We start from the raw sequence: 62,838 nt of genomic DNA, 5'->3' as shown, positions 1-62,838 counted from the left end.
GCAGTTGACATGCAAGAGAAGATTTCTATTTCTTGTGATTAAAGTACCAGAAGAGGACCCTCTAATAATGTTGGAATAGCTGATTGTGTTGTTGTTTCCCTGTTTGGCACATAAAATATAAAATTAATTCATATATTCAGGTACCCTACTATACATTCTGAACTTTGCTGAACATCCTTACAGCAATGTGCACTGTAAAAACATTATTTCCCAGAAAGTCTGATGTTGAAAAGTCTGAGTCTAGTAATTTCTGTTCTCAAGATAAGAATCTGTAATCTTCATGTGATATTCAGTGCCCACAATTTTGACCTAGAAAACTACTCACAATCAATGCAGAATAACAGAATTAAATACAACCTGTACAACATTAAGTACGTGAAGGTTCAAGTCGGCACATTATTTAAGCTGAAATCTGGCTATAACATCATTAGTCGTGTTTAGTGAAAGTTTTGAAACCTTTATAGCTATCACACTCAACCTGGGACCTTGAAAATGCCAAGTATTTGTATCCTTCCACAGCTTATTCCTTTGGAGATGGATAAGGGCTGTAAGGGAATGCTCTGTTAGCAGAGGCAGGAAATGCAAGTGCAAATATCCTTCAGGAGAGAGGGAGACAACCCACAATCACCAGGACACTTCCAGTCCCTGCAGGTCCCAGGTAGCTTTCAATTTGTGCTGGTTTTCAAAGCAAATTCTCTCGGTTTGAATCTTCATATCCTCCCGTTTTTGCCCACTTTGTTGAAACGTTCAGCCCTACCTCTCTGACAGTGCCACAGCGAGTGTACGGAATGTCGAATGACACGGAATTTGATGTGATGTTGGGTCTGCAAATGGGGTCATTCAGGGTCAGGTTCCAAGCAGAGTAGCCGTGGTACTGAAGGAAGTATCTGCTCACAACCACGTGCATGTAGTCTGGCAAACACAGCAGTGCTAGTGGATGGCAAAGAAAATATGTCACAAGCTCAGTGAAGTGACCAAAAAAGGTTGTAAGCAGTGGATTAAATAAACACCAACTTTTGCAGAAGCAGCTGATATGGCAGAAGGAGTTGAGAATCCAAACCATGGACTTGAACCTCCACAAAAGTGCCACAGAGCTAATTTAATTTTTACATATCTAATTTAAAACACTAACAAGATTAACAACCAGCGAACTAGAAAATAATTGAAAAAGCATGTTTCTGCTTTAAAGATGAACTTACTGGTGCTGTCATCAGCAGGAGTGGAGTGATAGTTGGCCTGAAACCCTCTGTATGTGTATCGGGAGTTGCTGTGGAAGCGGACGCTCAGCAGGTTGGAGGACGATGTGTACGTGGGGTAATAACCAGAACAAATCTTGCCAAGGAGAGGAGAGCTGTGCAGGGGCCCATCGTAGATTTCCACATAGTCAGAGAGGCATCTGCCACCTTCCATCCTGGCAAGCAACGTAACTATTAAGCTTTATGCTTTGTTTTTGTGTTCTTTGGTTTTTGTTTGCTTGTTCGTTTGGGTTTTTAGTCAGATTAGCTCTTTGTAGCAGAAGAATACACTTGATTGGTCTGACTGTCAAATCTTTGGAACAGAATGTACAGCCTCCAATTTCTGTCTCAGTAGATACTAACCACGTTTTTGACTAAAAATGAACATATTTTCCCTCTCCAGATATACCAAAAGCTTTGATGAAGATCCTTGAAATCAAGTAGGTCTTTGCTTAGTAAGTCCAAGTTGTCAGTCCTGTATGTTCACCTTCCCAAGTAATAAATTCTTACTTACTGAATATCTGTAAATACAAGCGTGACACGGAAGTTGCTTTCTACTTGTATTTCCCACACACAGTCAGCATTGTTTGGATAATTTCTGGGGTAAAATGGGCTCTGTAAGGTACCAGATGAAGAGAAGAGCGAACCACCACAAGAATAATCTTCTGCAGAGAAAAATACAAGAGGAAAAAGATATTTATGCACCTTTAGGGTTGCGTTTGGAGTACATCTGTGTGAAGTTTATGTCTAAACGTAGAGATAGTGACTTCTATCAGCTTCAGGGGCCTCCATTAGGTTCATATACATCTGAAAGCAGGTTAAGAGATGCTAACCATGCTGAATAGATTTTATAATGCTTATCTGCAGTGCCTGGAGATAAGTGCCACTGGAGCAGGACGCAAATATTTTCCACAGCACTGGACAGTTTTGAGGCCGGAATTGTGGAGATCAGCTGTTCCTAGAAAGCTGAACCCCCTATTACAATTGCTAATGACCAAAGGGAGGAAGAAAAAAATAAAATAATTTTGTTTTTAAAAGGAAAAAAGTTTATAAATATCCAATTCATAAACTTACTCAAGTCCTCCAAACCTACCTGGGGTTGGTGACGCAGTAGAAGTAATGGGAGCTGTAGGAGAGAGCAGCAGGTGATAAGAAATACGAAATACACTCAGCATTTTGCCTAAGAGAAACAGTCCCGTGGGGGTCACCCCTCCCCAGAAGGGCTCCTGAAGGGACACTGCAACACCAGACCCACAATCACTGCCTGGACACACGGCGGGTCCCTGTGTGGCTCCAAGCCCTCCCTCTCCACCCACCAGCCCAGGGGGCAGCCGGTGTTCTGCACGTGCAACAGCTCCCACCAAGGCAGGGCCTTGATCTCCTCTGTTAATGGTCAGCAGGGTGGGATGGAGTGGACCCTCAGCATGTTTGGGACCCCCAGCATGTTTGTGGTGACACCAAACTGGGAGGAGGGGATGGTCAAGCAGAAAGTGCTGCTGCCATTCAGAGGGAGCCTGGCACTGCAGACAGAGCAGCAGCCAGCCTCAGCTGCCAAAAGGAGTTCTTTGCACTGTGGCTGAACACATCAGCTCTCTTTACTTTGGAAAAACAAGAGGTAGCCTTTGGCCTCTGCAGCATTGAGTGTGCCTGGGCTGAGCAGCTCTTCTGCCTACAGCACAGAACAGGAAAATTGATGGTAGCTCAGTGGCAGCACTGGGGGAGGTGAAGAGAGTCCCATTCCTGCCCACCAGGCATCGAAACAGTGTCTGGCAGCAGCTTCATGGCCATCCTCCCCTTAAAACCACCCCTGAGCCAGGAGGCCTCTAGGTGGGACCAGAGTGTCTGGATGCACACAAGGCGTTGAGAACCACCAGAAGCTCTTTGTGATTGAGCTTGAGCCCCTGCCCTGACGAGGATTAAAGGACAGTTCCGGTCTTACCCACGGTGGCATTGAAGGCAAGAAATGAGGAGTAGTAGGCATGGAAGCCCCTCCTGGTGACGCTGCCGTCGCTGCGGAACAGGATGGTGAGCTGGTTCCCAGAGGAGTTGAAGACACGGTGGTCGTTCCAGCAAACACGGCCCAGCAGCCAGCTCTGGGGGGAGCCTCCATCAAACACCTCGATGGCATCGTAGGAGCAGCTGCTGCCCTCCAGCCTGCAGGGAGGAGATGTGGCCTCAGCTCTCCTCACAGAGAGCAGCATGTGGGAAAGGCATTTTGCGCTGTTCTTGTGGGCCAGAGAAGGCCTCCTGAAGATAAGGAAAGCCCCGTATCTCTCTGGAGGAAGACACCAAGGTTGTCACCTGTTGGAACCCAGGAAAGTCCTCTGGCTGCCCTGGAGGGCTCGAGCCCCTGCCCAGGGGGCTCAGAGACCTTGGCACAGAGCCCAAGACCCCTGTGCCTTTGATTTAGCCCTTGGAAAAAACAATTACCAACCGTATATGAAGAGTTACAAGCCACAAAAGTTTAAGTAGAATGACAGTCAATTTATCATGGGGTGAAAAATAGATTTTGGGGTTTTTAGAATGGGGATTCAGGGAGCAAGATGGGGGAATCTGGGCATGTCCAGACATTCTCCTCCTTCTCCTTGGCCTCCATCTTCTGGTGTGATGTTGGCACTTTTAGATTGGTTTAGAGTAGAAGCTCACTGTCTAACATAGGTGATAGGTATTGGGAAGTAATTGTAAATACTGTGCACATAGGTTTAGTACAAAAAGATAACACTGTCCCTGGGGGCAGGCAGAGAGCCTGGAACTGTCCTGCCGAGTGGACCTCGGCTGGACAGGAGAAAAAATTTACAGGTAAGATACAATAAACAACCTTGAGACCAAGAAATGAAGAGCTCTAACTCCTTCTTCCACCGCCAGGCTGGGAAAAGAGACTTTCTAACATTCTCAGGGCCACAGTGACCAGCTAGAAAACCTGAGAGTCACCGTGACAATGTGATGAAAGGGAGAAAGTTAAAAGATACAGATTCTAGCTGGCTCACAGAATGACGTGGCTTCTTGTTCACCTATTGAGAACTTTGTTTCTTCTTATGACCAATGGGCAGTGACTGTGTCCATTAAGTGAATATAAATATCTTGAAAAACTATAAAAGCAACATGTTGCTATAATAAATCTCTCTTATACACCCTTCTGATGGAGTCTTGGTGCTTTGCGCCATGTCGCGCTCTGTAGCGACAGCAGCAGGCACAAAATCCCCAAGGATTTTTCCTGGGGAAGGCAGCGAGAACCCCAAAGGAGAAAACAATTCTTATCTCTAGTTGCTGCTCCTGTTTTTGCACATGTGGAATGTGTTATGGAAATTGTTTAAAACCAAGTGATTTGGTTAAATGAACACGGGTGAAAGTTGTTTTGAGTGATTAGCCAAATCACTCAAAGCTGTGTCCTGGCTGTCTCAGACAGTCATGGGTTTTTCTTTAGTATTCTTTAGTATAGTATCTCTTTAGTATAATATCTTTAGTAGTATAGTATCTTTAGTATCTCTTTAGTTACAATATAGTATTAGTGTAATATAGTACAGTTTTAATGAAGCAATTTGTTCAGCATTCTGAATCATGGAGTCAGAGCACGTTATTCCCTGTCTGGGGGATTGCCTGTTTCTACTATAAGAGGAGGATCTGTCTGAGCACAGCTGCAGGGTGCAGCAGCCCTATTCCCACCTCACCCCAGTGCTGGGGCAGAGGCTGCCAAGGTCCCACAGTGGGGACAAAGCCACCCCAGAGCCTGGCTGGACTCACTCCACATCTGTAAACCGGAGCTGCATCCTGCGGGCCGGGTCCCACAGCCAGATGCGCCACACGCAGTAGGAGTTGTCGGGGTAGGAGTTGGGGTATCCCGGGCTCTGGAGGGTGCCAGACAATCCCTGCAGTAAGCCACCACAGGAGAAGTTCCCTGAGGAAAAGAGCAGAGCCCAGGCAAGGGCAGAGAGGTCTTATCCCACTGCCAGAATCCATCAGAGAAGGACATGGCCCCACCAAGGAGGCTCTGCCACAGCCCCACAGAGACCCTCCCTGCCAGGCACCCCAAAACATCACCCCTGCATCCCCCCAGCCCAGCTCATAGAGTAACCCAGGTCCATGGGGTTGGCTGTCCAGTGGGACACCTGGGGAAGGAGAAAATCAGACCCCTTAACTCCTCTGGACCTAAATGTGGTCAGCGACAGAGGGGAAGTTGAGCTGGAGGCACCCGGTGCTACAGGAAGAAATCAGCAGTGTTACTCCCAGCATTTTTCCTAAGAGATAAAACCTGCTGGGAGTCAACCCTCTCCAGAAGCCAGGCTCTTTCCTGGGGTGCCCCACATGGACACAAACTGAAACACAGGGGATTTCCTCTGAACATCAGGAGACACTTTTCCCCTGCAAGGGTGACTGAGCACAGACACAGTTTGCCCACAGAGGTGGCAAAGAGCCAAAAGCTCTCTGGATATGGTCTTGGGAAGCCAGCTCTGGCTGATCCTGCTTTAGCCAGGGGTAGGACCAGATGTACTCCAGAGATCCCTTCCAACCTCATCATCCTGTGGTTCTGTGATGCATTATGGAGGGCAGAAGCCAGTCCAACCCCACAGCTCCTCTGGACATACCTGTTGTATTCCATGGTGTGGGAACATCAGTCTGGAGACAGCTGGTGCTGCAGGGAAGAGCAGCAGGTGAGCAAGCAGTGTTTTGCCCAAGAGGATCATCCTTCTGGGAGTCCCCCCTCTCCAATGGGATCCCCACTGAACCCCAATGAAAGCCAAACCCGCAGTCAGCCCTGCAGTGTGGCAGGACTGAGATGGCTGCAGTGCCAACTGCACCAGCACTTGCCCAAGGGCATCCTCTCTGCAGCACCATGAAGACCAGTGCCAAACCTCTCCCACAACAAGAAGTGGCTGCTCAGTCCCAAATGATCCCAAGCAATCCCACATCTCCCTGAATGTTAGTGACATTAGCCAGGATCTGTAAGTGCAGCTTACACAGAGCATCCCAGAGAAAGAAAACCCCATGGAAAACCCATATATGAACAGAAATCTCTGGTTACCTGTTGTTGGAGTCACTGTTATTCCTGAGTCTGGAAGGAGAAAATCAGAGGATGTGAGGCACTAGAACTGCTTGGCTTGCCCTACGTGTATTTAATTTCATGGAAAGTTATGGAGGGACCCACAGGGAGGATGGCCTGACTAAAAACCATCCCTCTCCTCACACCCTGCTCTGTGCAGGAGTGACGCCCAAACCCCAGATTTCCCAGCTACAGTCTGGGATTGATGCTCCCTCTGAAATCAGGCACGTGGACCCACAACCTGCTGCTGCCCTGAGCACGGAGCAAGGGCTGGGCAGCCTTCACCCCACCTCCATCCAGACTGATTTTCTTCAAGAAAATGGCACCAAAATAGACACCCACCTGAGCAGACAACAGAAGCATCTCCATGGTAACAAGAGCCATGCAGGTATTTGTAGGGGCAGTGCCACAGGAAGTTCTCATCGCCCATGCAGTCCATCTCGGTGAACACGTAGGAGTACGAGTGGCTTGGAGGGAAGGGGTACATGACTGCCAGAGGGAAGCCACAGCCCAGCTGCCTGCACACCACCTGGGCGTCCTGCATGTCCCACAGGTAGCCACACACCTTCTCCCAGAGTCCAAAGTAGTAGATCTCCACATTGCCTGCGCACCCGTTGGGCCGCCGCTCAGCCTCAGGTGGATCTCTTGGGGAGACACAAACCCCTCGGTCAGGCCACTGCTCTGGCTCCAGGGAATGACATGCCACAGCCTCCCTGGGCATGGCTGCATCCACCTGCAGCGCAGCCCACGGCTGGAAGGCCCTGCTCAGCTCCCACGCTGTGGGATGGAGAGGTTGGGGCAGGCACGTCGCATCCCTCTGCCCTTCTGTCACAGGGCTGTGACAAGAACCATAGCAGACAAACTCACCATCAGCGATGATTGGAACTGTGGAGGAGAACAAGCAGAGGAAAAAAAACACACAGAGAGCAAGAGAATTAGGGCAAAATTCTTTGGGAGTTGTGAGTGCTTTCTACCCTTCCTCTAGTGAGTGAAGATCCCACTGAAGGGCACAAGTGACAGAAGACATTTTTCATTCTAACGAGGAGGCTGGTTGCTGGAAGGCAAAGCCATCCCCAAATTCCACCCTCCCAGATAATTTACTTTTCCTGTACATTCCCCATCCCCACCCTAAAGAAAATGTGAGCTTTTAAATAATTTTTATTTCTTCAAACCATAAATACTGCGACAAAACCATAAATCTATCACTATTATATAAAGTAACAGTCTGATAAATTCTACTTACTAGTTGTGGACTCAGTTGTTGTGGGAGGTCTTGTTGTCACTAGAGAAGAAAAAGGTAAGATGGCAGATGTGAAGGTCAACAAGGCAAATTTAACATGAAACTTCCTCACACCCTGTTTCAGTCTGGAGCAATTTGCAGCCAACAAACTTGAGATCCAGGAGATTTCTGTTGATTTTAGTCAACCTCAGCAGAGTTTTCTCCCATGAACCATCAACACTCTCTGTGAGCCCAGCAGAACCTGCAAGTGGCCCAGGGAGTGCCCTGAAGTGGGACCAGTTTTCTCAGGTCCCCCAGCCCCTGAGCTGGAAGAGAGGGACAGGGAGCAGAATGAATCCCCCAAATCCAGGAGGAAACCTGTAACCACTTGGATATTCACAGATCTGTGGGGATCCACTCAAGGGAGCTGGGGGGACTCAGCCTGCAGGAAAGAAGGCTCGGGGGGGACCTTATTGCTCCCCACAGCTACACTGAAAGGAGGTGGCAGCCAGCTGGGGTCAGTCCTTTCTCCCCATAACAGGGCATAGCCTCAAGCCAGAATGGAGATAAGGGGAAACCTCCTCCTGGAAAGAGCAGGCTGTCCAGGGCACTGGTGGAGTGGCCATCCCTTGAGGGGATTTAAAAGACATGCAAATGTGGCACATGCAGACGTGTAAATGTGTGGGGCTGCTGGGTTCATGGTTGAACTGATGTTCTTAAAGGTCTTTTTCAGCTGGAACAATGCTTCCATTCTGTCTGCTGGTTTCACCTGACCTGATCAGGAGGTGATGGCTCTGCTACTGATATGAGAACAGGCTGTGAAAAACTGCCTCCTTCTCCAAATCAAGCAATGAAAACCTCAACAGAAATGAAGATGACAGAAAATATCTGGGGAGGTGGTCAGAACAAGGCCAGTGACAAGGGAGGCTGCATATCTCATTATTTTCATCAGGCACAGCTGCAGTTAAAAAGGAATCTCCAAAAGCTCCCTGTCCCAGGTTCTGCTGACATTCCCACCACGTCTAAGCTCCTCTCTTCCCTTCCACCCCCGGCACCACTCATTCCACCACAACCACGCTGCTGGTTTCTCTAACTGGGTCAAAGAAGGTTTTCCCTGCCAGGGCTGATGGAAAGCCTCCAGGTGGTACCAAGAGATCAGAGGTGTCCCTCAGGACAGGGCTCTGGCACGCCCAAAAGGTGATTGATCTCTGTCCCGGTGCATTTGGACTGGTCACAGATCTGTCACTATTATATAAAATAACAATCTGATAAATTCTACTTACTAGTCGTGGGCTCAGTAGTTCTTGTGGGAGGTCTTGTTGTCACTAGAGAAGAAAAAGGTAAGATGGCAGATGTGAAGGTCAACAAGGCAAATTTAACATGAAACTTCCTCACACCCTGTTTCAGTCTGGAGCAATTTGCAGCCAACAAACTTGAGATGCAGGAGATTTCTGTTGATTTTAGTCAACCTCAGCAGTGTTTTCTCCCATGAACCATCAACACTCTCTGTGAGCCCAGCAGAACCTGCAAGTGGCCAGGGAGTGCCCTGAAGTGGGACCAGTTTTCTCAGGTCCCCCTGTAGCTGGAAGAGAGGGACAGGGAGCAGAATGAATCCCCCATAATCCGGGAGGAAACCTGTAACCACTTGGATATTCACAGATCTGTGGGGATCCACTCGAGGGAGCTGGGGGGACTCAGCCTGCAGGAAAGAAGGCTCGGGGGGGACCTTATTGCTCCCCACAGCTACACTGAAAGGAGGTGGCAGCCAGCTGGGGTCAGTCCCTTCTCCCCCATAACAGGGCATAGCCTCAAGCCAGAATGGAGATAAGGGGAAACCTCCTCCTGGAAAGAACAGGCTGCCCAGGGCACTGGTGGAGTGGCCATCCCTTGAGGGGATTTAAAAGACATGCAAATGTGGCACATGCAGACGTGTAAATGTGTGGGGCTGCTGGGTTCATGGTTGAACTGATGTTCTTAAAGGTCTTTTTCAGCTGGAACAATGCTTCCATTCTGTCTGCTGGTTTCACCTGACCTGATCAGGAGGTGATGGCTCTGCTACTGATATGAGAACAGGCTGTGAAAAACTGCCTCCTTCTCCAAATCAAGCAATGAAAGCCTCAACAGAAATGAAGATGACAGAAAATATCTGGGGAGGTGGTCAGAACAAGGCCAGTGACAAGGAGGCTGCATATCTCATTATTTTCATCGGGCACAGCTGCAGGTTAAAAGGGAATCTCCAAAAGCTCCTTGTCCCAGGTTCTGCTGACATTCCCACCACGTCTAAGCTCCCTCTCATTCCCTTCCACCCCCGGCACCACTCATTCCACCACAACCACGCTGCTGGTTTCTCTAACTGGGTCAAAGAAGGTTTTCCCTGCCAGGGCTGATGGAAAGCCTCCAGGTGGTACCAAGAGATCAGAGGTGTCCCTCAGGACAGGGCTCTGGCACGCCCAGAAAGGTGATTGATCTCTGTCCCGGTGCTTTTGGACTGGGTCACAGATCTGTCACTATTATATAAAATAACAATCTGATAAATTCTACTTACTAGTCGTGGGCTCAGTAGTTCTTGTGGGAGGTCTTGTTGTCACTAGAGAAGAAAAAGATAAGATGCAGATGTGAAGGTCAACAAGGCAAATTTAACATGAAACTTCCTCACACCCTGTTTCAGTCTGGAGCAATTTGCAGCCAACAAACTTGAGATGCAGGAGATTTCTGTTGATTTTAGTCAACCTCAGCAGTGTTTTCTCCCATGAACCATCAACACTCTCTGTGAGCCCAGCAGAACCTGCAAGTGGCCCAGGGAGTGCCCTGAAGTGGGACCAGTTTTCTCAGGTCCCCCAGCCCCTGAGCTGGAAGAGAGGGACAGGGAGCAGAATGAATCCCCCATAATCCGGAGGAAACCTGTAACCACTTGGATATTCACAGATCTGTGAGGCTGGATGGCTTTTTACACCTGAAAGAGGAAGGGGTGGAAAGACAGCAGCTGTGGCAACACAATTTGATGTTTTTCCATCCCTGCATAGAGGACACAGCAGCAGCTGCTGAGAAAGAAAGGTTTTGTCTCTGCCAGAACCCTGCTCAGTCATGATGTCTCACCTGGAAAGGGGAAAAGTGGTTTTAGAACAGAAAAATCCTATTTCACCCTGTTTGAAATATCCCCCCTCCCATCAGACCCACCAATATTTGCATTGGTCCCCAAAGGGGTGGAAGTGGCTGGGCAGATCATTGACTCTGCAACCAAATTAAATTACACTCCCAACAGGAATTAGTCTCTGGGAAATTAGACTAACAAAAATTACCATTATAATTTCCATTATAATCTAATCAAATACAAACCCTACGGTTTGTACACCTCACCCTCATTAAAATAAACATGTATATAGTCCAGAAAATACTTATTAGTCTTTAAATCCATTGTTCCAATATAAAGGATAGGAAAACGTTATAATTGACTTTGCAGTATATTCATTTTAATTTCCTTTACTAGGCTCTTTACAAAAAATAATGGGAAAAAATTAAATTTATTAAGCAGTTTTGATAACATTGATTTGCTCAGCTCATAGATTTGACCTGCTCATGGTTTTCAAAAGAGCTGAGCCATGCTGGTAAATCTTCTTTTACCATTAAATCCCAACGTTAGCCCAAGGTGAAAGAAAGCTACAAAGGTGATTGGAAGTGAGGCTCTTTACCTGCATCCACCTGAATGTGAAGAATTACCATCAGCACCCAGGGCAAGATCCTGGTGGCAGCCATCTCCTTGGAGCTGCTGGAGCAGGAGGAGAGCAGAATTTATAGGCAGAGTCCCCAGAGGGTGCAGCTCAGCAGCCCAACCTCTCCTTTCTGTAGCTCAATATCTCATTCCCCTCTGCTCTCACTTCCCCAGCTTCCATCCCCACATGTTTGATTTGTAAACCAATATTTACAGCTTCCTGGTTCTACAGCAGGACAACACCTGGCATCTGATCCAGGGAAAGCAGAGATCAAAAGGGGCTGCAGTAGCTGCTGTTTTTCCATCCCATCCCTCCTTGGCTGGGGAGTTCTCCTGCTGTCACTTATGTAACATGTCCTTTTACTTGAACTGTAACTGATCCAAAGCTGCTTTTTAGGCTGTTGCAAAATGTGCTTTTCTTTTTGTGACTGAACACAAAAGTGTGGAAGGGTGGGACTACAGTGGGAAATAACCCTTTGTACCCTGTCCTAGAAGATGTCACAAAAACCATGCAGTAAAAGTGAGTGCAATCTTCTTTTTCTGTTCATCCCTCAGTGTGCTCTGTCCTCACCAGGATGTTTAAGCTCTGCAAGTTCATCCAAAGTAGTTTTTTGACTTTTGACACAAACCCAAGCCAAACTTCAGTGGTCTTACACTGATCATTGTTGAACTGCACAAAACCTTCCCAGAGAACAAGGGCTCTAAGTCTGGGGATAGGGACAAATATAGAAAACAAGTGAAAATTCACCCCAAATTCTCTATTTTTGAAGCTCTTAAGAGCTTGGAGAACTCTTTACACAATTGTCCCACGAGATTTACAACAGATTTAAGGTAATAGAAAAGTAAGGGCACCCAATGAACTTAAAATGGATTTTTACAACGATAAAGTATCTCAGGTCATGATGAAGTTTCAGTGGATCCAAGTGCTCATCAAGGAACCCCCATTTGCACAGCAAATTTGGCAATATTTGAACACTATTAAAACCTGAGAATCACAGAGCTGCTTAGCCTGGAAGAGCCCCTGGTCCAAGACTCAATTCAAAGCAAGGTTATATTCAAAATTCAATCAATCTTTAAAAAGTCTCAGGGTCTTAGGTTGTGTAACTCAGAATTCTGCATTTTCTTTTCTAGAGAGAATGTGCAGAAACTTCTAGTAGATAAGAATTTGACATCCGGGTTGTTCCTGCTGTTAGTTTTGGATTTATTACTGATTGGCAAACAAATTACTTCTCAGAACCTCAGGAACAGGTTTCTTGTGCCTCCTGAACCATGCAATGCAACAGTCCTGGAACAGCAAATGACCAAACTCAACCTCACACAGCCCAGGGGAGCCAAAGGAAGCTCAAAAGGAGAAAGGAGGCGCAAACTCCATGGTGAGGATGGGGGGAGAAATGGAAGGATTAGTTTGTTAGACATGCACACAGTTTGATGGCTCTGTAAACACAGGGAGACTTTTATTCTCATGGCTTTGCAAGGCAGGTGGAGGAAGTGGTCTTTTGGAAGGACTGGAGGAGGTGAGGGCTGGGGCTTGGTAAACACAGTGGGGCAGCTGTGGCGGACCTGGAGAGATGAAAGAAAAATACAACCAGAGTAAAACCATTCAGAAATCAACAAAAATGGTGCTATTGAACACAAAAAGAGAACATGTGAGACAACCCCACACTCAGGGTGACTGGTGCACACAGATCCCAGTGGCAATCACCACTGCATGGCCATCCCACCCCAGGAGTGGCATTCTCTGTGTGGAGCCAGCACCTCAGCTCCTCAGATAAAAAGCAAGTGTGGTGGGTTGCCTTTGCTTGGCTGCAAGAAACCCACCAAGCCCCTCTCTCATTCCTCCTGCTCAACAAGGCAGAAGAAAATAGGGTGAAGAAGTTCATGGGTTGAGATGAGGATGGGGAAATCACTTATTGTCACACGGAAAACAGATTCAGTTTATAAAAAAATAACTTGATTGACAATTAAAATAGACTTGTAAAGTGAGAAACACATATAACTTAACACCTTCCCCACTCCCACTTCTGCCAGGCTCAAGGTCACTTCTTCATGCCACTGCTGTACCTTGCCCCTCTCTGAGTGGCACAGGGGGCTGTGGTCAGTCCCTGGCAGTTTGTCACTGCTGCTCTGTCCTCCTCACCCTTTTCTCATGCTCATTTGTAGGTACTTCCCCTGTGCTGCAGTCCTTCAGCATAAACCAGCAGCTCATCCTTCAGGAAAATCCAGCATCAGCTCTCCATGGCCACAGCTCCTTCAGGAAATGTCCTTTTGATCCAGCACAGGGGCCTCTGTGGATTGTGGGGATATCTCAGCTCTGGCACAAGGAGAACCTCCTCCTCCTCCATCTCCTCTAACTTTGGTGTCCACAGGACTGTTCCTCACATTTTCTACCCCAAATCCTCATTTCCTGCATGGAATGTCATACTTTCTTAGATACAGTTTAATAATTAAGTACAACTCAGCCATGCCCTGAGGTGGGACAGTTGCAGGGCTGGCTGGAGCACACCAAAGCACCAGAGCTGCTGGGTCAGTAGTCAAGACACCAGCTGGCACCTGGTTGAACCACCCCTCCATTTAATTTAATTTGCTTCATTTGCAGTGGTCACTAAAAAAATTCACAGAATTTACAGAATTCACAGAATCACAGGGTTGGAAGAAATCTTCAAGATCGTGGAGTCCCACCCAGCCCCAACAGCTCAAGTCAACCCTGGCACCCAGTGCCACATCCAGGCTTTGTTAAACACACCCAGGGATGGGGACTCCAGCACCTCCCTGGGCAGCCATTCCGGAACTTTATCCCCCTTTCTGTGAGCAAAAGAGCCAGCAGCAAAATGGGGCTCTGGTACTGACCTGGTTTTTGCACCTTTCTTCCCACCAGCTGGGATGGCTGATGGAGTGGGGCATTTTCTTCACTCTTGGCTCATTTAACCAGAGCTGGAATTTGATGGGAATGTGTGGAGACACTAATTTCTTTTGGATCCATGCTTTCTTTAAAAGTCAGCTATGCAATGAGATGCGTGTCCTTTGGATAGAAGAAAGGATGCAAGTTGTTCACGCTTTTAAATTAATTGTTATAAGGAGTCAGCTCCCAGTAACTCCTTCAAATTCAATTGTTGCCATAACTTCTATTCTAGCATCAGTGATGCTTCTCCCATACAAGAGGGCATGGCAAGGGCCAGAAAGGAAGTACCAATCACTCATCCCAAGCTGAAATAGCCCCCCTGGCACACAGTTCCCTGCTCCCTGTCCACTCTCCCCATATGTTCACTTTCCTTGCACCTCTGTGCAAAGCTTTGTTTGCACAAGTGACACCAAAGCAAATTGTAAGGCAGGAATGGTTTCATTGCATCAGGAAATCAAGATTTATGATTGAGCTTTGTTTGCTTGGGATGGGGAAGATGAAATGATTTAATCTGGCACTGGACACAGCCTTGCAGCCTGGCTGTGGGAACACCATTCCCCTCCTGATAGGCCTCCTGCCACCCCTCTGCTGCACTTGGTTCCATTTCTCACTGGCTGTTAAGTTACAAAAGTGTCCCTTAAATACAGTGGTGCATCTGGCAAGGAGAGAAAACAGGGTCAAATTGACTTTCCTTGTAGAAGGTTTGATGGCACTGCTCTGTCCCTGTCATCTCCATCTGCTTGGCTCAGCCCTACAGCCATCCCACTGACCCTCTGGAGATTCCCTCTGCACCCCTTAATGCTGTTCTCCTTGTTATCCAGCTCTGCCTGTGCTCACCATGGATGTCTGAGAGCCCGTGCACAGCTGGACCAGAACCAATTAAAGATCTTGGTTGCAAGGTAGAGGCGCAGAGAAGCCACCACTGCAGACAAACACAGAGACACTGAGCTCCCCCTGCATGGCAGTGGGGTCTCCTCTCTTCATTCCTCTTGTCCCCTCTCTCTCCTGGCTTGCTGCTCCTTCCCAGCCCACTCCTCTCTGCTCCCATCCTGCCTGTGTCACCCCCAAGAGGAAATCTGGGTCCACACCAGCAGCTCAGAGCAGGGCAGAGAGGGTTTGGCCAAACAGCTCCTGCCTGGTGAGTTAGGGGTGAGAGCATCCAGGTAAGCAGGTGGGGACTGCTCTCCATCAAGGGCTGTAAAGGGAAATAATTTTGTTGTTATCATGATACTCAGGATCTATTGCTGGGAAGGATGAAAGTTTGACAAGAAAGTCTCACAGATATGTATGCTTAGCAGAAAGATTGTTAAAATATAGAGTCTGATGAAAGAATAGAGATGGAAGCAAATTTTGATACAGAAGAAAAGAATTGCTGAGCCAGTCTTACTGGATAACCAAGAAGGTAAAGGGTGTGTTAGTTAGAAGGGGTTTTTATGACTTAGAGCAAAGGATAAACCCACCTCAAACAAGAAGATGTTTTTACCAAGCAGAAAGAGAGCACAGGCAAACAAGTCAGCAAAGTTGCAAGTAGAAAAAAAGGCCTCAGAATTTTCCACTGCAAGAAAATTGAATAACAACTTCTAGCTTAAACTGTAATGTACTGACTTTTAGTGATTGGAGAACAGTAACATGAATATGGTAATTATGGTAGTTATGATGGGCTATAGATAAAAGTTAAGGGATAGATTGGTTCTTCTGTATTAAGATGCTCTGCAAAGAACAGTCTATAATGCATTGTAACCAAAACCAAGGGTCTCTAGGCCTGCCTGCAGCTGGAGCTGACAGCTGTGGGCACAGCTCTGTCACCCACAGCCCTGGACTGCTGTAACATCTTGGATGGAATAAACTGCATTTTGGAGAGCAGCCTGGAGTCCTGCATCCCTCAATTCAGCTCTTACAATCTATGACATTCCAGAGCAGTAACCATGCTCCAGCCAGGAGCAGAGTTGAAAAATAGGGAGAAAAAAGGCTCAGCACAAATTCAGGCTGAATTCAGCAAAGAGTTTAATTTTGATCAAAATACTAAAGTGTAAAAAATTTCTGTTCTGGACCTGTCATAACAACATGTTTGAAGTAAAGTCATAGAAAATTGAACCAATCTATTATTTAAAGCTTGAAGATCTTGAGACACAGTTCCTTTGAGCCAGTGAAAGATTTCAGTTGAAACATTTATTAGGCAACCAGCTCTGCTATTTTTGAGTTCTCTCCCATGTTTGGAAGAGATGTTGGAACTGTTGAGGAAATTGGGATTATTTGGGAAAAGCACTAGGCAGATGAAAGGACACTTGTGTCTTGTCTCATTTTGTGCTGCTGTTGGTTGCACCTCATCTGCAACCAACACTCCTCCCTCTCCCAGACCTCCACTGGCTCCAACCCACCCCAATTAATGAGCACCAACCTCTTGGAACGCAACGAAATTTGTTTACCAAATATAAGTATGAGATAAGGGAAATCTTTGACCTTAAAGCAAGGGGACATTGTGCAGAACAGGAACTCTTTTATCCCTGTTTGCTTTCTGGTAGCAAATACCCCAATATTTTACACACCATATCAGAACACAACATATTCCTCTGTATGAACGTCAAGTCACCGCTCCTTAAACCAACACACTCAGGTCTGCAGCTGTTAAGATCGATTAAGTGTCAACAGCAATGGAAAAATAAATAAAAAATATAATTGTTGAGAATTTCCTTGTCATTAGGATGTCTTAATACCCAAGATCTACACAAACAGCTACTGCAACAGAGACAATAATGAAACCCAGAGTAGGGACTAGGACTGAGGTTTCCACACTTTCAAACAACCTTTAAAACTGCAGAAAGCTGCTCCTTACCCTGCAATTCTCCATGCCTGGCACCACAGAGGTAGAAGCAGAGACCTCTCCCACCCTGTCCACCTGGCAATCAAGTGTTTAGGTTGGTTTTCTGGGATGAGAGTGTTGGATTTGACCTGGGACATTTCTTTGCTGAACAGAATAACTCTTAAGCCATTTTAAGATGGGAACCACCACTGCTCAAAGAGAAAATATCTTCTGCTTTCCTCTCTTAAGTACCCTCATCTGGCACTCTGATATCTGCCACCATTTCTGACCTTTTTGACAGTTGCTAAATGTCCCAGTCTCAAAAATTAAATTTAAATACCTTCAAGGTTTTGGCAACTGAGGCCAGCAAGAGATAAGGGAAGGGCAGTTCAGCTTTCATCCATCCCAGATCTCCCCTGGATCTTGCTTTATGTTTGTTGAACAAATTTGATCTGTTACCCAACAAACCGCAGAAACTGAAAAATGCACTGCTGTGATTTGCAGGAGGAGGGTGGGTCTGAAAGATTTTATTGTTTGCTGAACCAAGAAAGGAAAATAATTAGAGGAATGATCCATTAAACCACAATCCCATGAAATTTCACTGAAGAGTAAAAACGTTGCCATAAACTTAAGGATAACCAGAAGCACTTGACAGCTTTCACAGCTCGAAAATTCACATTCCCTTGTAACTAAGAGCTCCAAACCCAAAGTTGGTGCTCATGCTCACAACCTGCCATGAGTTCCTTTACCCCCAAAATGCTAAAACATTTTATTTTGTCATTAAATAAAGTTTAACATTGCTATCAAACAAATATTGACAATCTTCCCACATAGTCACCCCCTGCATAAAGAAACAGTGCTATGTATTATTAACACATACTTTTGCCTATATATCTTGGCCAGCTTCCTAAACAATCTATCCCACCTGGTTTTGAATTTAGGACAATGGTTTCATTAATTCAGCTGGGCTGATTGCTGCTGCTTATAAACCTTGCACTGCTGCCTCCTATTCCCAATATGGCCTGAAATTGCATCAAACACTTCTGCCACTCTGACAAAATGAATAAGACCACAGCCAGAGTAAAAAACCTCAATGCCAAGAGCATTTGTGTTAAAAAGGAGAGATTGTATCCATAAAGTCATTTAAACGACAAAAAGGACAAAACTGTCCTTCATGAGGGGAACAGCTGTTTGACCAGCACAGATACGGGACTGAGTTCTGCAGTTGTATTTGGAGGCAAAACTGACTTCCAACACCAAGTGGCAGAAATTCAAACATTTAAGGCAGATTCCTGGGACCATCCCACTCAGAGATCCAAGCAGGTCCCTGCTCCGAGGGACCAGGCAGGAGCCCCAGCTGCAGCCTGGCACTGATGCTCCCAGTGGAGACAGCCCCAGCTCTCCCTGCCCTTCCACAGGAGCTTTGGGATCACATCAAGGCTCTTTTCTCCCTTAGGTTCCTGTGCCATTTCCCATTCCTTTCTCTTCAGAGCCACTGCCCAGTGTCTGGAAATCATTTTCTGTGGCCATTGTTGTAAATAAAACAATCCTATTTCTTTGCTGAAGCAGATTCTCCTGGAAGCACAATTTCCCTGCTGTGGCTGAGGTTTGGCAAGGATCTGATCCAGAAACAGAAAATGCCCTAAAGCAGATCCCAAACAGATTACAAGACTGCAAGAGTTACAATCTCCACTTTATAAAATACATACAGGCAACCCATCAGAATAATGAAGTACCAGGCAAAATCCTCTCAGAAAACCACATTTCTTATCAACAGCCAGCCCTGCCACCTTCCTCAGTGCACCAGCATCCTGCTGAACTACTTCACTTTCAACGACACCTGAAACAACAGGGCACCTTTTCCACACTCCCATTCAGGATCTGCCACAGAATGGCTCAAACAATAGAAAAAGGAAAAATTCCTTTGATAATAAACACAAGGCTGTCTCACTCCTGCAAGCTCAGTGCTGACTGTCCATCTTGTTGGCTTTCTGAGCAGTGCCCACTTCCATAGGAGACCCTAAATCCGCTTCTCTTGGACAAAGGCTCACCTTAGAAATCCTCTCTTAACCCTTCTGAGTCCCTGTGGCCCAGGAGAAATACAGGGAGAAAAAACATACTTAAGGAAATTACTTACCATAGATCAGATTTTAATGTGGGCATCCCAAAATCCAGAAGCTAACCTCATCTGAAAGACTGCATTTTTGTTCAAAATATTAATAATTTTATTAAGTGCAAATGTTTGGTAGGTTGCTGTAATTTTTCTCCTGTAATGAGTGCAAGCTTCAGGTTTTAGTAATAACAACATTGTTAATGTAATATAATTTGTGTATGTCATTTTGGATCAAGGGGTTTGCACAGGCAATTATTATATTTGAATGTAATAAATAATGGTTGATTCTAAATAGCAGGATCTGTAATTACATAACAGGTGGTTAATAGCATGTTATAATCACATGAAGTTATATTAAATTGATGTAAAGATTTGCCTGTGGTAGGCAACACCTGGATATGATGACACCTGGATTGGGGTAGATGAAATAATCAACCCTTTCTATTTTAGGAATAAAGCTCCTACCACTTCTGTTTAAACAAGTCTGAAGCACTTCAGTGATGAAGATGAGAAAGTAAATTATGTCTTAGTCAATCTTCAGGCTGCAATTTCAAACACTCCCAGACTGAAACCAGAGCTATAAAGTGAGTATATTGCTATATAACATCACCCCATGCTAGTTACAGATAGATGAAGTGCTGTATCTTCTGAGTCTCTTTACTCTCTCGATATGCTGCTGTGTCCAGACTGGGCACCACAAAAAGGATCTGGACACAACTGAAAAATGTGTCCAGTAGTGAGGACAAGGATAGAAAATGCAACCTGAAAGAGAATAAAACAATCCCTGAGGACAATTGTCCTCTGTCTTCGGGACAATTGTGCCACGAGTGGAGCTGCAGCATCCAGGATTAGGGTAACAAAGCAAATGTGAACATATGTGGGTTGGGGCTTGCTCTTATTGTTTCTTTTTCTCCTGGGCAGAGACAGTGTTGAGCAGAGACCTTTGGCTTTTTATTGAAAGGGAAGAAAAATCCTGGTCTGTTCTCCAGGCAATAAAGGCAGCCCTTTGCAGAGTGAAAAGGTTTGCAGTGTAGTGCCTGCAGGAACTCACTGCACAGGCTGGAACTGATGCCAGTGGAGCTTTTCCTTTTGCACAGCCCTACCTTCACTGTGGAAGTGATTTTTTGTTAAACAAACAAACATTAAAACCCTTTAGCTGAGGATAAATAAAAGCAAAATTATTAGACTTCCAAACAAACCCGAGATGTGTGTCATAGCTTCAGTCTATCATTATCTTTTACATAGCTGTTCATGCAAATGTAACATTTTCATGGCTGTAAACCCTTCTCTGTTACACGAGTAAAATATTGATCCCCCATTAACCACACAGGTGAAATGAAGCATTCTTTTGCCAACTTCTCTTCAAAAGGAAGGTTTCCTTTCAGGATCCTGACCTCCAAGTCAAATGTTGATTGAGATGTGAGGAAATGTACAATTATTCCTCTGTTAATTAGAGTTGGGTTTTATTACAGGTTTGTTTTGCACCAGAGTGGCAGCTAGAGCTTCTTTTCTGTTAGATTTAATATATTTCTGTTATATTTCTGTTCCTGGCTGATTTGCAGGTTGGTGGGTTGATTTCTTTTTCTTACAAGTGCAAAGAACTTTCAAACAGTCACAGCAGGCTGAAACATTCTGGTTTTCCAAATCAGACAGTCGACTCTCCTTCCTTGCCAGACTTATGAACTTACCAGAGATGAGATGCAGACAAAATCTACTTTTTCCTTGCCAGAACTGCCTAGTTCCTTGGAAATTGGAATACATTTTTATGAGAACAGCTTTCAGCACTTCTTTCTGACCAGACACCAAGTTCAGACTTCCATGGACATCTTCTTCTCGCCCTGCATCCCCCTCCTCCTGCAGGAGGTCACCCAAATCACAGTGACACGTCCTGACTCAGCTTCCACAGAGGCTGGGGATGGGTTTTGAGCTTCAATTCGCCCTCTTGTGGACTTACCTGTCCACAGGTTCCTATGGACAGGTTGTCCTCAGAAGCTGTGGCTCTCCCTGGATTCCTGGCAGTGTCCAAGGCCAGGTTGGGTGGGGCTTGGAGCAGCCTGGGATAATGGAAGATGTCCCTGCCCATGGGACCAGATAGCCTTTAAGATCCCTTCCAACCCAAGTCATTCTCTGATTCTATGAAAAACACCTTTTTTTCCCTAGAGGTCAGCAGCTGTGGGGTCATGCCCAAGGGCTGCTGCTTTTCTCTCAGCTTTCAGGGACTTTGGGAAAGGGGTTGTCCAGGCAGACACAGCAAATCCTACAGTCACTGCATGGACACAGCCTGAATCACCATCAGTAACACCCCACAAATGTATTTTCCTCTGTGGAGGGGTGGTCTGCACCATTAGCTCCGTTTCAGAGGGGAAAGGCAGATTACACTGCAGTGCTGTTACCACAGTTCATCTCCTCAAATATCCACATAGCAAACTTTCTGAAAATCACTGTGGTCTCTGCATAAACACTGAACAGAAAAGGAATGAACAGAAAAAATATTTAGTTTTCTTCTCCAGCATGTTATGCAGTATTTTCAAGCTCCTAAATTGAATTCTTTACCACATGAAGTAAATTTGACTCGTATGCTTTAGCTCTGACTCATTTTCCTTCTAATCAGTTGCTAATTATTACCACTTCCTCAGAAAGTTTATGGGGACAGATGCTGCAGTACCATGACTACTAAACAAAACCCTGAAAATTGGAGAAAAACTTCCCAGCAGATGTAGATAGCTTAAATTGATGTTTCTTTCTTTACTTTCTCTGCCCAATTAGTCAATTTACATATTGCACTACTTTTAGCAGCAGTTTTATGCAATAAACAATCCTTAACTGATCTAGTTATTGCATATTTACAGAGGAATGGTACAAAGAGGCTGAACTGGCTTAAATCCTGGGGCCAGAGTGTCCAGCTCTGACTTCCCTGCCAGCATCTTGCACAAGAGATGGGGTCTGGGGATTGAGGAGACCTGAAAAGGACTCACACAGTGACCTACCATCACCCAGACTGAATTCTCACTGCTCTCATCATGCCCTGCTCTGGGTTGGTGACTTCTGCCTTCATCACTACTGTTTCTCCTGGGTATTTGCAGCTGCAGCTTTAATCATTTTAATAGATAATCAGTGCAGTTAGTTCTGCAGCGCTTTTCTGACATACAATAAGAACCTGTTCATAATCTAATCATGCCTTACTAACGTCCCTCTCACCAGAGTTTGGAAAGATGTGGTTTTAAAAATATCCTCAGATACCTTAGCACGAATACAAAATAGTTCTAGGTAAGGAGGGGGAAAATAAAAGAAAAAAAAAGAAGAAGTTCTCTGGCAATGAAATGACAGAATTTTACTTCTTGGCATCTAAGCTACAAAAACCAGACAATTGTTAGTCATGACCATTTTTTACAGCTCAAGACCTTTCCCTTATGGAATAAGTGAACTTGCATTTCAAAACCACCTCCAAGTGTAGCACACGTAGCCATCTACTCAGCATCACACACAGCAACTCCAGTTTCCATTTCAGAGGCTCCAAAATACTGAAAATCAAGCCAGAATGTCCAATTTCCCTGATACAGCATCCAACACTTCATAAAACTTCCAGGAAACTGATATTTAAACAAACTGTGCCAAAGCTTTTCTGTACAAAGTATTTTCAAGTGCATTTTGGAAAGAACTGTCTGCTGAAGCAACAAAGAATAGAAACCATTCCAGATCTATAACCCCACAATACATCAAAAATACACAGTAATCAATTGTCTTTAAAGAAAAACTTTGCTTCCACCTCTCTGCTAATCAGTAATCTTAGTTCAAATATTTAATAATCATTTGGAGAATACTTTGTCAGAAACCATCTGAGTAGCTGCATGGTTGGATACAAGGAAAGTAAATTCTAAATATTAATATTTTCCATATGATATTCATTTGGTTACCAATATCCACTGCACAGAAATTAATTACAAATTAAGAAAAGTCAGAAAACCACTTTCAAAGCGAATGGCTGCAATATGAGACCATCTCACATCCCACTGCATGGAGCTCAGGGCTAGAATTCTGGTCAAATATTCCACTAATCCCAGTGACCTAGGAAAACCATTTGCAGAATTTCATTTGCTTCTTTCCTAATGCCCACACAAAGAAAATTAATGAGTTTGCATATTAAGAGACCACAACAGCAAGCAACAGCAACAAAGAGAATCAATCAGCTCTGCAAATTGTGCAAGCGCTTGTTTTGAAATAAAAAGGCAGATGAAAAATAACTTTGGTTTTAAATACAATTTCCTGGCTTTGGGGCTTTTGTTTGATTTTTGCTAGTTGGGTTAGGTGGAGTACTAGAGAAGGCAGGTGATTTTTAAACTCATTTTTGCTGAGAGCTGTGTGTCACCACTCTGTGCTACACAGGGCACAAACAGACTGCAAAACATATCACCACTTCAGCTGTGAGCTGGAACATCAATCAACATCAGCAAGATGAGCTTGCAGTGCAAAGATGCTACAGAACACTTCTGCAAGCCCATTCTTTGGAGTTTTTGAGCTAGAAAGGATTGCAGACTGCCAGTGCTTGGGCAGATTTTCACACGGGTGATTTTCCACAGCCATGGCACAAGGTGGTAATGAGGTGTTCCATCCTGCCAGGAGACAGTACTGCACTGAAAGGCACACTGCAATTAATTAATGCCACACACTGTGTAAAATTACAGTGATCCAGGTGAGCAAGGGCAGGCACTGGCAGCTGGGGATGGGAAGGCTCCTTAAATTGGGATAAACTGAACCAGAACTGAAATACAGCTGGGAGGAGAAGGAGCCCTGTCAGGAATCCAGCTCTCGAGGATTTATTGCTGCATTTGGGTGGAATACAGCCCTTTCTTTAAAAACCATAAACTGCCAGCTACCCAGCTGGAGAGGTTTACTAAAACACTCTTTTTCTAAAAGAAGAGCCTGTTGAGGAATGACAGTCACCAAAACTTGTCTGCAGCCCTTGGATTTATTCTCTGAAATACATGTTACAACAGAGGAAAGAAAAGGCTGCTTAGTCTATTATTTACCCCATGAGTAATTACCTTGTAATTAGGTGTAGCTGATTGTAAACCCACTCACCACCCCCAAGCTTCAAGGGCATCAATAAACATATGTATGAAGATTAATGCCTGTTAGAGGAATGCCCAATATCCCAGAGTCAAAACCAGGTCCATACACACACCAGCACTCCAGATTTGGATAAATCAGGCCTGTTTTAAAGAGCTTAAGGCCAGGTCTAAATGGTTACAGACATCCTGATATCTGAACCAGAATGGTATGAGATTCTGTGATCCACCATATGGCAATTTCTACAGTGGGCAAACAGATTCCAGGCATTGTTGGAGTTGTAATTAAAACAGTAAGGAAAATGCATTAACATCTGGAAAGACATAGGCAATATGACAAATTCAACCCAGCCTTGCTGAGGAGAACAGATTGCACAAAAGCACAAACACAAGGCACATTCTGGAAAATAAGTAATGTGACTAAATGATGATTAAAAGGAGACCACCAGGCAGATGTGCCATGCAAAGAAAACCACTCCATGAGGGGAAGCAAAATGAGTCACTCACAAGAGGTACTGTTGAATTCTTTTAATAACACTAGGAAAATATCATAGTATTAAAGTCCTGCACGGGGTCCTCGGGAGGTTATTTGGGTTGGGATTCCTTTTGTGTTTATAAACCAAACTTTATTTCCCAATTGTGCTTTCTTTTAGGCTGACTACTCCTTTACAATGGCATTTCCAGTTAAAACACAGCTAACCTATAAATACCTGAATGCCACAACACACATTGTGTGCATGGGTTGTGTTTTGTTTAAGTCTTAGAGGAAATGACAGGAAATCTACTCAACACAGGGAAGCAAACATCGATTCGTTAAGCAGGGGATGTAAAAGCCAGTAAAGAATACATTGCATACATAATACAGAAGGAAAAAAAAAATTATCATCTGGAGTATGTGAAATTACACTGATTTTGCACCTTAAACCTAGTAGAAGTTACTCTGTTGGCCAATACTAATCCACTGAACAAGCAGAATGTCGGTCAGAAGTCTAACGTTTTCCTGTACCAGCAGAGAGAATACAAGCAGTCCATTGCTGTTAAAAGAAAACATGAAATCCAGCTCATGTTTCTGGTTAGGGGTCGATTTCCTCGGGAACTACTGTGAGCATCACATCTTCGTTGCCCCTGCGCACGACCATGTGCAAGGTACTGTCCTTTTTAATGATGTCACTGACATCACTGGCTGAGCTTATGGACTGCCCATTGATGCTTATAATCACATCGTTGTCCTTCAGGCCACCACTGAAAACACAAAGCAGCAATGTGTTATTAGAATTGCAGTCTTATTTTTAGGGGGGGGGGGGGAAATATTTCATTATTATTATTATTATTATTATTATTATTATTTCCCACCCAGCAGCAGCTCTGCAGCCATGGCAGCCGTGAGGAAAGCAATCAGGATTTATGAAGCAGTGAAGGTTACAATGAAGTGCAGAAACCTCAGGATCTGATGGATGTATGAATCCCATATTTCACTGCCTTCAAAGGAATTTGCTGTTGCAAATAGCAGTTAATTCTGCAATAAAGATCCTAGGTGTTGATATCTGTCTTCTAAAATAATTGCAACAAAGCAGATTGATTTTAGAGGGGCGATTTCCCAAGCTTTTGTTCCTGAACACACAGAGAAGCAACCTGAGTGGCACTGTGTGCTAATGAGGGATTTCAGCCCCTGTTCTCCATACAGAGCTTACTGGCAGCCATGTCACCCACCCTTCACGTTTTAAACCTGAGCAGGGTAACACATGTATCTACTTTGGTCACCAAAAATCAAATGTGTCCTTCCTCTGCTGCCCATATCAGCCAAAATCCCTTTTTCTGACCTCCAAATCTGAACCTTCCTGACTCAAAAGCAAGACAGGGCAGAACCAGGGCTGTGTCTCTCCCCAGGCTTGGCTGGAGCTGCTGCCAGCACCAAGAAATGGCTGGTGAGGGATGCCACAGACCACAACATCTTGCCCGGTCTTGCACAACGATCTGGCTCCAAGCGATGGAAAAATTAACCAAGACAGATCAGACATGATTCAACCCTTCAGAAGCATAATCCTTCACAAAACCACAGACCACTCATCGGCCTCTTCCACCCACAGAAGGCGCCTGACACGAGTGTCTCCTGCAAGCAGGGTGCCCTTGGCCAATGTTTGCAACAAATCTGGTTGCCTGCAGGAGGAATGGCTGAAAACATATCCTTGGAGGAAGTCATTGCATGGTTTTTCATGCAGCCTCTCCGTGTGACTCACAGCCAGGACAGGTCACTGCAGCTCTGCTCCTGCGGCCCACCAGCACATCTCTGTCACTGTGATATTTTCTGAAAAATCCCTCGCCAGGATTTCTTCTCCTGGGAAGATGAGAAGCCTCAGCTTCTCCATGTTTTGCTCCTCTGGAATGTGGTCTGGAGATTGTTTATCCAAACATGTAAATTGTTTTTAAGTAATGACCAGTCATCATCAGCTGTGTCAGACTCTGAGGAGTCAGTCATGAGCTTTCATTATCATTCTTGTTTAGCCTTCTGATGTATCTTTTTCCTTCTTTAGTATAGATTTAGTATATAATTTCTATATAATATAATATCATATCAATCAGCCTTCTGAGAACATGGAGACAAATTCTCATCTCTCCCCTCCTGGGGACCTCACAAACACCACACATCTACACAGCATGTGCTGGACAGACCAGCAGAAGAAGGAAACCTCTGGGCCAGAGGACTGGAAGTGGGAGGACAGAGCCAACATGGGCTGCATTTTAACTGCCAGGCCAGCCTTTGGATGGAGCATCCTGACTGGGTTCTCCCATCACATTAGGGTACATTGCCTCACATTTCTTCTCCCTCTCCAAAGTCCCTTTCCCACTCTATGCTATCACCCACACTCCTAAAAAGACTGTTCTGCACCTTCAGGTTGAACCTGAACACCAAGGCAGCAGCTCCAGCCCCACACTGGAGCAGCCAATTCATTCCTACACGTTCCTTCACACCCACCAGTGCTCTGCCTGATGAGCACTGCCAACAAGGGTCATCTACAAACACAGCAGTAGTTCAGAAAGCACACTAGACAGCTAGCACTGTTATCTTACACCCAAACTGCCCCAAAAAACACCATCCAGCCATCCTTGCAGTCTTCCTAAAATGCAATGTATGCCTGCCCCAAGCAGCTTCCTGCCTTCATGCCTTCAGTGCCACATAGGCTCTTTGTTGTCACAAAGATTTACTCCTCTCTCAAATGATCCCTAGTTTCAGAAAATGAACAAGGTTTGCCATTTCCTGCCCTGGATTACTGAGCAGTTTCCTATCAGGCAAACCCTGAGAGAAAAGTGTCTCCAGCAAAAGCCAGCCAGAGCAGTGCCAGTGACCACAGCCCAGCTGCCAGACGTGGCACCAACCAGCAGGGCCAGCTTCTGAGCAAATCCTGAGTAACAGGAACAGAAAAAGCCAGTTGTCCAAACCCAAAAGCCCTTCCAGTAATGTGACTGCTGACAAAGCTCTCACATGGAAGAATGTCTGCTTCCAAGAGAGGATTTCAGCCCCAAGGTGTGCCAGGGGAGCTGGTGGGTTTGGCCAACACTGAGGTGGACATTTCTTCCAAAGTGGACCCAAAAACTTCTCAGTTGCTGTCCTGCAGTGACCAGCAGGGCCATGGAGAGTGTGCAGGAACAAAAGCCTCTATTCAGCACTGGCACTGGTACAGCAGATGCCTTGGAAGCAACTGCTGAGAAAAAGGAAAAAGGAGTTTTCACACCCCCGAATGCCTTCCCTTTGGGCCTGGAAGGCTGACAGGGCTTCCCTGCAATGCCCTGATACAATTACAGGATTGCCCATCAGGGACCAGAATGAAACCACAAACCCATTTCCAGCAGACAAGCTAACAGCAATCAGATGGTCACAGCCCTGTTAATTTAGCTTAATGAAGAAAGCCAGTTAAGCAGGGAACCGTCTCCATCGTTACCCCCTTAAGTCAGTGGCAGTGGTTTTGAGAAAAAAGCACTTCAACCTACGCTTCAGCTGGTGTTTCTGGAATGACTTCAATGACATAGGCCCCAGAGACAACATCAGGGAAGTCTTTATGGCGATCCTTCAGCTCTCTAGCTTTGCTGAAAAATGAAGAAATAGCAAAAAAAATATTTTGTCAAGACAGGAAAAAACCCCCCCACGCATTTTGCTGAAGTCACTTAACACGAGTTGAGGTGTTTTACATGCATTGGTATGTCACTTCAGCATTCATTTTAACCCTTAGATGCATATTTCAGGAATTATTACTTTTTTTTTTTTTTGCATGCATGCAGCTTTTTAATGTCTATTTCTGGTAAATGCAATCATTTAAATAGATACAGACAATCAGAGTTCAAACATTTCAAAGCATTAGAAATAGCAGATCGTAGAATCACAAACTGGTTTGGTTTGGAAGGGACCTTAAATCCCATCCAGTCCTCACCCTTGCCATGGGCAGGGATAATTTATACTAACCCAGGATGCTTCAAGCCCTGTCCAACCTGGCCTTGGGCACTGCCAGGGATCCAGGGGCAGCCACAGCTGCTCTGGGCACCCTGTGCCAGGGTCTCCCTACACTCGTAGGGAAGATTTTTTCCCTAATATCTCATCTAAACCCACTCTTTGTCAGTTTGAAACCATCCCCCTCATCCTGTCACTCCAGGCCCTTTGTAAATAGTCCCTCTCCATCTTTCTGTCAGGCTCCCTTCAGGTCACAATTGGGTCAAGCCCAAAGCTCCTCTGCTCCAGGCTCAACAATCCCAATTCTCCCAGCCTTTTCTCATGGCAGAGCTGCTCCATCTCTCTGATCATCTGTGGGGCTTCCCCTGGACTGGCTCCAGCAGGTCCATGACCTTCCTGTGCTGGGGACCCCAGAGCTGGATGCAGAACTCCAGGTGGGGTCTCCTCAGAGCAGATTAGAGGGACAGAATCACCTCCTGCAATCCTGAACACCTAAAAAACCCCAACCCCGTGTGTTTCAATGCTTTGTTCTAGCTGTGGATCCCGCACAAGGGAAAACTTCTGGTTATCTTTACAGGACACGGTGTTGCCTGCTCGTGAGTCTCTTATAGCCAGAGCATGAATAAGAAGTCCACGCAAAAGCTTCATTTGACATTAATGGAAGAGTTTAATGAAAATAACTTTATAGGAATGTGAACGCACGTGGCTGATGTAAGCCATGAAAACGTACAACAACATGGATACAACCCCAGGACAGAGCCACAGTCACCAGCTACTCTCTTCTGAAGCATTAAGGAGAAGAAAAAGGAGCTGTTTAAGAGCTAGCTCACAGGAGAGTCTAGAGGAGAGTCCCACCAGGTGACAGCCGCAGAGGAGGAGGTGGCCAGGGCTGGCTGGGTTTGTCACCAGCACACATCCAAATCCACGTCCCCGGCTGGATCCAAATGCATGCAGAGACCACGCTGGGGAAAGGTGAGGAGCCACCCTGGGTACTTACCTGGGGGTTAGTGACATCATTCTTATGCCAATGTATTTCTTTTTGGTTACAGCTTTTCCTGCAAAAAGGAAAACGGGTCGTGATCAGTTGCCGTGACCCGAAGAGCCTCTGGCTTTCAAAACTTTTATCTTCCACTTGTTCAGACTGTTTCAGTTTATGAAACAACATGAGCTCACACACTGCTGCTCTCTAGGTGAAAAAAGGGAATTTTATTTTCTGGCTCCAACATTTATAAATTTCCAAAAGTGACAGTGGATTGGAGGGTGACAGTGCCACCTCTCCAATGACACTGGACAAACCAAAAGTCCAGCAAATTTCTCTTCTTCCATACAAGAATGCAAAACAATAAGTTATTTACAGTAAGCGTAAGAGAAAGTTTGTTACAAGAATGTAAACATCAGAAGGCTTAGAGAATCTTAAAAAAAATCAAAGTGACAGTTCAGACTTTTGAGATTTATACATTTTTTCTTCTATTTTTTACTTGCTTGGCTTGCTTGATAGCACACGTTTTATAGTTGCTTGGTAACGCACATTTCGTAGTTATGGATAACTTGAGAAATACTGTTTATGGTTAAATTTACTTTTTGGTTTTGTTTTTACTTATAGGTGGCATTTTTATCTCGATGGTCTGAGGTATTATGGGTTTATTGAGTTAGGAATAACTTTTTGGTGTATTTTTAATTTAGGTCAAATTTTGATGCTCTTATTTTTACAGTTTGGTTTATTTGCTTATTGTTCTGGTGCTTTTTATTAGTTTTATTTTTGGGAATATGGGCATTTATATGGCAGACTTTTACAAGTAGTTTTTTTATTTGGTAGTGATGTTTTTTACTCAGCAGTAGCTTAAATTGGTGGGTTTTTTTTACACTGCTAGTTAGCTTTTTTTTACTTTTTTAGCCATTCTTAGAATGTTGGCTATTTATGTATTAGTGTGGAGGTAGAGTTTTGGCTACTTTTTTTTTTAAATCTCAATGCCAGCCAGGCTGCTGCCTTTCTGATTTATCACTGTTTTCACAGAATGGTTTGGGTTGGAAGGGACCTTAAAGGTCACTTATTTCCAACCCCCTGGCATGGGCTGTGATGCCACCTAGACCAGGTTATTTTCTGGTTTTCCTCTTCCCAAGTACAGTACCTTTAGCTTGTCTGTCATGGGATTCAGTGAGGAACTTCTTTATTTTATCGGATGGGATAGCAAATGAGATTCCTGCTGTAACTTTTAATGTGTTAATTCCAATGACTTCACCGTCCTGGAGAGAAAACAAAAAAAAAAAAAAAAAAAAGCCATTATTAGCAAATATGGAATACCTCAAAGAGAAATGAGAGAAATGGATCATTTCTTCCAAGCAGTCACAAATTCCTATTTTGTAGCTGGTCTTCAATTTTCTTAAGTTTTAAGAGTAATTTTTTGAGTCTATTGATAAAACACTACTTAGGAATTTTGGAAAATCAGTGTGATTATTCATCTTGCTGCAGAAGAGATAAAACTGGGTAATTCTCATGCTTGCAGCAGATGAGCAACACGTTCTGCAGCTATTCTGTGTTTATTTCAGCAAGGACCACATAAAGCATGGCACTGACTGCTCCTGAGCCACTATTACATTATAACATAAAGAAAAATACAGTTTGCCAAAATCAAAAGTTTTCCTGGCAAAATAACTCCAGGAGCTTTGGATGAAACATCTCTGATGTCATCTCTTTTGAAACCTCAGCAGTTTCATTCTCTGGTTCATCCCAGACAAAAACTCTCTAACTACAGGTGGTTTTAAGTGAAGATTAAGTGTGACTGAATGTGTGCTGTGAATTGGGTGGGAAAAAAACCTGCCAAATCTCCTCCAAGGCAGAAACTCTGAGTAGTTGTGAGTTTCAGTCTGTGCCATGCCTCCTGGGGACTCAACCCCATGTACCCTCAGGAGACCTGGGAGCTCTCACACAGTTTTGCAACCTGCTTCAGTTCATTCTACAGTACTGGCAAAGAAACCCTAATACCCTGAAAATACGTGGGTCTTTTCGGTGTGATTCAAAATGAAAGGGGAGATACATTTTGGAAATAATTAGCTGAGTTTCTGTGTGAAAAGAAAATAATTGCCAGCTTCGGGGTAAACAGCAAGGGCAAACACCCCACTGTAAAATGTGTTTTTCCCTTTTTGCAAGGCTTGAGCAAAAAAAACATTACACTTGTTTGAAACTATGCAAACCATAAACATCCTAAATATTGAAATCCAAATGTAGCCTTTTGCCAACATAAACACAGACAACTGATTAGTAAGGACCATGTGAATTTTGTGTAGTCAGCCAGATATCAAAAGTTGCAAATCCCACATCTGGTGGGGGGAGTTTGATTTTTTTTGTTGGTTTGGGTGGGGTATATTGTTTGGTTTTATTTTTTAAATTAAACAGCAATAAGCTTGACACTAAGCAAACTTAGAGAAACTCTTACCAGATTTACTAGGGGTCCTCCAGAGTTCCCATACTGAAAATAAACATAAGAACACATTTTAGTATTTACCTCCTAATCTGTTGCAAGCAAAATATAAAATAAATTTTTGCAAAATTTCTGTAGTACTGCTTCCATTGTCTATTAAATTCATGCAATAGAACAGTTTTAAATAAACCATAAACCACTGTTTAACATCACCCTTTTAGCTGAGCTTTGCAAATACTTAAGATTTTCTTCTCCTGCCAGAGTAAGTTAAGAAAGCCAAAGTTTTCCTTTTGTTTTTTTAGTGCCACACTAGAAACTGAGAGGATTTTAGGACAGCTCTGGGAGCTGTTAGTGAAGATTTCTTACCAGGCCAAGATCTGAAGTACAAAAACTATTGTTTTGCCTTAATGCAGAAACAAACTTGAACCCTTAAATGAAGCTTGGTTTCTTTTTCAGAAAACAAGATGGATTTCGAAAAGATAGTTGTTTGCCAGAGAATATTGCCTCCTCCCTTGCAATCTGCAAGGATTCTGAAGTGAAGGCAGATACTGTGCCTGGTGTGGCTCCTTGCGGGGATTTCTCAGTAACACCAAGCGCTCCTGCGGCGCAGATGCCCAGATTTACAGGGAGAGAAATGCTCCCTGCTCCTCAGAAGGGCATCACAGGAGGGGGATTTCTGCTGGGGAAAGGCCAGGGCTGAGGGCAGCAGCCCAGAGGGGACGTACATTGATGATGGCATCTGTCTGGATGTAGTCCATGTCGGAGTTGCGCAGCCCCAGCTCCTTCCCCCCGCGCTGCGTGGTGCTGACAATGCCCGTGGTCACCGTGTTCTGCAGGGAAAAGGGGCTGCCAATGGCCACCACAAACTCCCCTGGCCTCAGGTCTGCAGACTGGCCCAGCAGGAGAACTGGCAATTTACCCTGCAAAAAAAAGAAACAAAAAAAAGGAGAAAATTCGAATGTTAAGACACCGCTCTGCTGGCAGAACAAATGTTACGGAAGGATGAATGCATTCACAGGGTAGAGGAAAAGAGAGAGAGAGGCTTTTATCCCTCAGGGATTTTGTTCTGTTTTCTTTGAGTATTCTGTGTGTGGGTTGGTACAGAAACAACCAGTGTGGGCTCTTTACACTGGAGAACTTTTTCCACAACAGGTACCCTTTAAATCAAGAACAATTAAAAGACCAAAGGAATATTTATGCTTTGGTGTACAAAGCAAACATCTGATGATACTAGAAATGAGCCACTTCCAACACTTCTTGAAATAATTAGCAAACAGCTGCTGAAGTAAAAATATGATATTGTTTGAGAGTGAACACTAAAGAGTCATGAAAGCAACAACCCAAGAGTTTTAAGCATGCATGTGTACAGTTAAAAGCCTTTTATATTCTCACAAGACACCAGCTAATGATTCATCTAAATTTCCTTTAATGAAGTATCTCTTCTAAATAATCATATTGCCTCCTACATACAGAGATGTCTTCCTCTGAAGATGTTAGGATTTAAGGACCTGATGTGATTTTTCTGTCATGACAGTAGAGGATACCATTATACTTTTATTTCAAGATCTTATCTCTAAACACAATAAATATTACATAGTTCAAGACATTCCCACTAAAACATTCTTAAAATCCTGCAAACACTGCATAGTACAGCAATCAAAAATAAAAAAGGGGAGGGGAGGTTGGATCCACACACTTGTTAATGAATCAAGAGTGTTCTGAAACAGATCATACTTCAAATACTTTTTTTATTCATCACCTGCCCGTACAATACACATTGAGTGCCATTTCTCCCTTTCTTCCCACTTTTAAAAGTCAATCTCTACACTTAGAGTGATGTGACACATTTTTAAATATTTTTGTTTTATCTGTTGTCTAAAATATCCTGGCCCTCCCCAGGTAATTTATTATATATATTTAACCCATGGTATTCAACCATGTCACTAGACTATCTCTATTAGCATCAATGAACACATATAAGTGCAGGTTTAGACTTAAGGATTTGGAGGATTAAGTTACTGAACCCAAAAATCAAAACAGATTTCTGGAGACATTTATCTTTTGCTTGGCAAAGCTAACTTGAACCTAGCTTTCCTCTAAGCTTGACCTACTTCAAATTTTGGCAAAAAGGGAGAATATTGCATGTTTAATTTGGAAACTCATTGCTGGCTCTGGTTTCATTACCAGCAGTTTGAAAGCCTGACTCAATAACTCATCCATAGGGACAAAAATTCAGTGTTATAAACTAACCCAAATTCCCATCACTTTGTGGTTTTCACCTACAGTTTATTTCAAATATCCTAAGAGACAGACAATGCCTGCAAAGTAGAAAGCTAAAAATAATGTCATCAGTTATCACTATATGCTGCTGCAAATACAGAAGTTATGGTTTTAATGTTTAACAAGACTGGTCTTGTGTATCCTTTATTCAGCTTTGTTACAATCCCACCAGGGAAGTTTTACTCAGATGAGCAGATTGTTTCAATAAAATTCATTGCCAGCTCCCAGACATGGCAAGATGCTTTATGGAAACTTATCTTTCAGTCTCCAGACAGCAAGAAAATAATTAAACCAACAGAGTGAGCTGGGAGAGCCACAGAATAGGCAGCACAGAAAGGGAGAAAGCATTTCCATGTCTATTTGCATTCAGAGGAAAGTTATCACAACCAGCAATGCCCTACTAATGAATAATAATGATAAAATACAGTCCTTATCAGTGCCACAGCCACAGATAAACCCAGCTGTGGCTTAGCTCTGGGAAGGATCCAGCAGCTCTGCCCAGCTTCCCCTTCCCTTCTGCATCCCAGGGCAGCCCCTGATCCCAGGCACAGCTCCAGGGGATGAGTCCAGGGCAGGGGAATCAGGGAATCAGGCAGTTGTGATCAGCTAACACAAACAGCCCCATCTGGGTCATGTTTGGACACAGGGAGCACCCTGGCCCTTCCTCCTCTCAGCAGATGCTATTGAGCTTACGTAGCACGTGTTTGCAAGATGTCATTGGTCAAACCAGCATCTTCTTTTGGCACTGCTTTTCCTTCTTAAAAAAATAAAACCCACAACACACAAAAGACAAAAAGTGGCTTTTGTTTGTATCCCAGTGCACTGAACACAGATACTTTGCAGAGAAAGGGGACATTTATCAGCAAATGAAACAGAGACAAGCAACAGAAAACAGAATAGTTTTCATGTTTCATTACCAGGGAAAAAAAAAATAAAGGCTGGTCGTGTACAATGTTAAAATATTTATACAAAGTTCCTGAGTTGCAACAACAGTCACAAAGCCAAAATTGCATCTGGCAGCAGAGAGAAAGTACAGGAACGGCCTGTGACTAATACAATTGTGATTGTGCTGAGTTTTCAGGGCTGTGCCTATACTAGCCAGGCTGCAGTTCAAGCTCTGATGCTGTATGGATTGGCTGCAGGTCACCCCTGTGATTCAACATGCCTTCTGGAAAGTCTGGCTAACCTTTCCCTTGCTAGAAACAAAAATCCGCTGCAAAAACCTCCTGGTCCTGCACACATATGAAACACAGCTTTGGAAAATGTGTCCTGTGTTCCTGGTGATTTCGTGGTGTGGGGCAGAACTGACACACTGATGGCACTGCATGCAAATATATGAGTGCCCCTACAAAACCAATGCTATGAAGAATTGGGTATGATGAATATATGTGTTGTCATGGCTTTAAATTTGGGGTGTTTTCTCTAAAATAGCTTAAAACATTGCCACACTCAGCATTAAATTTTCCGTTATAAAAAAAACAAAACAAACTCAAATATTTATTTACATTGTGCACGTGGTTTTGAAATGAAACCAGTATAAAACCTATGAAAATCCCATGATGGAGTGGGAAAACATCCTTCTGCAGCCCAGGAGGAGCCCTGGCAATGCCAGGCAGGCACTGCTGGCAGTGCTGTAGCCAGGATCATGTCAGAACACCCCCTCTGTGCCCTCACACCCTGCCACTGGCAGGCTCACCCCCAGGAAATTCAGGAATCCTGGTAAAATGAGTGTGACTTCAGGGCTCCTAATAACTATACTTAATAAATGTGCATTCTTCAATCTTTACATAATGTCTGATGGCCGTCAGGATGACATAAGCACCACTCCAACTCGTGATTCTCCTGCTTTGACTACAGATTTGCCACTGCAGTTAATTAAAAGTGCCAGGCAAAGGCCCATGCCTTGCAGCACAGGCAGCAGGGAGCCAGGAACACCCAAACCCAGCTCTCCCAGTGACTCACTGCATGGCTTTGGGCAACATATAATACCTTTTCTACCCCTGTCTTTTCTAACTCTTGCTTTGATGAAGCCTCGGGGCTCTGCTGGATCCCTGTTTACTCAATGAAACAAATCTGCAGGCAGGCATTCTGCAAGCACACAGAAATAGGACCAAACATGCAAACCCCTAAGTGGCACATGACTCACTGTTTACACCCAGCCAGAGAAGGAGCCATTAATTTGGGTTAATATTTTAAGACTTTCACATCCCAAAGGGCTTCAGACGTTTTTATATATGGATTTGACTCCAACCCTGGATAAACACAACTCCCACGACATGGAGAGCTGCACACCACCACAAGAAATGGCTCCAGCCAACAATAGGACACAGCTATTGTGGCATGAAGAGAGGGAGAGATCAGCATCATCAGCCAGAGGGACTCAGAGAAACATGGAATCATTTAGGTTGGAAAATGTCACAGACATCTTTTATGAAAAATCCTTTCCTTAGGATTTTTCCTCCTGTGAAGCTGAGAGGCCTCAGGAGCAAAATGTAACCAATGGTTATCTGCTGCTGTGGAGTGCAACAGGTGCATCTGGGATTGGGCTCATGTGGTTGTTTCTGATTAATGGCCAATCACAGCCCAGCTGGCTCAGACAGAGAGTCCGAGCCACAAACCTTTGTTATCATTCTTTCTTTTTCTATTCTTAGCCAGCCTGCTGATGGAATCCTTTCTTCTATTCTTTTAGTATAGTTTTAATATAATATATATAATAAAATAATAAATCAAGCCTTCTGAAACATGGAGTCAGATCCTCATCAGATCCTGGTCTCTTCCCTCATCCTAAGGCCCCTGTGAACATGGTCACAGGAAAAGACCTCTGAGATTATGGAGCCCAACCACTAAGCCAGCACTGCCAAGGCCACCACCAACCCAGTGTCCCCAAGTGCTGCATCCACATGGCTTTTATATTCCTCTAGGAATGGGGATTCCAACACTGCCCTTCTATGAGGAAATTTATCCCAATATCCACCCTGAGGCTGCCCCGGCCCAGCCTGAGGCCGTTCCCTCTGCTCCTGTCCCTGTTCCCTGGAGCAGAGCCCGACCTGGGGCTGTCCCCTCCTGGCAGGAGCTGTGCAGAGCCACAAGGGCCCCTTGAGCCTCCTTTGCTCCAGGCTCAGCCCCTGCCCAGCTCCTCAGCCTCTCCTGGGGCTCCAGACCCTTCCCCAGCTCCATTCCCTGCCCTGGACACGCTCCAGCCCCTCCATGTCCTTCTTGCAGTGAAGGACCCAAAATCACCCCAGGATTCAAGGTGCAGCCCCAGCAGGGCCAGCACAGATATCCACCTGGTGTCCTTTAACAGCATTACTTGAGTCAGATAAAAGAAGGGCAATCTGCACAAAACAGCTCCAAAACTAAAAAGAGGAGGAAGCACAAAACCACCCCCAGGCACTGCCACGGAGAAATGGAAACCAAGAGACAGCCAGCCATAAGCAGGAGGTGTTTTGGTTTGAACTTTTTCATCCATGAAATAAGTGAATGTGTCTCCATGCTGGCACAGAAGTAAATCCCTCCTCTGTTCTGTAATCCCCTCCATTTGTGGATGGAAAGTCAGGAATTTGCAGGAAGCACTTTGCAGTTCAATAAAGGGATGAAGAGGAGACAAAAGTTCTGAGTTCAATTTGTGTTAACCAGTGACAGATCTCCTTCATGCTTCTTATTTTTAGGTGGGAAAGGCACAGATGAACACTAATTCAGCTGTGAGTGTAACTCTGGCAAAACATGTAACTGTCCTGGGAATTGCATTTCTGTTCTGACTAATTCAACTTTCAGAATACGTTATGGCAAAACAAAAACAACAGTCATGAGCACATAAAAATATAGAATATCATCTACAATCTAGAAACTGCTTGACAGAGAGTCAAAGAAAACAAAAAACCCAGGCTGAACACATTACAAGCCTCCAAAAGTATTTCATCTATAGTTAGAAAAGCAAAACTGAGTCTCCTTATCTAAATATGGAGCATGGGAAGCTTGCAGAAAAAAAAAAGAAGAAAAGGATGAAGTGTTGTTTTGATATGTCACCAGCTTTTCAATTGCCTGGCAAGAGATTGCTGTTCTCCCTTAAAAATAAAATACAAATGAAATTACAATTAAATAAAATAAAAATAGCAATTATAAATATGCTGGTGCTGGCAGACCCACCCTGGAGCTGTGAGTATTTTGCTGCATGAGAAGCTGGACCAGCACATTGTCCCCACAGTGAGGGCTACTAGAAGCTGAAGATGTCAGGAAACCATTGCTGCCTAAACTGATGAATAAACTGGAGTTAAGATCCAAGCTTTTTACAAGATATTTCGTTCCTATGGGTCCTGAACACTTCTGGAAGCAATATGTGGGCTTCCTCAGGCTCTCAAGAGGAAGCAGCATGTTATCCAGCCACAGATTTCAAAGTGAAATAACATTTCAGAAAAGCCACTTACATCTGGTGTGCAAGTAGTTTGTTTCTTCAAAATGTGGGCTATTAAAATATTGATGCATAAACAGAGAAGTTTGCTTTCCTGCCTCCTCCAGTTTGTACACACAGGGGAAAATCAAATCCCCTCTGACCACAAAGATACAGACACTCTCTGCCTCAGGAAACCACCAGGGCAACGAGGGCAAGAGGTCTTGTTGATTTAAAAGTGTCAAACAGAGTGTTTATTAGTAAGATACAGGAGAAACCTTAAGCTGAAGGTTTCGGCTGAAAGGCTGAAATGTCACCACAAATTAGAGATGGGTCACAACCCCACTGCTGCTGCACCATGCAGATGCCAAATCCTGTCTGGGGTAAAGAACCAGGAACTGGCCACACTGAGGAGCAAAAATCTTCAGGACCTGGCCTGTGTTCCCTGTGTGATTTCAGGGTCAGTGTCTCATGGCTGCTTTTTGAGCACGTAGAAAGAAGAAACACCTCGAGATAAAGCCATTCACCCTGCTCCCCCCATTATTTTTGTGGACAGAGCTCGATTTCCAGGGCTGAAAAGGGTCTCCAGGCAAAAGCCACCTCCACCTTCCACTACTGTGGGCTTCCACTTTCCATGTGGGCTGGGTTCTTCTATAATTCTGTCCCCCGTTAGCCCTGACATTGTCCATTAAACCACCCTGAAGTCTCCTCCCCTCCTGCTGGTGTTTATTTTTCAGCAGCTGTATCACACATTCTGATTTAACAAGGTAGTTATTTGCCCTGAGATGAATCCCACAATGCAGCTCTGCCAGCAGAAAAGCATCTGCTCCCTTTGGAGTGTTGTGCAACAGTTTTGATGGGTTTCCCACTCGCTGCAGTATCACACGTGCCACGCAGGACGCATTATTTATTTCACCAGTCCCTGCCTATGCTGCCAAAATCCAGCTTTTTCTAGGGAAGTCTTATAAATTTTGCATGTTCATATCCAAATTGTCTGCAACTGCACTGCTCCTTTCTAGTGATGTGGTCTCCTCCATGCATTTGGAAGGATATTTAGATTGGATTCATGGCTACCACATTGATTCCAATCTTACTTCCTACTTTCAACACTCCAGCAAACTGCTCAGTGTCACCACAGACACGAGAAACACTGGTGCTCTCTTTTATAGACTGTAAAAACAAGCACATTTTAGGGCTGGAACAACTGCTCCAAGGTTTCTGTTCCTCATTGACTGCAAGATGTTTTTCCACGGAGAAGAATTTAATCAGGGTTCATCCTCACTGCTGCCCAGATTTTACCACCCTCTTTCATTTCCTACTGCACTCAGCAAAGCCAAATTAGTTCTAGTAATGTCTCTGACCAGATGTTGACACCTTAGAGGAAAACAGCATTCAGGCTGCTGCAAAACCTGAACAGCTGTAGGAATACCAGCTGACAGCCTGACCCCAGCTCTGTTCCTAATCACAGAGCATTCTTCACCCTTCAGATCCTGCCTTGACATGCCACACATAAAAAAGAAGAAAAAACCCTTCTGCGTCTTTGATGTCACCTTCAAATAATTTATTCCAATTTAAGAGCTTTCCCTCTTACTTCAGAAAAATTCTTAAGGATGGTTTCCATGCCATTTCCAGATTTTTAAGGGGTCATTTGTACCACCCCATTGACTTCTTTAGCCAGCAAATACATTTCAAATTCAACAAATTATTACCCCTGTGATTTTAAGAAGTCTTTTATGCATCTGAATGACTGCAAGGCATTCCAGTACAAAAAGGAAAGCTCAAACACTGAACTTGAAAGGGTATATAAAAATGCCCCATAAAAGTTCAATCTGAGAATCAATTTCTCAGCTGACCACGTTTCCATTTTAACTTTTTTTTGTGACCATGTAAAACATTGTTTTTAATTCTCAGATGCAAAGCAACACCTGTCCTGTGAACAGAGGTGCCTCATGCCTCACCTTGGACTGGGATTTCCCAGTGCCATGTCGCCAGAGCTGGCTGCAAAGCTGGGTCTCCCATCCCTTTAAATTTCCCCCCAGTCTTCTCAAAATTATCCTGAGCTGCAATGGGAGAGGCCAGGAGGAGAACATCACCCAAGGCACTGCCTTGTACAGCTGATAAGATGCTTCCAAGGGCAGCTCAGACCAATTCCAGCCCTGTTGAGCAGTGCTTTCCACCACAAGCCCATCTGAATTCTTTTTCCCAAGCTGCTTCCAGGTTCTCCCTTCCCACACGCAGCTTCCCAGGACAACTAGAAGCCATTTCCTCCTTGATAATGTTATACATCAAATAACATTCCAGCCATGCCTGCTCTTTTGATCCTCAAACTGCCCATTACACCAGTTCAGTGTCTCCTCTGCCACCTCTCTCCTCTGGAGTTCAGCTTCCTGCTGCTCCAAGTCCTCTCCTCAACACATCTGCTCTCTCCTCCACCTTGTACTTCCAATTTTGAAGCACTTTTCCAGCTGCCCTTTACTCCCCCCTGTCCATCCTGCTCATCCCAATGCTGCCAGTGCTTGTGCTGGGGATCTTTCCCTTTGCCTCTTACTGCTTTTTCTTATTTTAGGATAAAAATGAGAAAACAAGCAACACCATGAAAACAGAGAAAAAACAACACGGCAGAAATATTATTGGTACTGTTTGGTTTTTCTGCCCAGTTGCTGTTCAGAAGCTTTTCAAAAAGAAGAAGATTTGAAGTTATAAAGGTGGCAAGGGAGCAGCAGGAGCACTCCATCCCTCGGGTCATCCAAGAGTTCTGCGTTAGGCGCCTGGCTTAGTCATGAACTCTGGCACAAACACTCCTGACCTCGCTGGGGAATAGCCCTGAACTAAAACAACGCTGCAAGATCTACACATTTCTGAGTCATGTGTTTCAAATGAAGCATTCCTGCCCGTTACACTTGGAGGTCATCAACTGACAGAGCAAACGAGGGGAGCCAACATGAGCGGCACCCCAAAGAGCCACGTCCAGCTCATTGCAGCTCTGTTACACAGCATTTCCACACAATATCCTTCTTGCTACGTGTGCAGAACCTCCTGACAGCTTTTCTGCTGTGGCAGGAGGCACAGCAACGCTGACAGAGGAACATTTGATATGGAGGGAGATCATAGATGGGAAGCTGCTCAGAAAACCACTTGCAGTGTAAGAACATCTTTCCAAGCTGGCTTTAATTTCCATGCTCAGGACGCTCCCCAAGGTATTTTCCACTTTAGTATCTGCATCAGCAAGGGACAAATGTGTCCTCTAAAAGCCATTTCTGACTTCAATATAGGCACTCAAGACAGAGTAGCACAAGCAAAACATCCCCATTTCTTCTCTGAGAAAGATTTATGTAAGATAAACGGTGTGCAAACCAGCCAGCAAACTGGGGTGTTGTTTTTTATTTGGGTTTGCATAAAAAAGTGCTATATAATACTTTCACTACACTGAGAGGTGTCAAAATTACCACTGCCACCCACAAACTTGGCTTTTAAAAACGTGTATCCACCTAGTTCATACATTCTCAACAACTCAGCCCAGTAAACACCTTGTTTTTCCTTCCAACCTGAAAATCAGCGACAGTTTTTGGAAAGGAGGACGTTAAATTAGAGGAACAAAATGTGTCTCGCTTTAACGACTCACCTGAGAATCTATTTTAATTAGTGCAATGTCTGACTTTTCATCAACATCTTTAATTTTGGCTTCATAGGTCTCCCCGTTCTTGAGCTCCACCTTCACCCTGTTCTTGTTGGTGACCACGTGGGCATTGGTGACGATCAGCCCATCCTCAGAGACAATGAACCCCGAGCCACTGGCTACAGGAACCTCCCTCTTGGAAAAAGGAAGTCTAAAAGACAAAGGAAATAAAAAGTTTATTGCTGCCAGAAAAGATGAAAGGTCAGAAATAATTCCAAATAACACACAGCCAAAAGGAGTTTGGTGAGTTCTTAATGTTTTAAGATATCTGCTGTTACTCTCATTAAGAAGATAACGCACATCCATTACTTTAGCTAATTGTTTTTCCATGACCCTTAAATTATCTTTAATTCTTAAGCATGACAAATATTTATTATCTCAAAATCCTCTTCACTATTTCATACCATCAATCAACATTTCTGTCATGCTGGCAGCTGTTTTCAAGAATTAAATAAAAAAGAAAAAAAACCCAAAACCCAAGACTGGGCATCTTGTTTACTTGCGAAATAATTCAATGTGAACCACAGCAGGGGCGATCTTCTCCACCACATCTGCAATAAAGTTGTATTTGTGCCTCAGGCTGTTGGGATGTTCTTGGCCTGAAATAGAAACAGAGGACGTGTCATGAGTTCTTCAAGTGACTGCAGGAGGGCCATTGCAAAACACCTGAATTAAAAAAAGCTCTGAGTGGGCATCTTTCCCTTCCTTAAAAGTCGTCTGCAGCATGACCCTCAGCCCTAGATTCCCTCCTCGCTTCTCTGCACAGAGGTGGAGTGCTTCATCCTCAGGGAAAATGACCCGTGCAGCCTCCTGGTGTGGAGTGCACCCCACTGGGCCATGGGGCAGCATGGGCTCATCCCTCTGTGGTGCCAGGGATGGGGCACTGCAGGAGTACAGGGTTCATTCCCTGTCTATGAAAGGGATTTTGTACTCAGATGCCTCCCTTGCTGCCCTCCTTTTCTGGATGGTCTACTTAGCCTGGATGGTCTTCCCAGATTAAACAAACCAGCTCTGTTCCTCTGCCAAAATACGCCTTCTTGGAGGGTTTTGAAGTCTCAGGCTGCTGCATTTGTAAAATGCTGAGGACACAGAGGTCCTGACCCCAGTGTGAGCCCTCAGCAGCTGCTGAGAAAGTTTAACTTGGGTACAAGGCTGGGCTTCCTTTCCCACCAGTGTCCCCACACAGCCTGACCCAGCAGCCCCTGCCTGGCACCTACACGTGGAAGAATCTTCCACACACTCCACAAAGCCCCACTCAAGGCATCCTTCCCACCCTGAGCTTCATCAGCTCCATGGATCCCACCCTGCTTTGGAGCCACTCCCAGGGCTGTGAAATAGATAGGACAACACAATGGTTCCACAAAGCTCTGCATTCCTGGGCAGTGCTGCAACAAAAGCTCATGGTCACTGGGTATTCAGCAGGGACCAGTGGGGTTTTCAAATGCCACTGGATACCCAACTCCCACTATGGCCAACATAAAATCTGTCTGCACCAAGAGAAGTTTAAAATTCTCTGGGAAAAACTCACAGTTCTGAGACAGCTTCTCCTTCTCAAGCAGTTCAGGGGCAAAACATTGCTTTTTAAAATTGGGAGCAGCTATGCAAATTGGGAACACCCAAAAGAGTTATTTTGTGTTCCTTCAGAGGCGAGAAACACCCTTTGTTTTCATTTCATTTTTATCTGGTGCATCCATCTCCTGTTATACAGGCACAAGCCAAGCCTGTTACAGGCTTTCAGAGGAGCATTAACGTGTTGTGCTACTCCCATCCATCTTTGCCATTTGGCTTCTAAATCCATGCAGAGATTAAAGCAATAAGCAGCTTGTGGATGCTGTAAGTGCCTTTGACGGTGTAAGAGGACGATTTATTTGCAGAATCATAGAAGGACTATCCCATAAACCTACCCCAATACCAAAACCCCAAATGCCCTTTGCTGTTGGAAAAACCAGAGAGGAAAGCCATGCAAATTTTCAAGCAGGCACTGGAGGCAATAATGATTTGGGAACAGAATGCCCCTGCTTTGAACGCTAACCAGACACCGGTTTGGTTCAGGGGTGAGCACGTTCCAGGTGACGTCCCAGTGCCAACAGCACACACTGTCCCTCAGGAGAGGGGTGCGTGCTCCACCCAAACGCCATCTGTCACTCAGGGACAGGGGCTTTTTTCTTATTTATACCCTGTGAAACATCTCAAGGGCTTTTAAATGCAGCCAGTGACAAGCAGCAGCCGCAGCAGCAACCACAAAACCCGCTGTGCTCTTTCAGAAGTGTTTATCTGCTTTATGAAGCAGCAACATTGATCAGGAAACTTTTGTCCTCACCTCACTGTTTTCCTCAAGAGTATTCAGTGCTTTCTGATTTACAGATGAGCTGTTGCCCTTGGGCTTTCACCCCACAGAGGCAAAAGGGCTTGCTGATTGAGAAATATCAATTTACCAAACGATTTATATTCCCTACTAGAAATATTCAGTATCCAACAAGTCACGTCATTGCTGTAAAGCTGACAGTTATCACAGGGACAGTTCTGGGAAGCTGCTACAATAAGAAAAGCAGTCTGGAATTATCCACTTGCATTAAATAGGTGCTTGGACAGATTATCAGGTGGGATTAACGTGGTGCTGGGCTAAAACTCCACAGGGCACTGCTGCAGCCATGGATCTGCTTTTTGATCACCGCTTATAAAATGATTTCATCTCAGCTGCAATGCTGTAGACATCCAAAGGTCACATCCTGCCCTTGGGAAAAGAAAAAAAAAAGCTCCACGGATGAGGGAACTACACAGGCAAAGCAGAGTTTTTGTTGTTTGTTTTTTTCATGCCTTCAATCTTTTTTGCTTTTAGCTATTGAAGAAGAAAAAGGATGCCCAGGCTGTACATGGTGAGACTGCTAATACCTCATCTCAGAGCTGCCTTCCCTTGAAACTGGAGCCTACAAAAGCCAGGATTTCAGAGGCAGCAGTATTTTGTCCATGATCCACCCCCTCATGCAGTCCCAAACTAAACTGCAGAGTGAAAAAAAAAAAGTTCAGAATTTCCTACTTTTGAAAAAGTTAGATAATAAATTCTAATTCATGGCATACTGACCCAAAAAGCTCCCAGCAGCTGGCCACGCCTGCCTATTGCTTATGTATTAGGAATTCCTGCATTGTGTAACACAGTTTTGCAACTGCTCTTGAACCACTGCCCATTTAAATGGAAAACATACCTTTTTAAAGCAAAAAAACAACAATCAAAGCACTGATCTTGATGGATTCATCGATGAATGTTAACAAAAAAAAATCCTGTAAACTGGTCTTTACCATCAACATAAAACCTGAAGGCTGTAATAAAAGTATTGATACATTGAAAAATTCTTTTATCACTGAGATTAAGAATAATGGAGGGCAAAAAAAAAAAAGCTGATTTTTCTTTGGGATTACTGAGCTGCACATGGGGAGCTGAGAGCTGCACTGATCTTTCCTACAAGAAACCACCTCTGTGTGTGAAATGTTGCCTAACATTTGAACCCAGGCACAAAGGACCACGTGGAAGCTTAAATGGCCATAAAAACACCAGCATTACAAATTTAATATGGGCAGATGCTCATTCCTCAACTACCACAGGGCAGTTTCCAGCAGTGAAACTGAGAACTTCACCAGGTATACTTTCTTCTTCCTTCTGACACATCTATTTTCCAGCTGTAGCAATAGCTCAGGGCCTGTTGGTAACAAATTTATGTTTTTTGTTTCGGTTTGGGGGAGATTTTTTTTTTTGTGGGGGTGGTGTTGTTTTGGTTTGCTTCTAAATCATTGAGAGTTGGGCTTGAATAAAGCTCAAGTTCTTAAATACCTTCAGGCTCTGATGTTCAAATCTTCCCAGACTGCTCCTCTTTCTATTTATATGCTGTGATTATTGTGTTTTGTAATGTTTTTTACTGAACTATTGCACAATGCCCTAAAATGCCCACGAGCACGGCTAAGAAACCTTTATTAATTGCATTATAAAGATGATTGTTGGGAATTCAGTTAATGACAAAAAAAAAAAAAACCAAACCAAAATATAAATAGGTTATAGCATGAAAAATTCCCAAGGCAACTAAATTCTTCAAGGACTTCAAAGGTGTGCTGGCTGCCAGTCCTGAAATGAGAAGGCAAATCTCTGCCAACTGGCATTAGCAGGGCTAATAATCAGTAAACAGACTGCTAGGAGAGCAAGACAGAGTACCAAGCCATGAAAAAAAGCACACCCAGCTGTAAACAACTGAAGTAATTTGGTTTCATAAAGAGGAGCCAAAAAGCAAATTAAGATCTGTGTTCTGGTTAGGTCATTACTCAAAGTGGCATCGATGCAATGATGCTCACAGCTCACACATGCTGCTTTTGGTGGTTATTTTGAGCTGAACTGAGGAGATGCTTTGGAGATAGAAATCTCACCAAAGTGACCTCTCCCCTTCTGCTGGGAGGGCTGTCTGCTGCTCTGGAAGGGCTGCTCTTGGCAGAGAGAAGGGAGCAGGTCTTCAAACAAAGCTTTGGGCACATCTCAGTCAGACATGGGGCTTTTCCCCACTCAGTTTTCACCCCTTTTCCCTTTTCAAAAAGGGGGTTCAGCTTTCCTTCCCAGTGACTGAGGTGAGGAGCAAAATAATTGTCCCATTTAACAGGATTTTTTTGTCTTAGACATGGTGAAAGGGAAAAAAAGGCACATCCCAGGAATTCTGTGCCACCCTCACTGAAGGGCTGCAGTTCCTGGGATAACTAAAGATATTAAACTGCCCAGGCTGCTGAAAATAGGTGAGATGATTTTCTCCTGCACTCACCACTTGTTTAGACACACACAGGGGTTTGAAAGGATGGCTTGGGATTCTCTGCAGAACGAAACCAAAAGAGCTGCAGCACTCACGAAACCTCCGGGCTGCCAGAACCGGTGACTACTGACACAAACCACAAACCAAGTTTTGTTTGGAGAACTTCCACCCTTCCCAAATAAAACTCCAGCCTCTGGTGTTTGTACAAACTTCCATTCATGCCATAAAAACCTCCAAACCTCTGACAAGGGAGACAAAAAAACTCCAGCAAAAGTGCTCAGCTCACCGAAAGCAGGGGGATCAGCAAGCCCTGCTGGAGAGAGACAAGGGAAAAAGTGTGGGAATCTGCTGCCACACTTTCTTTTTTTAAATTACAGAAAGCTGCAAGCCTAAATATTCCACTTCCTATTCAAGGATAAGTTGTGTAATTCACCAAAAAAAGGGTATTACGCAATGAAAACACTAAGAAAATAAGGAACAACACTCGACGTGTCACAGGCAATTTGCTCAAGAGCAACTCTTAGGTCATTGGAGGGAATTTTGAGAGGTCTAAACCACAGCACCTTGTTAACACAGATGCTATTGCATCAGTTATTTTTCCCCTGTATAATCCATGCAGAAGCTCAAGACACCTCACAGATTTCTGGGAGGAAAGTCTGCATTACTGTGACTTCCCTAAAAGCAAAAATACTTTCATAGCCCTAAATAATCGTAAAATAAAATGCTTGAAATCTCTCCAAACAGTAAACTGCACAAATCTGGTCTTCATTTAAAATATTTCCTGCAGCAAGAACCACTGCAAGATTAAAGTGAGGACTTTAAGTGAAATTGCTATTTGGCATAAATGCACACGTGCAAAGGGAAACTAAAGTCCATTTTCATCACCATAATATTTAGATGATCAATTCTTTCTTGGCAGTGTTCAACAAGGACTTTGTGTTTTCCCTGCTAATCCAAAAGTAGGAACTCATTCATTTTAATCACTGATTTTAAACAAACCCAAAAGAACTGCCAAGCTAAACAAAACAGGGAATCTACACAAAGTTCATAGAGCAGAGCAGCTCCCAAATTAATGGTAACACAGGACAGATTTCAGAGCAATGTGTGGTCACTCATAGAACAAAAGAACGTTTGAGTAACAAAAGAAAGGTGAAAAACTTCATGTTTTAATTGATATTCTACTCATTCACTACTGGCCACAAATTAATGCTTGCCCTGAGAAGAGCTTGGAAGGGAAAGGTATTGAGAATCCAGTTGTAGGAATAAGTAAAAGCAGATGTTGGCAACACAAGAATGTTACCAATATCTGATGTCCCATCCCTGGAAGTGTCCAAGAACAGGTTGAACAGGACTTGGAGCATCCTGGGACAGTGGGAGGTGTCCCTGCCCATGGCAGGGGATGGAATGAGATCAGCTTTAAGGTCCCTTCCAAGCCAGGCCACTCTGTGATAGTAAGAATTATCAAGTTATACGGAGAGAATGACAAAAAGAGTTCTTGTGTATTCATAAAGCAACAAGAAAAAGGATTTGAAGATAATGAAATTGCAAAGCAGAGCCTTTAGAGAACTTTGGTCCAACATCTTTAGCCCAGCTTCTTTCTTAGTGGGAATCAGACCTCTTTGCCATCCAGTACCAAGGCTGTTCAGGATGTTCTTGCCACTGAAAATGGTCAATGGGCAAATTCCTCATGTAACATGCCCACAGCTTCCTTCTAGGAAGTTCCTATATAATTTAACACTTTCATTTTTAACCAAACAGGAACTTTTCCTACCACTTATCTACAAGGCAGAGTAAGTGGGAAGTTAATCAGATACAGAATATCTTTGTTAGAGCTCAGCTGCTGAATTACTGTAGATCACAGGATTGGAAGGTTCTGCAGAGAAGGAATGCCCTGGATGGGTGCATCCTGGTCCAAGCTGTGTTACTCAGTCTCCATGCAACTTGTAAAAAGCAATTTGTGCTTTAGTGTCTTAGATTTAGCTCTAAAATGGGCATAACCCTATTTTATCTGATTGGAACAGTCTCAGCCCTTAGCAACCCTTGCAGAACCTCACAGGGAGAAAATATGTATATAAAAACTCTCAGGAATGCCAGAAATTCCTTTATAAACCAAGTGCACTGGCTTGAGTGCAAAACAGGCTCACAGTTATAGCAGCAAGGAGCAAAAACCACCAGACTTTTGAGCTGATGAGGCTCAAAGGCAACTGGGTGTCAGGCAGGAATCCAGAGAGGAGAGACAGCTCCATCTAAAACAACAGGAAACTGCAATTCCTTCTGTCAACAGCAGTGGTGAGGTGGGAGGAAACCCAGCTTGGGCATAAACAGCAGCCTGAGGAAGGGAAGGAAAAAGGAGAAGGGAAAGGAAAAAGGGAAGAGGGAAAAGGGAAAGGGGAAAGGGAAAAGGGAAAAGGGAAAAGGGAAAAGGGAAAAGGGAAAAGGGAAAAGGGAAAAGGGAAAAGGGAAAAGGGAAAAGGGAAAAGGGAAAAGGGAAAAGGGAAAAGGAAAGGGGAAAGGGAAGGGAAGGGAAGGGAAGGGAAGGGAAGGGAAGGGAAGGGAAGGGAAGGGAAGGGAAGGGAAGGGAAGGGAAGGGAAGGGAAGGGAAGGGAAGGGAAGGGAAGGGAAGGGAAGGGAAGGGAAGGGAAGGGAAGGGAAGGGAAGGGAAGGGAAGGGAAGGGAAGGGAAGGGAAGGGAAGGGAAGGGAAGGGAAGGGAAGGGAAGGGAAGGGAAGGGAAGGGAAGGGAAGGGAAGGGAAGGGAAGGGAAGGGAAGGGAAGGGAAGGGAGCAGGAGCACACCGTTCCTGCAGCGGCATTGCCATATTAACACAATGCTGAGGGGGCCTCAGCCAGGATGACCCATTAATTAATTAATTAATCCCAATTAATTGGGAGCCAGCAGCCCTCTGACAATGGCACAGAGCTCTGGTGGCCGTGCCAGCAGTGCCCTGCACAGGCAGCAGGAGCAGCATGAGCAGGGAGATGCTCAGGCACACGGAATGGAGGTGAAGAACAACTCAGAGCAAGGGCAAAGAGTGCTGAGCTGGAAAACATCATTAAAAAAATGTCATTCCAGCAGCCCTGTCTGAGCTGGAAGCACTAAGAAATGTAAGTCAGGTAGTTATGGAAAAGAGTCTGCCTCATTTCCTGCAGAGAGAGGAACAGAGTATTTCAGCCAACAGGTTAAAGGAGACAATTCTCTTCTCTGCAGAAGGCTGAAAATACAACAGATGAGTCAGGAATAATTCCTCCTCTCCTTTTTTTTCAGCCCTGCTCAGTTTGTGTCCCTTCCAAGTTGGGTCATCACCCTGTTTTACCTCCCAGCTCCAACTGGCTACAGGCAGAGAACCAGCAAAATAACCTCAAAACTCCCATTAAGTACCAACGACGTGGTAATTCCTATATCCCACATGTAACCAGCGGCTGCCTGATCTTGAGAGTTCCTTCTGAAATTATAAACCCGTTAAGATCTCGTTTTAAGTATGTGAGAAACTTTCACACTGCATCTTCAGAAGAAATCCCTGCTTAAGAGGCACTTAGCTTCAACTTCCAGGAAGCCTGGTATGAAGACACCAGGGAATAAAAACAAGTTCTTGTTTTCATGCTTCTTAAACTTCTCTCTGGCCTAAAAAAAAAAAAAAACTCTTAAGGGGAAAGCCTATAAAAAGCTTCCTAAGATGCTGCTTTTCTGCAGCTGGAGGAGGCATTGATTTCACCACTTTGCTGTGGCAGGACCTAGGAGAGACATGGAGCTGATACAAATATGGGTCAAATCTATAGGAAAAAATAGATAGAAAACCCTCAGAACAGTAATAAAACAGACAGCACTCCTTACTCTGGGGTGTTGTAACTGCACAGTACTTGATCCCAGCATAATTACATTGCAAAAGCCTCAATAGCCTGAAAAATCTGTCAGCCTTTGGCAGTATTTTCTACATCTGTCTCAAGAATCACTCCAAGACCACCCAGATTTGTTCTAATGTGGACATCAGAAATCAGTGAGTGGCTGGGAAATGAAGCTGGAGTGATGTGGATGCTCCTTGTGCCACCCTACCTGGGGACCTGCAGTGAGGGGGTGGCACTGCCACTGGTGAGGCAGCCCCTGTCACACAGCCCTGCTGCTCCTGCAGCCCCTAATGAAGGGTTTATTGCACAGCAGGTCTCCATTTCCCTCTCTCAAATATGCATTTTTCAAAGATATTTAGCGTCCTGATTATTATATTCACTGCTCCCCTATCAACAGCAGCTATTTGAATATTAATATACTTATCCCCACACCTATCCTGCTTTATTTTATGGACCATCTGAGTACTTTTCATATTTATAGGTGGCTTCTGCTTGCCCACTTTCAGTGCCTGAATACAAAAGAAAATAAGGGTTAGACAAGCTTTACCTTCATAGATTGAGGTCTACACAGAGATAGAGAAAGGGCAGACACTCCAAACAGCGCCTGTGCTGTCCTGGAAAAAGGAATGAATCATCCCTTCACCACCACTAATGTTGAAGCATGAGATTCCTGGGGGGTTGTGTTTATTTTGGGGGTGGGATGGTGGGAGGGGACAGACTTGTTTGGGTTTCTCTTCCTTCCCAGTGCTTGGTGCACCCACTCCTTCCCTCCTCCAAGAGGGCCCTCTGCAGATGCAGATCGACAGATCATCGATGCTGTTGGCAGGGCAAAGCCAAAACTGCAGCCTGAGAGTTTGAGAAATAGAGTAATGGAAAAGAAAAGTAATGGAAAATGGAGCAGCAATGCTGGCAAGGTGCAGAAAGCTGAGCAGGGACTCATGGAAGCTCAGCTTGCTCTCAGCTCTGCTGCTGGCTGACCTTGAGCAAAGCTCTTTATCTTTCCCTGCCCTAGATTCACTATCTGTGAAACAGGGCAATGACAGTGGCCTCTGGAAAAATATTGAGAGCTCCCCTTAATGTTATCCTCTGTTACAGAAAATATTTCAAATTTTAGACCACTGGGTAACTTCTGTGCATGGCTGCCAGATTTACTAAGCATTATTTTATCCTTTAGTTGTCTGGCAACACAAATCCCTGTGCTACCAGAAACATTTCAAGCACCATAGCTCAGTCTCACTGGGGTTTCCAGCAGCAGTTCTGCAAAAGGGGATGTAGGAATTATTCACTGCACATCCCTCTCCCATGCCTCACCAAAAAAAAGACTTTACAACAGCAAGGAGATGGAAAGACTGAGAAACCCTGATGGGGAAAAAGTGACAGAGACAAGAATGAGGTTTGGTTAGCCAATACCACACAGAGTTCTAATGCCACTGCTTGCAGTGACAGGGCCAGGTACCAGCCTGCAGGAAAGGCAGAGGAAAATGCATTTGCTCACACATGGAACACATATTTGCTTTGTTTTCCCACTTTTTTCCTCCAGAAACAAGCTCCTGGCAGAGCACTTGTAACAAATTGCACAAGCCAGCTGACCTCCAACCTTGTGCTTCCCCTTATCAGGGCACCAGGGAGCCTGATATTAACCCAGAAATTCAAGAGCTGCTCTGTCTGTCTGCATAATTCACCTCCACTTGCTAAAATGGGGTAGCAAAGATCTCCTCAGTTCATTAAACTCTAAAATAACTACTCACCTGTGTCCTGTCTCACAAGCTTAAGCTATTATAACTCCCCTGTTACCTACAGATATAAGGTCAACATCCATTAGTAAAAGAACAATTATTTTACAGCCCTTTGAGACAAGGGAGTGGAGGCTTATTTTTTAGTTATATTCTTCTCTTTGAAGCAGGATAAATAATTTGGGAATTACAATGACCTGCATCCAGAAGGCAAAATAAAGTCTTTTATTCTACATCCTGAACACAGCCTCCAAAATAATGTCAGGTATTCACTTGGGCCCAGCTACAAAGGCAGTGGGACTCAGTGCCAAGTCCAGCCAGGGATCCTGGAGGCCCCAGCAGCTCCTGGGAGCGAGGAATGGCTGCATTTATTACAGCACAAGTTCCACAGAACCCCAGTTTCTATTTCTGACGTTGCTTCCTTTCACTCCAAGCACACGTAAATTCACATTTGAAAAATATTTTCCAGCTTCTCCTATTTCTTGGACGGCAGAGCCCGAGAGCTGCTCAGGATCTGCTGCCTCCCTCACACCCTAGCAACACTCCTGCTGCTTACTCATGGCCTCAAGTATTCCTGCCCAGTCCACAGGTACCTTTACATTTCAAAGCCCAGAAGATGAAAGGATTGAATCTTTCCTTGTTCCAAATCTGTGTTTACTGACTTGACTGTTTGAAGTCTGGAGACTGCAAAATTACTGCCTGCTCCCCAGGAAGGCAATCTGGATGTGCAGAGGAGAAAAGGTGAGCTGCTTCTGACAAACCACTTCTTACAGTTGCCTCCTCTCCGAGCTGAATACTTGGCTTTGGAAAAGCTTTTTAATCCCACACTTGGGAATTGGTTCTCTTCTGGAAAGATGTTGCTATTTATTTCCACTGCCTTCAGCTGCCTCTTCATTCCCTCCCTCCTTCCCTCCCTTCTCCTGCTGCTGCAAAATAGACTGAGGAGAAGTTGGAAAAGAATGGTGTTCAGACCACCCAAACAGCAGCTGAGGGAGGAGATGACATTTAGCAGCACTGGAATGGCCATTTGTGCGCTCAGACCCCAAAATCCTGCTCCTCCTGGGTCATTTTTAATAGACTTGGCACGTGCCAAGTAACCTGCCAAAGTCTCCCAACACTTCTTCAGCACACAAATAACAATAATAAAACCACCACCCTGCGCCTGTTATTATCTTCAGGGAAGCAGCTGAAAGCCTTGTTCATAACAACAGTACCAGCTTCCCTCTTGATAAATATCTGGCAGGGCTCCCGACCTTCACAGGTTTCCCAGCTGAGTTTCTCTCCCTGCCCTGGTTATCCACCCCTTCCTGCCAGGCTGAGCAGTGCCAGGCACAGGGATTCAGGCACAGGGATTCAGGCACAGGGATTCAGGCAGGTCCCTCTCCTGCCCATCCCCTGTGCCCTCAGCTCACTCTTAGGCTGCTCTAGAAGGACTCAGTTAATGACAAATGGGTTGTTGACCACAGAGGTCCTTTTCTCCTGCCAGATAATGACACTGAGACACTTGGATGCCTGGTGCATTTCAAAACACAAAGTCAGGCACTTTGCAAGAAACTGAGTGATTTAATTTTTTTTTTTTTTGCTTTCCCTTCAGCTGTCTGTAGAATGTGAAATCAGGTGATGGAGTAGCAAAGCCTGTATCTCAGTGGTAGACAGCTTTCTAGACTGAGCAACCCCTCACCTCTGCCTTCTCCCCAGGCAGTCCAGCTGCAATGTCCTGCTTAATGCAAGCCATGAGAGCTCCCATCAAACCCCAGATGTGACATCATGGTGAGAGCACGCCTGGGGCAGATGTCAGAGCCACCTGTGACAGATGCCAGCGAGCTGAGGGCTGCTGAGCTCACTGAGATACCACATTAGACATGGCAAACCAAATGAAAATATGAAAACATATAAAACCAGGCAGAAAGTAGTTAGAAATGGAGAGCAACCACAAGGAATGTTCTCCTTCCTTGGGTTAATGAGGAAAGGACAAATCCAGGTTAGTTTCTATTTTACAGTGTGGAGAGGAGGGCACACTGTCCCAAAACGCCTGCCAGCACTTGTGGGAAAAACGAGGAAGGGAATAAAGCCTGGTTGAAGTTGTGTGCTGAGCCCTCTTCCCTTGGTCAGCAGGAGGGATTTAAGGCCACCAAAAAATATTTGCAGAAGAAAAAGAAAACATCCTCCCAGCATGCTGAACCTCACCACTGAACATCGAGGTCTCGTGGCAGTGACCTCGCTCCTGGGCGTGGGATGCTCTGACAACAGCCACAGCTTCTGCCCAGGGGACATTCACCTCTCTCTGTGCCTCTGTGTTTGGTATCAGCACACACAGAGCTGCAGCAGCACGGGCTCTGCAGCCTGAGCATCCTCTGATGGAGAGGGAATTTTGTATTTTGTATTTGGTATCAGCACACACAGAGCTGCAGCAGCACGGGCTCTGCAGCCTGAGCATCCTCTGATGGAGAGGGAATTTTGTATTTTGTATTTGGTATCAGCACACACAGAGCTGCAGCAGCACGGGCTCTGCAGGCTGAGCATCCTCTGATGGAGAGGGAATTTTGTATTTTGTATTTGGTATCAGCACACACAGAGCTGCAGCAGCATGGGCTCTGCAGCCTGAGCATCCTCTGATGGAAAGGGAATTTTGTATTTTGTATTTGGTATCAGCACACACAGAGCTGCAGCAGCACGGGCTCTGCAGCCTGAGCATCCTCTGATGGAGAGGGAAGATTTCTTTAGTGGCAGCTGCAGCTCAGGAGCCCTGCCCAGGCTGGGGCACAGCAGGAGGGGTGGCACTGGTTATGCTGCCACAGCACAGCTGGACACTGCTGGGAAGGGCTGGAGTTTTTTAAGGCTCATTTTGCATAGGGAATCATCCCCCTTCTGCACACAGGCCCACAGCAACCTGCTCCTGCCTCTACTGCTTCCCTCTAAACACTGCTGGTATTTGAAGAGATTCCCTGGGAATCACGGATCAGCACTGGAAGCAGACTGTAGGAGATGAAAATTGAAAATGACAGAAGTTTTACTTTATTTTAAGCAATATACACAGCACTGTACTTGACCAGCTACTGAAATAGTGTGAAGTTTAAAAACAACAACAAAAAGCCCTTTCCAAACACTTTCTCTATGTTCCCATTCCTTTGCTTCCCAAGGCTGTTGCATCGTATTGACCGAATTATTTACGTGGGTGTGTTACTATGAAAAAAATGGCTTGAGATAACTCAGTCTTTAGGTAGAAAAAGCACTCCTGATGATGAACTCAAAATAAAATTAAAAATTAAGTACATTAAGGAGCCAAACATTAGGTAATGCTTTTTCAAAACATCAATTCAAGCACTTTACAGCCGACTCTCCATCCCTTTTTATCTCAGGTTCTCTACATACGAAAAAAAAGCTTTGCTGGTAGCAATGTTTGCTCTCATCCAGGGATAGACATGTGCTGCTGGTTGGCTTCTCCAGCACTTTCTTTTTGTTCCAGAGGTGCAACAGGGCAAAATGATTGTCTGGAATTGCTCCTGATGGATCCACAACAGCAGAGCTTTCCCAGACAGGGACTCTGTGCAGCCCGTGCATTTTCTGTACCCCCCACCAGAGGCACGTATTGCTCCCAGCTCAAACACAGCCCCAATTCTGCAAACGTTCAGCAGAAAAGGCTGAGAAAACAATATTGGTTTCATGAATCGAGAATAAAAATCACAAGGCATTGTCTTACACTGGGCATCAGGAAACTGTGGGGTGAAAAGTTTGATTGTCTCCAGCGACAGCAAATGCCAGCAACGTGCCACAACACAGCTCTGACACCGAGGGGACAACCAGGGGTACAAAAAATTGATTGTGTTGACACCAGAGCTGTGAGCCTGATCTGTAGGCTGAACACACAGCCTCTATACCTCAGGATGTTTTTCTCTTGAAGAGATGATGGCCAAGTGCAGAAAAAGATGCGTTTGAAAGAAAAGGACGTCCAGAAATTATACGACTTATACCAAAATAATTAATCCTCGCTAAAACAGCGCTGACTTACTGAAAAGCGACTACTACCCTAGAAATAAAGGCTTAATTCATGCTAATTTTTACACGTTACTCCCTAATGGTGCTGAACGGCTTGGAAGAGATACAGAGCCTCGGCTTAGGGTGTTTAATCCAGCCCGTAATAGGGGCTGCATCTTGTGACGATCATCCCCTGCTTATCCCAGCTCGGCTTTGCCCCGCTCGGTGTCACATCCTGCACCCACCGCTCCTGCCGCACCGAACACTTCTCCGGGCTGCTCCGACACCGTTTCCTAACCCGGCAATGCCTCTTTACACCGTTTACAAATAATTTGTATCCGTCCTGCACTGAGTACTCACTCACATTACATTGGGTCTGACTACTAAAGAATGCTGAAGGAGAAACGCCACGCGTTGTTACTTATCGGCGTCCATCTCCATCCTCAAAAAACCCAACAAAAACAAACACAAAACTCTAGGCTGAGCTTAACACGCTGTTAACAGGTTTCTCCCTTTCCAGCAAGTCTTTTATTAATCAGAGCGCGTCTGCTAAGCCGGGCCAAGGCAGGCAGCAGCCTGCTCTGCCCACCCCTTTGCTCCATCACATCCGAGCGGCTCCTGCATTCCTGCCTTTATTCCCCGGGGCATTTCCCTGTGACAAAGCGCCGGGACGGGAGCGCGCTCGACTATTCCTCCGAACTTTGCTGGGCTCCGCTGCTCAGGCTTTGCACCAGTTTCCCCCAGTTTCGGGCCGGGCATCACCCCTCGGGGTGGGAGACAAGTTTAAATCGGGTACGGTGTTTTTCACACCCCTGCACTTGGCAGCCGCTGCCAAACCGGTGTCTCGCTGAGCTGGAGCGGCCGGGCTGAGCCGCGGCCGAGCCCCATCTCCGGCTCCTCCTGGGGAACCGCATCCCGGCCGGGCATGAGGATGCCGGGGCCGAACCTCCGCGCATCCCCCGCACTCCGGGTCATCCCCCGCGCATCCCCCCGCGCATCCTCACCCTGCCCGCAGGCTCCGCGCTGGATGGCGATGATGGGCGGCTGCCGGAGGCGCTCCGCCCGGCGGCTGGCGGCCCGCAGCTGGCAGTGGCTGGCGTAGGTGACCGCATCGCTGCCGCACACGGGCTCGCTGCTGGTGCACTGGCAGCGCCCCGCGGCCGCCCGCTTGCGCACGGTGGCCGAGGCGGGCACGGCTCCGGGCGGCAGCACGCACTGCAGCCCCTCTCCGCAGGGCGGCCCCGCGCCCCCGCACGCCTCGCCCTCCTCGGCCCCGCACACGCGGCAGCAGCCGCAGGCGTCGGGCACGGGCCCGCCGGGACAGGCTGCGGGCAGCGCCGGGCAGCGAGAGCGATCGCAGCGCTCGGGGCAGGCGGGCGGCACCGCGGCCAGCAGCGACGGCAGCGCCGAGGGCAGCAGGGCCGCCAGCAGCAGCGTCCAGCCCCGCAGCAGCGGCATCGCGGCGGCTCCGGGGCGGCGAGCGCGGTGAGAGCGCCGGGGGCCGGGCGGCCGCTTTAAGGGAGAGGCGGCGGGGCGGGACCGGACCGCGGCACGGCCCCCCCCGGGATGGGACACCCCCACACCGCCCCCCCGGGACAGCGACATCCCTCGGGACAACGACAGCCCCCCGGGACAACGACACCCCCCCGGGACAACGACAGCCCCCCGGGACAGACACACCACCCCGGGACAGAGACACCACCCCGGGACAGAGATATCCCCCCGGGACAGCGACAGCCCCCCGGGACAGACACACCACCCCGGGACAGAGACACCACCCCGGGACAACGACAGCCCCCCGAGACAGCGACAGCCCCCCGGGACAGCGATATCCCCCCGGGACAGAGACAGCCCCCCGGGACAGCGACACTCCGAGGGGAAAAACTACCCACAGTGGGAAAGCTGGAGGTTCTGTCATCCTCTCTCCATGGAAGGTTGTGTCTCTTTGTATCTCTACCTTTAATAGTGGTTGTTCTAGAGAGGAAAGGCGTAGAATTGTTTTTTTTTTAACATGTCAGACAGCGACATCCCCCTCGGGACAGAGACATCACCCCCGGGACAGCGACACCTCCTCCCGGGACAGAGAGATCCCCCCGGGACAGAGAGATCCCCCCGGGACAGAGAGATCCTCCCGGGACAGAGAGATCCCCCCGGGACAAAGAGATCCCCCCGGGACAGAGAGATCCCCCCGGGACAGAGACATCCCCCGGGACAGAGAGATCCCCCCGGGACAAAGAGATCCCCCCGGGACAGAGAGATCCTCCCGGGACAGAGAGATCCCCCCCCCCCGGGACAGAGGGATCCCCCCCCGGGACAGAGAGATCTCCCCGGGACAGAGACATCCCCCCGGGACAGCCGGAGGTCCGGCGCTGCGGGGAATCTCGGCGGTGAAAGCACCGAAATCGCGGCCGGCAATGATGAAGATCGGGGGAAAGGCTGATAAGGCGCTCCTGTGAAGCAGGGGAGGGGGATGTGAACGCTTCCCCACCTCGGGAATTACAGGAAAACAATCCGAAGTAAGCGCCGATAAAGCTTCCGGCTGATAAGGGGATGGGGGGAGCGCGGGGTCGGTGGAAGGAGTGAAGGGATGAATCCATTCTATGGAAATGTACGCAAATATCAGGTAGTTTATAGCAATATCAACTCCTCGCCGGGAATGGCCGGTATTCCCGTGAGACCCCCGGCTGGGAAGGGCGCGGGAGGCGCTGGCCGGTACCCCAGGCATGGGAGGAAGGCATGGGAGGAAGGCATGGGAGGAAGGATGCTCCCGAGCCTTCTGCTCGGCCCCGCGCTTCGCCCGACACGCTCAGAGCCGCAGGACGAGGGGGATACCAGCAATTAGCAGAAGGTTAATCAACCGAAATAATAATAGGGGAAAAAAAAAAGAAAAAGAAAAAAGGAGTTTTCCACTATCTCAGGCAGGCTGATCCCATTCATCCGGCAGCTGGGCACCGGCCAGAACCTATGGACAGCGGCCTCTCTGCCATCTGCTCTTCGGGCACATACAAGGAGGTTTAATTACAACCAAGTGCCCTCCGAGGGACAGGGCATCCCTGCCAAAGCTGAGAGGGAGCGGTTTAACAGAGCTGGAAATTAAGCAAAGCCAATTTTTTTTTTTTTTTAATTACAAGCCGATTAAACTTTTGAACTGACTCTCAGTCTATAATTATTTCAGTGTACCTTTATCAGGCGCCGATAATCAAGCAGCTAATGAACTTTACAACCCATTAGGTGAGAGGAAATGCTGTTAACTGTTCGATGAGCTGCAACCAAGGAGTTGAACTTGTCAGCAACTACATTAACACAACATATTTCAAAATATTTTCTCCTAAGAAAAATTCAGCAACGACCCATTTGAGCTTTGCAAGCACCAGAATTCCAGTTGTTCCAGGAAACACCATAAAAACTTGTGCAAAACTTATTAAACTCTTGGTTAGTACCTGAAGCTTGGAAACCAAGTATATTCCAGAGTTCCCAGTTAAAATTCCAGTGTGAACTCTTTATATCTGCAGTTTTCCAGTAACTTCTGTACTCAGCAAGAAAAGAGATTTCAGGAGAATCCCCTGATTTCAGAAGTGATCCAAGCAGTAAAATCGAACAATTCATAGAAAATTGTCTTAATATTAAAATCATTTGTGTTAACAAGTCTTAAGAAAAAGCTCAAAAATATTAACAAGTTAAAAATCTTTTAAATGTATGTACATAAGCATACATATATATACCCCCCCCCCATATATATGGGGGATACATATATCCATGTATGTATATATGGATAGATATCATGGCAAAATGTTTCCAAGTAATTAATTATCCATTGCTTATCGACGGCTTTGTGGATTTTTTTGTTTGGTTTGGGTTTTGTGCCTTTTAAAGATAAGTCTTTACCGAAAGCTGATGAGCTTTTAGCAGGAAAGAAAGAAACAAACAACCCCCACCAAACAAAAAAACCCCAAACCATTTATACAAAAATAAACAAACAAACAGCAAAAAATCCAAACCAAAGAAAAAAAAAACGCCAAAAAAACCCCACAACGGGTTCAGGAAAGATCTCAGAAACTCCTATTTAGAAGCAGGAACAAAATACTCAAGATAAGTGAATTACTGTGGGGTTTCACCCTCCCCAGCCGAGAAAGGCTCTCTGCTCTCCTCTCACATTGCTGTGGTCAGGTAATTTACTGCTCAAAGCCACTGCAGCCTTATCTCCACAGGCAGGATAAAACTACCCAGAGTGGGAAAGCTCCAGGTTCTGCCATCCTCTCGCCGTGGAAGGTTGTGTCTCTTTTTATCTTCACCTTTGATAGTGGTTGTTCTAGAGAGCAAAGGTGTACAATTGTATTTTTAACACATCAGCCAGCACTATCAGCTCCAAACTCTTCTTGGTAAGAATGTAAATCTTCTATTGAGTATTAAAACACAATATTTTACGATATTAATTTTATAGTTGTTACGTAGGTGCACAAAATCTGAATATAAACATCTTGCTTTCCAGAATAACCAAGCTAAGTCTTTGGGGAGGTTAATAAATTAGCTCACTGAAAAATAGATTTGTTAGTTGTCTACCTGATCTGTGCAGAAGTGCCTTAGACCTGAGAGGTGCCGCACAAACAGCAGTTATTATTTCTCCTCCACCTGATACAGAACAGCAGACATTAACACCAGAAAGGCCAAAAATGTGGTCTGAAAAACACGCTTCCGAGCCTCAGAGGTAAAATATCTCCTACTTTTCACACGGAACTGGCTGATAGGAGGCTCCACCTAGAGATCACACAGCAGAAATTCCCCTAGAGGGATGGAAGTGTGGGCACTGCTGTCAGGGATCCAGGGATGCTGTGCCAGCTTGCCCTGCCCTGCAATGTGAGCCTGGGAGCACCTGGGCACACACGGAAAGGGGGGAGCAAGAAAGGGATGAAAAAAGGGCACGCTTGGCCAGGGAAAAAAGGGTAAAGTCTGAGTCTTGAAGGGTCCCGGCCAGAAAAGAGCATGAAGGAGCTTTGGGAAGTTTGGAATGCTGATAGTCTGAGCAAACTCTAACATCTTGGACTTGGCAGAAACTTTTCCCAGCTTTATTCTGTTTGCTTCATTATTATCATTATTATCATTATTTTGCTGCATGCCTTAATGGCTTCCTCTCAGATTTTCGGGGGAAAAATTGTAACAACGCTACTCCCACCTCCCAAAAACCCAGGATTTCTCCACTTTAACATAACAAGAGAAATCTTACAAAAACCTAAAGAAGAAGCAAAACCTTTGTAAAAACTACATTCATTGCTGCATACAGAAAAAAAAAAAAGCCACTGCTTTGAAAGTGAATGGCTTCAAACCAGGGAATTGAAAACTCCACGTTCTTTCCCTGATATAATCTAGCCCTGGTGCTCGACAAGCATTAACTGCTGGCATAATTTACAAACGAAACGAACCATCAGGGTGTCTTTTGTAAAGGCTGACACGGAGCCAAGCGACCTGCCCCAAGGAACAATTGCTGATCTGCAGCGAGCGTGTCTTTGCGGTCAGGCGGCATTTCCTCCCTGGCGGAGGGCAGAGCTACCAGCAGGAGCGCACGTAGGACACTGCAGGCTGTGAAACAGCCCTGAAACTTGGTCATTTATAGGGAAAAAATACCCAGAGTCCCAGGAAATGCCACCCCTCTGAAGGGGCACAGTGCACAGCCAGGTGGGACAGTGGAATCTGGGGGCCAGGCTGGATTTCAGAGAAGCCTTCTGATCCACCCGTGTAAAGACAGAAAAATCCGTGTTACCTTTTCTTCCCCAGGGGGGTTTTTTATCAGTATCCCTTGAGAGCAGAGGTGACTCAAGTGTCCCGAATGCAGAGTGGTTTAAATTCTTGCAGGATGCGTTCACTGCGCATCCTGATATGCAAAATTCCCCTCGTTTGAAATGCAAATCCCTAATGACAGTGTCAAAAGTGACACTTTGAAGGGCAGCGCTCAACAACTGCTAGGCCATTAGTAGTGCCTTCACAAATGAGCACCAGTTTCTTTTCCTCAGAGGTTGCACCGAAAATCTCAAGCGAAAAATCCAGGCAGAAACAGCTCCCAGGGCAGGATTCAGGTTTCAGTTCTCCAGAGAGCTGCATTCAGTATTTCACTATTTCACCTCACCTCAGCAGGGCTTTAACAGCTCACTGGCTTGGAGCATCAAATGATTTGAAGGCTGTTCTGCAAAGTTCAGATGACTATTAAGACGTTAAATGAAACTTAAAAGGTAAAG

General features: G+C 45.4%; 1 protein-coding gene and 1 long non-coding RNA gene across 2 annotated transcripts; one reads left to right on the top strand and one right to left on the bottom strand.

Annotated features, from left to right (window-relative positions):
- Positions 1-24,592: 24,592 nt before the first annotated feature.
- Positions 24,593-58,084, bottom strand: HTRA1 (HtrA serine peptidase 1). Its single transcript, XM_036386139.2, has 9 exons — positions 57,616-58,084; positions 42,782-42,881; positions 42,229-42,433; positions 32,665-32,859; positions 31,955-31,987; positions 30,650-30,764; positions 29,518-29,575; positions 28,067-28,162; positions 24,593-25,321 (listed from the first exon to the last, which is right to left on the bottom strand). Exons 1-9 carry the CDS (start codon positions 58,067-58,069, stop codon positions 25,153-25,155), a joined length of 1,425 nt encoding a protein of 474 aa, XP_036242032.2. The 5' UTR covers positions 58,070-58,084; the 3' UTR covers positions 24,593-25,152.
- An 843-nt stretch (positions 58,085-58,927) lies between these two features.
- Positions 58,928-59,763, top strand: LOC118688494 (uncharacterized). The gene is made up of 2 exons (XR_004980474.2): positions 58,928-59,127; positions 59,530-59,763. It is a non-coding gene; the product is annotated as an uncharacterized LOC118688494 (long non-coding RNA).
- The last annotated feature ends 3,075 nt before the right edge of the window (positions 59,764-62,838 follow it).

This window comes from Molothrus ater, chromosome 8 (assembly GCF_012460135.2).
Source record: "Molothrus ater isolate BHLD 08-10-18 breed brown headed cowbird chromosome 8, BPBGC_Mater_1.1, whole genome shotgun sequence".
NCBI classification, from domain to species: Eukaryota; Metazoa; Chordata; class Aves; order Passeriformes; family Icteridae; genus Molothrus; species Molothrus ater.
This window is presented reverse-complemented; position numbering and strand designations above follow the sequence as displayed.

Coding starts and splice junctions, on each gene's coding strand:
- HTRA1 (XM_036386139.2), bottom strand. CDS start 58,069: ATGCCGCTGCTGCGGGGCTGGACGCTGCTGCTGGCGGCCCTGCTGCCC. Junction 32,860..42,228: donor TAATTAAAATAGATTCTCAG/GTGAGTCGTTAA, acceptor TTTTTTTTGCAG/GGTAAATTGCCAGTTCTCCT. Junction 25,322..28,066: donor CCAGAAACACCAGCTGAAGC/GTAGGTTGAAGT, acceptor TTGTGTTTTCAG/TGGTGGCCTGAAGGACAACG.